Consider the following 72,089-nt stretch of genomic DNA (forward strand, 5'->3'; position numbering starts at 1 on the left):
ATTCTGCAATGCTGACGTGAGTCATGCGATGACCCTTTACGCGTATAAATATCATTCACTTTTACACATTAATCATTGCTCTGAACAATCACAAAAGTGACCGATTATGGTTTCAAAATTGCGAATTTCTCAGAAAGGTGTGGAGTTTAGATCTCTATATACACTCACCTAAAGGATTATTAGGAACACCATACTAATACTGTGTTTGACCCCCTTTCGCCTTCAGAACTGCCTTAATTCTACGTGGCATTGATTCAACAAGGTGCTGAAAGCATTCTTTAGAAATGTTGGCCCATATTGATAGGATAGCATCTTGCAGTTGATGGAGATTTGTGGGATGCACATCAACTCAACTCAACTCAATTTTATTTATAAAGCACTTTCAAAAACCACACTGGGTAGCAAAGTGCTGTACATGGAGTAATAATAAAATCACATTAATACAGCTTAAGAATGCAAAAAAAACATTTAAAACCTATAAAACAAGAATAAGATAAAATCTACCTAGTACAAATTATAATGCAATTAATTAAAAGCTAGGGAAAATAAATACGTTTTTAAGGCACCCTGGAAAGAGAATAGAGACGGAGATGATTTTATGACCAATGGAAGCTCATTCCAAAGTCTAGGGGCTGCCACTGCAAAAGCTCTATCACCTTGAGTTTTTAGGCGAGATCGAGGAACTGACAGACACAGCTGATCACTAGAGCGGAGAGACCTTGAAGGTTGATTCAAACTTATTAAGGCAGAGATGTACTCAGGTGCAAGACCATGAAGAGCCTTAAACACATACATCAACACTTTGTACTTGATTCTGTATTGGATCGGTAACCAATGTAGTGAAATCAAAACTGGGGTGATATGGTCTCTTTTCCTGGTTCCAGTTAAAAGCCTAGCAGCTGAATTTTGGACCAGCTGCAGGCGAGAGAGAGAGGCCTGACTCACACCCAGATACAAAGCATTACAATAGTCCAATCGAGAGGACACAAAGGCATGCACAACCTTCTCCAAATCATCAAAAGAAAGGATGGGCTTCAACCTTGCCATAGTTCTAAGATGGAAAAAACTATTTTTAACCACAGCATTTATTTGTCGATCAAACCTGAGCTCAGAGTCGAATATAACACCCAGGTTTTTTACATAGGGAAGTTTTTTCCCTGGAAGCAGTGACAAATTTCTTTCTAAATTTAAGTCACATCCCCTTTGACCAAAAACAATAAACTCTTGACATATCCTCATTTAATTGAAGAAAGTTGTTTGCCAGCCAACACTTCAAATCGGCCATGCAATTATGCAGAGACTCAAAAGAGTGGTGATTCCCATGTTTAATAGGAAAGTAAATTTGAGAGTCATCAGCATACAGATGATAGTGTATGCCATGCCTCTCAAAGATCTTTCCTAACGGAAGCATGTAGAGGGAGAATAAAACGGGTCCCAAAATGGAGCCCTGAGGAACCCCACATGTTAAAGGAACAACTGATGAATAACAGTTCTCTAAACAGACTGAAATCGTTCTACCCTTGAGATATGAGGAGACCCAATCCAAGGCTAACCCCTGAATACCAACCTGGTCTCTTAGGCGATTGATAAGTATGTCATGATCAACCGTATCGAAGCGGCACTAAGATCCAGCAGCAGAAGACCAACAGGACTACCAGAATCCACACCTAATAAAATATCATTTAAAACTCTCAACAGAGCTGACTCTGTGCTATGACCAGCTCTGAAGCCTGACTGAAATTGATCGAGCAAATTATTGATGGCTAAAAAATAATTTAATTGTGCAAGCACCGTCTTCTCTAATATTTTTGACATAAAGGACAATTTTGATATAGGTCTAAAGCTGTTCATATCAGATGAATCAAGGTTTGCTTTCTTAAGAAGAGGCTGAATAACAGCATGCTTGAAGCAGCTGGGAACAATACCAGTGGTCAGGCTACTGTTTACAATCGATAACACACTTGGACCAATTGAGTCCACCACCTCTTTAAACAAAGTGGATGGAATAACATCACACATAGAACCAGTAGGCTTCATATGTGCAATTATATGTTTGAGTTGAGACAGGGACACAGGTACAAAACAGGTCAATAGATTTTGCGGAACAGGATAGGTAACAGGATCATTACTAGTAGGTAAGATCTGTGAGCGTATACCAGAAATTTTAACAGTAAAAAATGTTAAAAACTGCTCACATGTGTCCACCGAAGGGAGATGGGAGTAAGGGCAACTGGATGAAGAAATTATGTAATAGTAGAAAAGAGAACTTTAGCATTATGACAGTTCTTTGAAATGATATTAGAAAAATAGCTTGATCTGGCTAATTTAACTGCTCTTTGAAATTTAGTCAAACAGTCTCTCAAAATTTCATAGGACACTTGTAGTTTATCTTTAAGCCACTTTCAGCTCAGCCTTCCTGCACTCCTGCCTAAGAGCACGGGTATTACTATTCAACCAGGGCTGAGCCTTGACTTTTTCTTCCTAATTTTTAATGGAGCCACAGTGTTTAAGATGCCAGAACATGACAAGTTGAACTGGGAGACCAAATCCTCAGGCCCCATATCAGAAAAAGGAGACTCCAGCAGTGATTTCAGTGGAGAAACATTAAAAGCAGCTGAAAAACTACTAGCAGTAGAGGGAGTGATAAAACGAGATGTGACAGCAACAGGGCCATCATTAACTTGATCACTGCATGAAAAATGTGGGTTAAAAATAACAGTCTTGTGGTCTGAGAACACAGTGTCAGCAATTTGCACATTGCTGATAGAAAAACCCAGAGATAAAACCAGATCAAGGGTATGACCACATATATGTGTAGGCCCAGCAACACTCTGAAATAAACCAAAAGAATCTAATAAATTAACAAACTCTTTGACCAGTGGTCTCGAAGGACAACACACGTGAATATTAAAATCCCAAAATTAAAATGTTATCTGAGCAAGGAATAATAGCAGATAAAAAATCTGAGAACTCATTTATAAAATCTTTGTTATATGACGGTGGTCTGTAGATGAGGGCACATAACACAGATTTAAATGAATTCAGCATAATAAGCTGAGCTTCAAATGTAAAAACGCCTCGGTGGACAGAAGCCTGCATTTGAACTTGTTTTTAAAAGTAACTGCAAGGCCCCCACCCCTACTGACTGCCCTAGGTGAGCTAAAATAACTACAGTCGGGAGGTAAAAGTTCTGAAATAGGAGCCATGTCAGCGTTGCTGAGCCAAGTCTCCGTAACAAATAAAAAATCCAATTTCTGAGAGAGAAAAAGATCGTTCAGTATAAAAGACTTGTTAGAGAGAGATCTTGCATTGATCAAAGCCATTGTCACAGAGATAGAGTCAGACGAAAGATGAGAAGTCACATATGTATTTCCCGACCTACCGCTACCCAGGGTACGTGAGGTTGTTTAGGTTAGCACCGCGGCCTTCATGCCGCCACCTCGAAACCACGGTCCATGATGGTCGCCACCCTGATGCAGATGAAGTTGGATATACAGGCACCAAATATGAACCCCTCAGAGTCGGCAGCACTTCAACACCATCCCGCACTGAGGCCACAGATGAGAAGAAAGTAATCCTTTGCGACTTCTTCGACCTCACTAATCGTCCAGCCCGCTTTCGACGCCTCCTTCGCCGTTTCCTCCACAAGCACATACACCCAGGCAGGTGGCAGATTTGCGTCAGCGTGACCGGCGCAGCATGAGAAAGGAACCACCAGTTGACACTGGGATCGCGTATCAAACAGTCAGTTACCTCCGTTCGTAAATTTAAAAGAGCCAAGCGATCATAGACCAGAACACAGCAAACCGTGCGAGAAATAAAGCCAATGATAAAGATAAAAAATAGCGTTAACATAGATAAGTCACGTTGGCCATGACTGCAAGCCGGTAAACAACCTGGCGCCATCATGTCCAGCTATGGAATCGTCAACAAGAAAAAACACATCCAGGGCACGAAGCTCCCGTTCCACCACATCCCAAAGATGCTCTATTGGGTTGAGATCTGGTGACTGTGGGGGCCATTTTAGTACAGTGAACTCATTGTCATGTTCAAGAAACCAATTTGAAATGATTCGAGCTTTGTGACATGGTGCATTATCCTGCTGGAAGTAGCCATCAGAGGATGGATCCATGTTCTCATTCTGTTTACGCCAAATTCTGACTCTACCATCTGAATGTCTCAACAGAAATCGAGACTCATCAGACCAGGCAACATTTTTCCAGTCTTCAACTGTCCAATTTTGGCGAGCTCTTGCAAATTGTAGCCTCTTTTTCCTATTTGTAGTGGAGATGAGTGGTACCGGTGGGGTCTTCTGCTGTTGTAGCCCATCCGCCTCAAGGTTGTGCATGTTGTGGCTTCACAAATGCTTTGCTGCATACCTCGGTTGTAACGAGTGGTTATTTCAGGCAAAGTTGCTCTTCTATCAGCTTGAATCAGTCGGCCCATTCTCCTCTGACCTCTAGCATCAACAAGGCATTTTCAGCCCACAGGACTGCCACATACTGGATGTTTTCCCTTTTCACACCATTCTTTGTAAACCCTAGAAATGGTTGTGCGTGAAAATCCCAGTAACTGAGCAGATTGTGAAATACTCAGACCGGCCCGTCTGGCACCAACAACCATGCCACGCTCAAAATTGCTTAAATCACCTTTCTTTCCCATTCTGACATTCAGTTTGGAGTTCAGGAGATTGTCTTGACCAGGACCACACCCCTAAATGCATTGAAGCAACTGCCATGTGATTGGTTGATTAGATAATTGCATTAATGAGAAATTGAACAGGTGTTCCTAATAATCCTTTAGGTGAGTGTATATATTTATTGTTTTTTCATGCAGTTATTTATTTTGTGGAATTTGACAATCTTTCACAGCACACTGGTTGGGAAACACTGCACTAAGGTATATACTGTACATGCTGGACTGCCGCCGTGGCCAAAGCTGGAAATATTGTTGAAAGTGTGGGTGTGAGTGTGCTCAAGATTTTGGGTGAAATATCCACAAGAGTGGTGCCATTTTTTGTTTTGAATGATGTAATACAGGCAACAAGACAGCATATTTTATTAACCATTCAACCTAACCATCAAAAGAGTACAAATTTTAGAGTGAAAATTCATCTACGAATCAAACTCTCATTTCTCACGCTCTAAAGACAGTGGAGATGGTTGTGGACTTCAGGAAGAACTCAGCCTCACCTGCACCTGCCCCCATCACCCTCTCCGACTCCACAATTGACAATCTGGAGTCTTTCCGCTTCCTGGGAACTATCATCTCCCAGGACCTCAAGTGGGAGCTGAACATCAGCGCCCTCATCAAGAAAGCACAACAGAGGATGTACTTCCTGTGGCAGCTGAAGAAATTAAACTTGCCAAAGTCAATGATGGTGCACTTCTACACAGCCATCATCGAGTCCATCCTCACTTCCTCCATCACTATCTGGTACGCTGCTACTACTGCCAAGGACAAGGGCAGACTGCAGCGTGTCATCCGGTCTGCAGAGAAGGTGATTGGCTGCAATCTGCCGCTGCTCCAGGACCTGTACGACTCCAGGACCCTGAAGCGTGCTAGAAAGATTGTGGCTGATCTCTCCCACCCTGGCCACAATCTCTTTGAATCACTCCCCTCTGGCAGAAGGCTGAGGTCCATCAGGACAAAAACCTCATGCCACAAGAACAGTTTCTTCCCATCCACCACTTGCCTTATCAACAATGCCCGGTACCCACCCTGACACTCTCCACACTACACCTCTGGCTCTACATTCCACTACACTACTCTGCTCTTTTTATTTTATACTTACTTTTAATTGATACTGCGTGGACATATTTATATTGCTTATATTTTTATTCTTGTTCATATATTTAGAGACTGTGTGAACGCAACTACAACACCACAACAAATTCCTTGTATGCGTAAAAAACGTACTTGGCAATAAAGCTTTTTCTGATTCTGACTCTGATGTAAACGCAATTACTTCCTGGTTTACATGGGACAAAAACCCATGTCTTGGAGATTGTTCCAATTAGTGCCAGAGGGAAAGGTGATCACATTTTAATTGATGTAAACATTGATGAACATTTGAAAGCAACACATTACTTTCTTGTGTGATCATGTCAAATGCAACTTTTTGAAATTCATCATTTTCTAAATATCAGGTTATATACAGTACTGTGCAAACTTTTTGGCTCTTGTGAAAAATAATTCATAGTGAGGATGTATTAAAGAAATAATGACATAAAATATTAAATTTCTCAATTAATGTCATACGTGTATATATATATATATATATATACATACATACAATGGTGGCCAAAAGTTTAGAATAATGTAAAGATTTTGCTCTTATGGAAAGAAATTGGTATTTTATTCACCAAAGTGGGATTAAACTGAACACAATGTATAGTCAGGACATTAATAATGTGAAAAATTACTATTACAATTTGATAAAAATGTTCAGAACTTTGCAGATCCTTGACATTCCAGCTGTGAGGTTGTCCAGATACTCAGGTGACCTTTCACCCCACACTTCCTGTAGCACTTGCCATAGATGTGGCTGTCGTGTCGGGCACTTCTCACGCACCTTACAGTCTAACTGATCCCACAAAAGTTCAATGGGGTTAAGATCCATAACACTCTTTTCCAATTATCTGTTGTCCAATGTCTGTGTTTCTTTGCCCACTCGAACCTTTTCGTCTTGTTTTTCTGTTTCAAAAGTGTCTTTTTCTTTGCCATTCTTCCCATAAGTCCTGCACCCCTGAGTGTTCTCTTTACTGTTGTACATGAAACTGGCGTTGAGCGGGTAGAATTCAATGAAGCTGTCAGCTGAGGACATGTGAGGTGTCTATTTCTCAAACTAGAGACTCTGATGTACTTATCCTCTTGTTTAGTTGTACATCTGGTCTTCCACATCTAGAGACAGTTTTCTTTGTCTTTGAAGACTGTAGTTACACCTTTGTATGAAATCTGCAGTTTTATTTTGCAGTTTAAGCATTGTATATCCTTCATTCCACAAAACAATGATTGACTGATTAGTTTCTAGAGAAAGCTGTTTCTTTTTTGCCATTTTTTTACCTAATATTTACCTTAAGACAAATACAAAGTTAAGCTTTATTTAAAGAACCAAATATCTTTCAACTGTGTTTGATATAATGACAAGTGATTTTCTAGTACTAAATGATCAGTTTAGCATGATTACTCAAGGATAAAGTGTTGATAATGATGCTGCTGTCTAGATTTGATCTTTATATGACTTTTTTCAAATAGTGATGGTGTTGTTTTTTACATCAGTAATGTTCTGACTATAATTTGTGATCAGTTGAATGCCACTTTGGTGAATTAAAGTACCAATTTCCTTCCAAAACAGCAAAATCTGTACATTATTCCAAACTTTTGCCTGCCAGTGTGTGTGTGTATATATATATGTATATTTAGTTGTACCCTGCTCTGTATAGTTGCTAAAATGTGATTCTCTTATCTAGTAATCAAAGGAAAGCATTGTCATTGCAACACTGGAAAATTTGGAAATAGTAATTGGTCAAATCATGAATGTGCTGTCATATTTTGATCTCATTGTATGAGTTTTTTCTTGCACTGTCACTGTTTGTTTAGTTTCATTCTAAATAATAGTGTTTTCACTTAAGTGTGCTTGCTTACAAATCCGAAAATGTAAATCATGGTAGAACAAAATAAAAAGAATAAAAGATGATTTAGAGAAAGTTATACATTCACATTTCATAGATTTATTTGATTGCAATACTGCCATCATACTGTATATCCAAAATGTCCCTTTAGCACTGTGTGTGTAGTCCATCAGAGGGCACTCTAACACTGGCCTTTCTTTTGGTCTCTAATAAAATTGTACCATCACAAGCCATAACATAAACTAGTGCTAAAATAGTTTCAAGATATAAAGTTAAGTCTGTCACTTCCCAGTAAATGTGGTGAATTGTATTAATCTTTTCTGCTCAAACAGTCTGTATTAATATCATTTATATTTATGTGTGAATGACAGTAATTACATCCTGTATAAGAGTTTGGCCAACAATACAACCAGGATACCTGCAAAGTATCTGCACTGTAAGATCCTACTGTGCATATTAATAAATGCATTCATAATCACTCAGTGTAATGGATTTGACCAAACTGAAAAATAGATACTAATAACTTAGTTTGATTAGGATTATCTAAAATGAAATAACTTGTTTTATGTTAGAACACATTTTGTAAGATTTAACTTTAATTAGAAGTACTGAATAATTGAGCAAGAAATACAACCAGTAAGAAAAACTCATTTGAAATAATTTGGCTTTGCAAAAGATTACTTTTAACATACTACAACTGTGCTAGATCTCGTGTTTGTGGCCATGAATTATTAAACCTTTACATGTATTGTGGCAAATTTTACTTATTTATTGTGGCAAAAACGATTTCATCCAAGTACCCTCAAGAGCTTAGGTTTGAGTCTTTATACTGTGGCCACATACAGAATTTGATAAAACAAAAGGCACCCCTCCAGGAAATTTATCTTTTCTTCATGGTCACAAAATTATCAAAAAGATATATATATCTATATATAGAGAGAGAGAGAGATAATATTGATTGAGCAACATCATTTGTGTGAAAAGACATTAACAACAGAAGTTTGTTTTGATTAAAATTCAGTTTTAATAAACAATGTGGTGAGGGACCCCACACCAGGGTTAAAAGGCTCCCTCACTTGGGGTAAAAGACCCCTAGGGTGTTTAAAATGTTATCGTGTAGATATAGAGGCAATAGTTGTAGGGCACAATTTATTAACTAATGCAAATAATTTCGAGACAGCGAGATGCTTGAGTGACAAATTAAGATCAAAAATCTAAATAACAATGTCAACCATTTCCTGTTCATTTCAAACACATTTGGCATTTTATTACATCTCAAGTATTTTATAAACAAATCTCTATCATGAGTCAATGTGAGCCCACTTTGAACATTTTTCATAACAAATCTGTTCCCCTCCACTTAAGAAAAACATTGTGTTTATAGGGGCCTTTAGCCCCTGCTACAGGGGTCTTCCTTACACTTATTGAACAGTTTGTGGCGGCAGAGACATGGTCAAGTGTTCGTCTGAAGAGAGAGAAAGCAGTAAGGGTGCACACACCTGAGTGCTGTAATGACTAACACCTGTTTCTTATTGCAGTAAACACTGGGGAGAGCGATATAAGGAGGGACCACACCAGCAAGAGGCAGAGTGTGAGAGACACATGAAGACGGGTGTGTGAAAATTGACTGCTGAAAAGCAAACCGGTATAAGTCGGCTGAAAAGCTATATTTTTTTATTTTTTTATTTCTTCCTTTTCCACCCAACGAAGTCCTTCACAATGGTGCCAAAACCCAGGAAATTGGAGGAAAAACGCCTGCATGAAGTCCTCGCAGTTGGCGAAAATCATCAATTCCCTTGCCAATATGCTCCATGTCTATAGCACTGTTGTACCCTACCGTAGTTTTTGTTAAACGTTTTGCTTGAAAAGTGAGCTTGTGCTGTTTATCAAATGAAATGTCACTTTATTTTTTATCGTTATCTAATGCAGTGACATTAATAAGACATACAGTGGGGTTCAAATGCCGGAGACCACTATGAAAGTGTTTCTATTTTGCATTCCTCTAATTTATTCCATTTCTTTCTTTACAAATTATATTATTAGTGCAACAATTTGAGTGACAAGTTGCATTGCATAATTAACGTTCACTTTCTTAATAATGTCGTACTTCGTATTTGATAGAATTGTCTCTTACAATTGTCCTGTTCCTTTTTAGTAATTATTGTACTGTCCTGAACTTTTTGCACATGTTTGCACATGCACTTTATGTAGGAATGTGTGGGTCTTATTTAGTCTGTGTAGTCTCATGTGGTCCTGTGTTTGTCCTAGGTTGTTTATTGTTGCACCATGGTCTTGGAGGACATTTACATTTATGCATTTGGCAGATGCTTTTATCCAAAGCGACTTACAGTGCACTTATTACAGGAACAATTCACCCGGAGCAACCTGACTGTGGATCGAACCAGCAACCTTCTGATTACCAGTTATGTGCTTTAGCCCACTACGCCAGCACCACTCCACGTTGTCTCGTTTCGCTGTGTACACTTGACTTGGTATGTCCTCCTTTTGCTTTAATGGCAACATGCACTTGAAGTGGCATGAACAAGACCTGGTGATCTTGTTATCCAGAGTGATTTGGGAATGTTCCAAAGAGCATCTTGTGTGAATTAATTGAATAAATCAGACTTTTTTTCTCTCTATTTAAAAAAAAAAATTTTTTTAGTTAACAAGATCAGTGGCACAAATCTTGAGTATTTCTATTCTGTTCTATGTCAGATGGATTCTTTGCTTTGACTTTTAAAATTCGATGTTTCTGTATTTCAAAGTTTAAATCAGATTTTGAATCCCATGTTTTCAATGTGGACTCCCCCCCATAAAAACATCTGTTGGTCCTGGAACAACATCCCTGGGAGACAAACAGTCTCATGAAACTCTTAATACATTTGTATGAAATGGCGAGATCCCAAGATATTGTATGTCTTGGCTCGTGTTGGTTACACCAACCAATCACCAAACAGAATTTCAAATCAGTACCATACAGTCATCAATTTATATCTAGCCTCCTATCCAACACTATGGATAGGTTATTCATTCCAGACTTATTTCTGCATATAAATGACTGATGTATGTCAATAACATAATTCACTTCCATCGTCTCTTTCAAAACCCTGATGTTTTGATCTGTGATAAAAGTCATTTTTCTGGTTTGGTAAGGAGTTGCACTTTATGGCAAGGTTTACTCGTGGGTTAGGGGTTAAACTTGTAATAACATTGTTTGTTGTTTCGATTACCTTTCTCTATGGGAAGGAAAGTTGTACAATTCACCATCTTGTTCTATTATTATGACTTATCATGAGGGCAGAGGTCTCAACCCTGCCACTAACCATTAACCTATCCCTAAAATCAAAGAAATGTTAGGTTGCTAGGAATGGTGCTCCATCCCTAACCCTAAACCTTTCTCCTATCCCTAAACTCAGATTGGTTGATGCTTCTAGGGGTCCACCACCATTTCGGTGCTTTCGATCCAAGGGGCCCAGAGAAATATACAGTCATGGGGCACAGAATTCATGGCTATGGCCCTGATGTTGAAGGATTCTGTTATTTACTTATTTATGTATTGTTGTACAAAGAATGTAAGTATATAAAGGTGCATATTCCAATACACCAGAATATGTGTGGCTCTAAAGGTTCTCTAGTCCTTGAGTAAGATGTAATAATGACTCTGGGCTTCTGGACAGACATGACTGCGTTTGATGAAATGGCAGATTTTCTGTTCAGGAATTACCCATCATCCCATTCTCCCACTCAGTGATGGGAAACTGGATGTTCCTTTCAGAAGAGAAATGTGGTTTGTATGAAGCTATTCTCTGGAGGGATAATCACACAGAGGAACATGCTGACTATGAAGAGATGTTCAATTCAAGTTGAAACAGGAGAAAAGGCATCTTCTGCTTAAACTAAATGAAACGGCCATTGAATTCATAGACCATGACTTCATGTTCACAGAGAAAATGAAAGTAAAGACTAATTACATTTTACATATTACATTTTTCTTCTTCTTGCTGGTCTGTTCCTTTGTCCAGGAGGTTTATAAGATCTAAATAAGTTATTACGTGGCTCGTGCGTATCGCGGTGGTTTCCTAGTGAAACAAACTCAAGAATCGCTACAACAATGATTTTATTCACTTTCACACAAAACACGAGTAAAATGGCAGATATTCAACACTTTCTATTTGCCTATGTTCCTGACACAATGCTATCTTATGAAATCAAAACACTTTACTATAATGTATGATTTGTAAGATACATTTTAATGTTTGCATTATATAGCCAAATATATTTTCAAGCTTGTTCTATTGTGATAAAATTGTGCGGTAGCTCAACTGATGGAGCAATGCACTTGTGATGCCAAGGACCAGGGTACGAGTCCTAAAGAGCACGCAAGTCTAAACGTGAGCTGAAAGTGTCAAAGAAGCGCCACAAAATGATGTAGTAGCTTCAGCGGTTAGGTTTAGGTTAGGATGATTGGTTTTGTTGATTTAAAACTCGACAGAGCATTAACCTTAAAATCCTCATCTGTTTTCATCTCACATTTGTTTATCGATAACGATAGTGTTTTAAATAAACAAAACCAAGCTTTACCAATCGTAAACCTTAAACCATTAACCTTAAAAACCTCATTTGTTTGAGAGAACATTTAACTCGCTTTTAGCGCCACATAGTGGACATCTCACCTTGGAACTGCCGTGAAACATATAACGAACAATGTAATGTAATTTTGCAAAAAATCTTGCCTCGGTAAAGTAATTTTCATGAGATCAGGCTGAATTAAAATGATAATAATAATAATAGTCAAAAAAGGTTGATAGATTTGCGCTGCTAAATTACGGCAGAAATGCGTCATCGCAGCCTTCTAAAAAGGGTCTGTTCAATTTGCTAACACTAGTGCAGAAATTACATTTGTTTTGAACCTGGAACATTCCTTTGACTGTGTCAGGTACATCCAAGAGGTGAATCAATAAATATAAATATTTTAAATCAGATAATATGAAAAAGTATGTGAAATCGCATACTTGCACATCCTTGCCCACCAGAATTTTCCACTAACTAGTTTTTCTTATCAGCGGAAAACTATTTTGCACTTTTCGAAAAAAAAATTCAGATGTTTTAGTTTAAAATTCTTTCCAATATAGGGTCCAATCAAACTAAAGGAATATTACAGTAAGCAAATCCACTTTGGAAAAATCACAATGCAAATGTGCAGCTATTGCGTTATTTGTGCATGCAACATCTCCAAGCTTGTTGTTGGGCAATAATGGATGATGCAACACGATTGGAGTTTTTCCACTGCGCCATCCAACGCTTTCAGAGGCATTTGAATACACAGATTTTGAAAAGTCTGTCAATTCCATTACACGTGCACCCTAGAAAAGATTTAGGTTAATTTGGCAAACACAGAAGTCTCTGCTCCTACAACAGCGCTATAGAAATACACAGAAATGAGGAGGACTGGGAGGGGGGAGGACTGCTGACTCCAGTTGCCGGGACCCTGCATCGGCTAAATCCAGTCGAAGAGATATGAAGACTTTCTAATTTGCTTCCCTCCTATTTTAATAATAGCTGTGCATAAGTAATTTATGAAAGACCAGCCAGCACACGGCATGGGAAAATTAAACTCATTTTATCGTAAAGCAGGTGGATTTCTATTTATCATTAGCATGCATACAATTTTCACAATGTTATTTCTCATACTGATGGAATATAACCAAATAATGTATGAAGGCTTTTTTTGGATTGTGCACAAGTGAATTTCAAAGATAAAAGTACCAGCCGCTTGCAATTTTCTGCCACTCAACCTAATTCTGGAAGCTTCTTATTATAGCAGAGATTCATTTGCGCTTCCTTGAAGTGACATTAGAATTGCGATCTGATGAAATGCAGGCCACCCTTTATATCATTAGTCGCACACACCCCTTTTACAATCTCAAAGTTGGCTCGAATTTGAACACTGCCATAGAATATCAGCCAGAAACATTCTCATTATGTTAAAACTGTACTATCTAGAAACTTGTTTTTATATCCAATGCGCATGTTGCAGTCTGTTATGATTGTGCAGAACATGTGTGGAATGGGGAAAATCATTAATTCGGAATATGAACTCTAGACATAAGCAGATTATAAGCATTTAGAATGGTTTGTTATCATAATATTCTGCGAAGCATATTGCAAACTTGTGTTGGCAAGTTTTAAACATGCCGTTGAAGATCATAGTTAATTCTGCTGGTTTATGGTAATTCTGTGCCTCTATCACACACAGCATCAGAAACACTAACAAGCTTAACGTAAGCTTCTGCTGAAACCTTATGAGGTTTGAATTCCTGGAACGACGGCGGACTCTGGCGCAAAATCTCACTTCAGCAGAAACGGGACGATTTTGGCTCGAAAAAATTAGTGCTGCTGCATATATTTTTGCAAGAGAAGGTAGTCTGCACCCAGTCTGAAAAATGCTGTGTTTGTACATTTATGGAAAGTCAACTATTTTCCACAGTAATCATTACTGAGCTGAGTTTTTGCATGAGTTGGAACTATATGTGTTTATCCCAGCAAAAACTAGCAAATCGGTTTATTAAATCAATGTTGAAATAAAAAAATTATATAAAAAAAAAAGCTAATTAATGATGTTCATCAACTATATGAAAAAAAAAAACTAAACAATGTCAGACTAGCATTACTATTAAAAAAAAAAAAAAAAAAACCTAACCCTAGGCCTATATTTTGGCATGTAGGCCTACAGTAGGCACATTTTTCCTATCGTTGTATGCAAATTAATTACACCTTAAATCATGAAGCTTGTTGAGGAGAGGTGTGCTGTTACTTTGATTTTAAATGATCAGACGTACACCTGCTGATAATAACAATTCCACAGAAGTACATTGAATGAGAGACTCAAGTTATATCTAGAGACAACCACCTAAAACTCCTTTGCAACTGCAAAGTAAGCCCTGGCAACCACTCAGAACACCTTAGACATCACATAGCAACACCCTGGCAACCGCTCAGAATGCCTTATGCATTGCATAGTAACCCCTTAACAGCCACCCAGGACACCATAGACATTGCATAGCAACACCCTAGCAACCCTCAGGACACTATAGCATTGCTTAGTAACTCCCTAGAAACCACCCAAAACACCATAGATATCACATAGCAATGTATTATCAACTCTCGGAACACCTAAGCATTGCATAGCAACTCCCTAGCAACCACCAGAACACCTTAGGCATCGCCTAGTAACATCCTAGCAACCACTCAAAACACCTTAGATACCACATAGCAATGCCCTAGCAGCCATTGAAAACACACTGGACACTGCATAGCAACACCATAGAAACCATTTAGGGCATTTTATATGGCTCATAGCAACACACTAGCAACCCAACAGAACACCATAGACATTGCATAGTAACCCCCTAGCAACCACCCAGAGCACCTTAGGCATCACATAGCAACACCCTATCAATCACTCAAAACACCTTAGACATCACATAGCAACACCCTAGTAACCATTCAAAACATTAAAGGCATCGCATAGAAACGCCTTAGCAACCCAACAGAACACCATATAGACATTGCATATTGACCCCCTAAAAAACACCCAGAACACATTCGCAACGGCATGCACAATGGTCTGTTTGTTTGAGTGGCAAATTGCACGAGTTGGGGTGAGACTAGCTTTTTTTGACCAATGGTATATTGTGGTAAAACGGCGGTACTGACTGAGGAAATTCTAAACTTCAAAATCATCTAAAAAACAGATATTTATGCAAACATAATTTCACAAACATTTTGTCCTCATTTCCCATGTGTAATAATTAAATACCAGACAGAATAGTCTCTTGAAACAGGTTACTTGGAAATGTCATTATTATTAACTCTCAGCATTTTCAAAATTATGCATTTGGAGCTGTTACAGTGTATCCGCTCAGAATGGGGGAAATATGAGGACAGTCACATCTCATTAAAAGAGACGAAATAGTGGAATTAATATCAATCTAATTACAAGCCACACTATCTAAAGTAAAAACATGCTTGTTTTTTTCCCTCTCATTCATTTGGACTAGTAATTAGTTTTGGCCTCTAAAATGCCACCCTTTAATCATCCAAAGGCAGATGTGATTTGCAGTGCAATTTAATCTTGCTTTAATGAAGAACTAATGGATGCATTGCAAATTACTTTTTTTGCCTGTACAGGAGGGAAAAAAATGGATTACCTGCTTTTGAAAAGATCAAGAGTATCTTTGATAATAGCCGGAGAGGGCCCAGCCGCTCCACTACATCGAGCCAACAAGCTCTTTTACTCCACGCACAATCCAATAGAAAGGAGGCCACAATTAGCAACTAAGCAGCGAAAATGCATCCTACACCAGAATTGCTCGCCCTGGCTCAAGCCCTCGGCTCCCGGAGCCTTGTTAGCGGTAGGGCTAAAGTGTCAGTGAGGAACAATGGCCGGTGATAAATTACCCTTCCAAAAAAAAGATGTACAGCTAATTTTCAATTATAGCTAAAAATGCATTGCAGATTGGAGAGATATTGAACATGTGCAGGGCACAAACTAATAGATATACTCACTCGTGTGTCATCCTCTCTGGATTTGTCTTATTATTAGAAAATAATTATAATTTTTCATTGAGAATGACTTTCTACAGGTGCATCTATTTGGAGTGCATTAAAAAATATGCAAACATTTTCACTCCAGTGAATATTTCTCACGGTAGGTTTATTTGTGAAAGTCAATCACTGTACAGGCACATACATTAAAGTTTTGGCTACAAAACAAAAGCTATTGAATATTTCCATTGTTATTGCCCAAGAAAAAAACGATACAGTCTATTGTACACATAACAGACTTTTCAGCAAATATTAACTGTAAATCAATCATGAAATCATAAAGAGCACAAATGTAAGAGGTAACATTCAAAAATATCCATCCTTTGTTTGGGCCAACGAAATTTGGGAAACATTTGACATTTATGTTCCCTTATTCAGTACAAACAACATGAATAAAAAGAGTGACTTTCATGCAATATTTGCCATTTTATCTCACATGTTATAAATGCTTCATAACACTTGTTCTGCATTAGTGTAAACTGGACACATATGAAGAATGTATTAAGGAGCTGCCAACATTAGACACTATGTATATGAAGTTCAGTCTGGTTTAATTGTCATCAGGCTTTATTATGTGATATATGCTGTAAACGAGCATGAAGTGTGAATAAGTATATTTATTAAGCATTTATAACATGGCAGTCAAAATGCTTACTATTTGGCAAGTATTACATGAACGTTGCCCTTTTTTATTCATGTTGTTATAACTGCATATCACTGATTTTTAATGCTATTATAAATGACTTCTTAGTCAAGAGGTTGCACTAACAAATATCAAACCATAGTTTGCAGAGCGTAAATTGTGTAACACTTCACATTACAGTTCCCTTTGTTAAGGGTTTATAAATAATTCAGTACCAGGCAGAACAGTCACTTGTAGCAGGTTACCTGAAACATTCACCATTATATCCAAAACAATTGAGACAAATAATAATAACAATAATAATAATAATAATATTGTTTTGCCCAATGCAAATTGGGTTTGTTTGTTATTTTGTATGTTATAAATTCTTAATAACACTTAGTAATCTATGATAATGTACCTTGGCGTAAAGTGGACACGTTTGAGGAATTTAGTAAGTGGTTGCCAACATTAGAAACTTGTACATAACAGTTCAGTGTAGTTTAAAGGTTGTCAGGCATATTTGACCTGCTGTGAATAAACAAGAAGCATGAATAAGTGCATTCAGTAAGAATTTATATCATGAATGTCACTGTTTAGCGAGGGTTGCATTAAAAAATGCCCTATTTATTCATGTTGTTATAACTGCATATCATATATCATTATGGTGCATTTGTATATCACTTACTAATCATTAATTAACCCAATTATAAAGCCATAACAAAGGGAACATGAATGTGAATTGTTCCACCCAAAAAAATAATAAAAAAATTGTTTACATTTGTAACATTTAAAACACGTGTAACAGCTTGCCCCAAACTCATACTTCATACTGAGATATAATCCTTGTGTCATCTTCCCTGTGTGACAACTAGCCCATGTCTCCCCTACCTCTGTTTTAGAGTGTTATGGAGAGGAAAAATAAGATAAATCTGAATTGAGTTTATAAATGAATAATATGACATGGATCATTTTTGCACAACAGAGGATGTTCACACTAAGAGAACATCTATAACAGTCTCCAGAAATCATTTAGGAGGAAATCATGTTGTATTTCAGCAGAAACGTAAATGCAATACAAAATTTAAACTATGGAAGGGACTTCACAAATGAGCCCCTGAGTATCTCGGTGTGTACGTGTGCTTCCCTAAAAATGAGCGAGGATGAAATCCTAATAGAAGTTGGGCTTAACTCCAGAAACAGCCAGTCTGTATATCTGATTACTCAGGGCGAGTAATTTCTTTTTTAAATAAGGGAAAAATTGGATAGGATGAATGAAATTTCCCTGTCATAGTGCAGTGATGGTACCACGGGAGATTATGTATTTTTATAATCATTTATCGGGGGTGGGGAGTGCTCGGGCTTAGCATAATGGAATTCGTAAACTGCTTTAAGTCTGAACACGGGCCTATACTATCAGTCAGACCATAAATGCTTATACGGCGGTGCGTTGGCGAACCCGGTCAAACATTCGCACCGGCACATGCTGGAGGTTATTTGCCGGGAGATTTTACACATGTGGGGTGAGACTGATTGCGGGAGACCTTGCACCAAATGTTTATTCCCAGAAACATGAGTTTTGCAGGTTTTAACTTTATACATTTTATGTTAAATTACATTTGCTGAAGAAATTTTTCATCACAGTGCAGGCTGCCAAAACCAAGACACCCAGACATGAAGAGCATGTTAATGCATGTGCTTAATGCAAGTCAAAACTGAACGTGAGTCCATATTAGATGAGTGAATTTTAATACATAGAACATGTAAAGGTTACCTGGATGTTACGTGATAGAGACTTTGCCTGTTTAAGTGGTGTTTATGTGAGCAGGCTTCAAGTTATTCATATCTATTCATGTTAACAAATTATGAATGAGCCATCATATATTTTCTTGGATTGCTGACACAAACATACACAAATAATTAATTTAAAAGTGTGTAACAACAATTGTATAACTTGGAACATGTATCTATGAACCCAAAAGGCTTCTGACACCATCATGTGCAATTTTTTATTTTTTTACAGTATGTTATTTTTGATGGCCAGTTGTTTACTTGAAATATTTTAATATTTACTATTAAAAGTATTGCTTTGAACCTTTTTGTTTTCATTTTGCTAATGAAAATAATTTTCTCTATTTAAAAGCGAAATATTAGTGTCTGATATCAGTGTGAGAACATCCAAATGAAAATATTTGCATTTCAACACTAGATGTCAGTAGCAGAATTCCCCCAATTTTCCAAACATCTCTTGATTTGTGATTTCAATATATAAGTGAAAAAAGCATGCCTATCATCAACTCATCAAATCATTTGCTTTACTTAAACTATACGTAACCTTTTAGTAAGGTTTGATGTCAAAAACATTCCCATTCTGTAAATTGAATCAGAGCCCATTACTTACATTTCAGAATAATAAATTATTTTGGATATGAGCTTTCATTGTCTTTCACAATGAGCTATAAAAATGACCTATATAAATCTGTGACGAGGAGGAGGGAGTGGCCGGGCTGTAAGGATGGACGCCTGGCACGGAGGTACCCCAATCAGCCGGGAGGGGGATAAAGAGGAGCCGGAGAGAGAGAGATGCACGCAGCCGCTAAACGTGTGCAGTCCGTGTGTTGGGCTGAAAAGCCAACGGAGTTAGAGAGCACACAGAGCTGTGTATGTGCGTCAATGTTTGGTTATGCTGAAAAGTAGATTTATGTTTTGTCTAATTTAAAGTCTTTGTGATTGTTCACCCAGTTCTCGCTTCCCCCTTGAGGGGTCTAGTGCCATCACCCAGCTTCACTGAGGACTCCTGTGCTGCTGGCTGAGGACCAACTGGCGGCGTGGTCGGGAACCGAAGTTTTTTTTCTCTATCTCTCTAGAGCAGCGTTTCTCAACGGGGGTGTTTGGACAGTGTTGGGGGGCGGTGTGAACGAGGCAGCAGAGAGGGGGGCGCTCAGGCACAAATGGGGGGCGTTACTCAGAGGTACTCAACAGGCAGCCTGCGCAAAAATCTTTTCAGCTCTTCTCCTTAGCCTATGTCTTCGTCTTGCTCGGATTACTGCTGCCACTTCACCAGGAGGATATGCCAGGAGAGCGGCTTCCTAAGTTACACATGCTTTTAAGAGGCGGAGAATTTTCAGCGCAAAATAGAGGCGCGCGCTTTCACCGGCTTTTTCTGTACATAACGCGGAATACATAATTAGGCGCATAATTAGTGCTCAGGGCTCACACTAATGACCATAATTAATTAAAAAAAAGTGGCTGTTTTTGACGTCGTTTTTTCTTCGGTTCAGTTCAGGTGGCCGAGCTGTTGTCGTCTTTGAAATCAAATGACCGTTTGTAGGCTATTCAAATTTGAAGCCTAGTATATATTGAGTGCGCGAACGACCACTGCTTTTTCATTGGCCATTTAGGTTAGTTACGTTATTGTTCACGTGATTGGTTCATCTTAAAAAAATTTGTGTGTGAGCCTGAATTTGTTTGAATTTCTAAATACATTTGCAATACCTTTCAAACAATCCATGTGTTTTTGCATTTTGCATTTTGGGGGGGGGGGGGGGCGTTAAGAGGATCATGAAGAGGTCAGGGGGGCGTTTGTTCAAAAAGGTTGAGAACCACTGCTCTAGAGAGAGAGAGAGAGAGAAGCTGGCATCTCTGGCTCCTCTTTATTCCTCTGCCAGCTGATTGAGGCAACTTACCTTACATACCAGCCATGTCCTCCTCCTCATCACACTCTTATGACCTCTTGTCTTGATTACTGTGATGCTCTTTTTAATAATTACCCATCAAAACAATTGCTAGGTTACATTATACCCACAATTCTGCTGAAAACATCACTTCAACCTGTTAAACCTAAACTGGTTACCCATCTCATCTCAAATACGTCTGTTGATTTTAAAGCACTTCATGGCCTTGCACTGCATATGTACTGTATGTGAACTACTCCCTTACATTCATACACTCCGGTCCTCTGAGTCTAGACTGCTTTCTTTCCCCAGATTTCAACTCATCTCTAAACTCTACACTCAAACTTTGGAACTCACTTCCTGTCTCATTATTATTGTGTGTTTTCACTTTGGACTCTTATTTTGAAATGTATTGTTGCCATCTTAATCATGTCTGGTTTCCTGGTTCCCTTCCTCATTTCTTTCAGCTGTGCTTTAATTTTCTGTTAAAGTATGATTTTCTGTAAAGCTGCATTGAAACGATGTACAGTACATTGTGAAAAGTGCTATACAAATAAAAATGACTTTACTCTCTTGTTTATTCTATCAGGCATTGTGTATATGTAGCCCTCATGTTCCTCTTGTTCCCTGTCAGTTCTTATCTGTGTAAAAGCTGGTATGGTTTATTTCTTACTCCTGTGTTTTCTTTGTACATCATGAGTTTTCATGAAATACCTTGCAGATAGATTCACATATTTTGCCTCATCTTCTACAAGCCGTGACACTTCCACTCTACCTCTTCAACATCACTTCTATCTGCACCTTTAAATGTTATTTTCCTATTTGCATTTAAAATATACCAACAAAGAGTAATTTCACATAGATAGAAAGAAAGAAAGAACGAATAGTGGATATACTGTAGATATTTTTTGTCCAACCTATATGCTTTATTTACTGTTTTGTAACATTGATGAAGTAAACAGAACTTGAAGTGTAGGTTGCATTTTATTTAATGATCGTGAACCTTTATCATTAAATTTGTACATCTATCTCGGTGCCAGCATGTTTGCGTGATGTCATGAACTTGCATCTCTGCAAAATCTGAGTTAAGAGTTTCCAATTTGGAAGTTTGACTTCAAGTGGCGTTCAAGTGCACTTTTCTTGGAAGAAAGTTGGAAATTCCAACATTCCAAATTTAATGGAATGCAGCATAAGTGTGTATTGTAAGTAATTGACAATTGATATTTCGAATTGATGATCAGAACGATGTTAGACAATGTAGCATAGATGACCAACATTAAGTATGTTCACGTATGTATAGAGTATCTTTTAAGAAAGTGCAGTATTATAATAAAATATTTTTAGAATGTTATGTTATAGAGTATTAGGTTGTGTCCGAATTGGCATTCTTCTCTTTTAGGTACTGTAGTATGTCAAAAACAATATGCCAATGGTGTAGGGGTGTCTGAATCCTCAGTATTAAGTGGCTCTTTTCAACTGTAACTGCTATATATACAGTATACCCAAAAGGTTTATCCTTGTGGTTAAATTGTGCTTGTTTACCAAAACAAAAGTCAATTCTTTTTGCGTTTTTACGTCATATATTCATGTCAAATGAAGTATGAAGTATGTCCTGTAATATTTTCATACTACTCACCTGCATACCTAAAGAATATACTTTTTAACCAGCCTAGAATTACGCTCCGACAGTATGTGATTTCAGATGTAGCCTTATGTAGTGTTATTAAAGTAATAGTTAATCCAAAATTTTTTTACTCACCCTCATTCCATCCCAGATGTGTATGACTTTTTTAATCTGCAGAACACAAATTAAGATTTTTAGATGAACATTTCACCTCTGTACATCCATTCAATGCAAGTGAATGGTGACCAGATATTTGAAACTCAAAAAGCACATTAAGCAGCATAAAAAAAACCCCATTTGACTCAAGTGGTTTAATCCATATCTTCAGAAGGTGATATTTTAAGAAAGGTGTGGATTAGGAACAGATCAGTAAATCCTTTTTTTGTGCTGTCAATCGTCACTTTCACATTCTTCTTTTGTTTTTCTGATTCACATTCTTTGAGCATATTGCCACCTACTGGTCAGGAAGCAGAATTTATAGTAAAAATAAAGGACTTAAATACTGATCTGTTTCTCATTCGCACCTATCATATCAGTTCAAAAGGCATGGATTTAATCACTGGAGTCTTATGGATTACTTTTAAACTGACTTTGTCTTTTTTGGACCTTCAAAGTTCTGGTAGCCATTCACTTATATTGTATGGACCAACAGAATGTTCTTCTAAATATCTCCATTCATGTTCTGCAGAAGAAAGAAAGTTACACACATATGGGATGCCATGAGGGTGAGTAAATCAGGAGAGAATTTTCATTTTTGGGTGAACTATTCCTTTAAGGATGAAGACAGGAGTACCAGAGTAATGTTCTGTAAATATGTGTTGGCTAGCCTAATGTGCAAATATGTAGCATGTAGGAGTTGTTTAGAGTTCATTGTTCAGTCCTGTAGAGTTCCAGAAGTTCACCCAGCATCCCCCGCGCGCTTAACATGGAGGACCTGACGGTGGAGGTTCGTGGCTCCAATGGAGCTTATTACAAGGTAAATACAGCAATTGTACCCCATTTGTTTTCATTTCACGAGTGTGTAATGTTTTTTTATACACATACAATGTTAGAACATTCGAAGAAACTTTATTAAATGAACTGCTTCGTGTACTTTTAGCGCGTGGAAATAGTGCACGGCTCAGTTGCTGTGTTAGCCGTTAGCCGGTTAGCAGCTGCGCAAGGATCATGTTTAAAGAAACATTTTTCTCCTTATACTGATGGTTATTGTTTTTTTCTTTGATCTCCGTAACACAATGAGTTATGTGTGAAGGAAAACCCGTCTTTTAAAATGAGAATAGAGAACCTAATGTTTCATCTGCGAGCTGTAATTGAACACTTTCCAGTCAGATTATGTCATTCGTATATTCGTGAACAATATATACACGGATCTAAAGCACTAATACTTATTTAAAGTCAATAACTGAGCGTTGATGTGCGTTATAAACCTGTCATCGCTAGTGTTCAGGTGGTTTTGCTTTGTGATTACTGAAGCTTACATTGAAGCACATATTAGCCTATTAACCATATTAATAGATTTATTATGAAAGCAGTAAGAAGTATAGTTAAATAAGTGAGATTAAGTTAATTATATATGGGCTTAGTTGAGCTAGAAAGCCTCCAGGAAGCTCGTGCTCTTCATTTAAGGTGTGGTCAAAAATTCATATCAGAAACAGCATGTGTTCTTAGATCAGATGTTGATTTAAAACGTGATTAGAATTTAATTGGTACCAGATTAACTTTTAGTTAAACTGACTCACAATAGACTATCTGTCTGTCTGTTTATCTATTCTAAAGTATGGTTTTGTGTACTATTATTTGTATAAGTGATACATCACTCTATGTTTCTACCTGGAGTATATTTTTAACATGGTTTAAGGCCCAGTTAGAAAGTCTAACTGAAGTATTATTCTGTCACTGTCTCATCCTGCAGTTATTCTGTTCATTCTTATCACAGTGCACGTCAGCTGTTCACTGTCTGTCTGCAGCTGTCATACTGCATGACAGATATTTTAACACCAGTCTATTTTCAGATGAGGTTTAAGAGATACCAGCGCCCATTTTGGAGTCACTTACAATTCAGAGATGGTGCTTCGCACCACTAGCTGTGTGCTGACTTGCTTGTTGAACTTTATTTTAAATATTCAAGTATCAATTTAACCTCGATAAGATTAAAAAAATAAAATGAATCTTCTACAGGCTATCTCTTGACTATCATCTGACTACTGCTTTTAAAAATCTTTGAATTTGGGGCAAATGAGTTGCATTTGTATTTATTCATGTTAGACTTGAAATATATAATGCATTTATTGGAAATGTATTGTATGTTTAAAAAGCCAACATGCCACTTCGAAAGGAAATGCTGCTAATCAGGTCAATGGAGCATTTTTATTTATTTTTTGCTCTGAATGTTAAGTTTTTTTAAAAAATACATAAAAATGCAGTGAAACAATTTAGTTAAATATTAAAATATTATTCATAAAGTAATTAAACCAAAAAACTTTTCCCATTAAATCAGTCAGGTGGTGTGACAAAAAAATGGAATAACCTTTTAGACCCTCACGATTGTGTTAAAGCAAAAAACAAACAAAACTTTTTTTTTTTTTTACTAAACTGGTACTAAAAATCTTTACAATTTTGATGCATATGTTTTAAACTAGATTTTTTTAAAATAGGTTTAATTACCTTGTCCTCACTTTTAATTTTAAACAATCTTATTGTTTCAGGGCTTTGTCAAAGATGTTCATGACGATTCTCTCTCCATTTCATTTGAAAATAAGTGAGTAGATGCAAATAGTTCGTAATCATATGACATATGACATAAAAACAAGCATAGATAAATGAGCATCATGGTTTTCTTTTAGCTGGCAACCTGAAAGACAAGTCCCCTTCAGTCATGTCCGGTTGCCACCTCCAGCTGATGGCAAAAAGGAAATCAGTGAAGGAGAAGAAGTGGAGGTGAGTAGATATGTATAGTATTAGTGCTTTACTGTCTCCCCTCACAATTTAGACCTGCATAAAGCCACATTCAGTGACACTAACAAGCAGCTTTCAATGTTCAGATATTCTCCAGAGCAAATGAACAAGAGCCCTGCGGTTGGTGGCTTGCTAAAGTACGCATGATGAAAGGAGCTGTAAGTGCCCTCACTCAGTACAGTTTCTGTTTCTTCTGAAGACCTTTAAGTTGAGCTCAGATTCACTTTCACTTTTGTTTCCTGTAGTTCTATGTGATCGAGTATGCTGCTTGTGACGCAACCTACAATGAAATAGTTACGTTTGAACGTCTCCGCCCCGTGAACCGCAATAAAGCTGTGACACAGTGCACATTTTTTAAGTGCACCGTTCCTGTCCCCGAAGATCTCAGAGCAGCGTGAGTATTAACGTCTTTATGCATTAACAACACTACTACTAGATGTTTTGACTCATCTAGTCATTCCTTAACATGATTACTTTTGACATTTTGAGAATGATAGAAAAGTCATCAAACTATGAAATAATCCAAAAGGAAGTATGGGAGTTATACAGTGACCAAACATATTAAACAAATCAAAACTAACTTACATTTGAGCTACATAATAGTCTGACCTACTTCACAAGGTGCATCCTTAGATCCTTTTTAAACAATATTTAAGGAGTTCCCATTTATACTGAGCACTTGTTGGCTGATTTTCCTTCACTATCCACACCAACTCATCCATTATAAGGTATAATGTATAGTTTATTTAGTGTACGGTAATATATTTTTAATATGATGTAATTATATATAATATATACAGTATACACCGGTCAGCCACAACATTAAAACTACCTGCCTAATATTGTGTAAGTCCCCCTCGTGCTGCCAAAACAGCACCAACCCGTATCTCAGTTTAGCATTCTGAGATGATATTCTTCTCACTACAATTGTACAGAGTGGTTATCTGAGTTACTGTAGACTTTGTCAGTTCAAACCATTCTGGCCATTCTCTGTTGACCTCTCATCAACAAGACATTTCTATTCACAGAACTGCCCCTCACTGGATGTTTTTTGATTTTGGCACAATTTGGAGTAAATATTAGAGATTGTTGTGCATTGAGTGTTTTTATGCATGCTGCCACAGGTTTGGCTGATTAGATAATCACATGGATGATTGTTGGTGCCAGATGGGCTAGTTTGAGTATTTCTGTAACTGTTGATCTCCTAGGATCTTCACACACAACAGTCTCTAGAATTTACTCTGAATGGTGCCAAAATCAAAAAACATCCAGCGAGGGGCAGTTCTGTGGACGGAAATGTCTTGTTGATGAGAGGTCAACAGAGAATGGCCAGACTGGTTCAGACAGATTAAGTCTACAGTAACATAGATAACCACTCTGTTCAATTGTGGTGAGAAGAATATAATCTCAGAATGCTATACTGCGATGCAGGTTGGCACTGTTTTGGCAGCACGAGGGGTGACCTACACAATATTTAGGCAGGTGATTTTTGTGTTGTGGCTGATCGGTGTATATACAGTGTGTGTATATAGATATATATATATATAGATATATATGTATGATCATCATTTTAAATGAAATAATTAATATATATGACAATAATATTATTATTTATATATAAATAAATAATAATTACAATTGTAATCCATATAAATATTAATTCGTATAGTAATTGTAATAAAATATATTTAAAATAATATGTCATAATTTTAATGTGTGTATAGGTGTCCACTCCAACTTCAAATTCATACATGGGTACAATTTCTATTTTTCTACAAAATGAATCAAATATTTAAGTGAACGCCTTTAAATCAAAATGTTTTTTAAGATTGTGCGAAACATAAATTCAGTCAAGTGTATCCAAACCTTCATGAATGTGTGTCATATTTCACCCCAAAATCAAAAGACAAATATATAGTCAAAAATACATACAAATGCAATTAATAGCAAAACAGTTAATTGAATATACCTCTACTATGATGAACATGCGTTCATTTTCAGAGTTTTTCCAAGTCATTTTTATTTGTATAGCACTTTTCACAACACAGATTGTTTCAAAGCAGCTTTACAGGAAATCCTGCATTAACAAAAAAAATATAAAATGAAGCTGCAATATCTATAAAGACTTACAGTAATCATTGAGTAGTTTGATTAAATATGATTGCAAATTGTGTATACAAATGAAATAATTATATAATATATAATAATTGTATTTAGAACCCCTGTGAAAGCTGAAGGCAGCTTTGGCAAGGAACACACAACTCCATAAGAAGTTGGTTAATGGAGAAAAATAACCTTGGGGGAAACCAGGCTCACTGTGTGGGCCAGTTCCCCTCGGGCTAAACAACATGAATATAATGCAAGTATTAGTTATTTGTGTGCAGTGCAAGTCATGATTTAAAATGTTTAAATTTAGTTTGCGTTAAGTTCCAGTGTTTAAAAAAAGAAAAACATTTTTATGAACTTTCAGATTAATGACTAATGTCTTTGAAGTCCATCCTGGATTAACTGCAGAAGTTCACATAGATGCATTGTCCTTTGTTAGTTGGCTGCTGAAGGCTTTTGTTGGCAATTCAATTATAGTCTGTGTAATCCATTTCAAGAGCGTAGTCCATCAAAAGACAAAGGTGATGCAGGCAGAGATCAATGAGGTGCATCGCAGTTCAACCGGCAGGTAATTTCAGTGAGGTTCGGTGGAGTCCATCCTAAATCCAAGGTTCAGGCAGTTGCATATGAAGTATCTGATGTCTTAAAGTTGGAGTTGACATCAGTTCCTCTTTAGTCAGAAAACTGAAATGATGTCTGGCTAGCACCTGCTGTAGTTTTTCGCCATCACTCAATGACGTGTAGCAGTGGAGTCTGACACTGAGCAGGAACAGAGGGGGGTCTGGCCGGCTCTGGTAACCTTGTGATATGAATCGTCGGCATAACAGTGGAAACTTATTCCGTGATTCCTGATCATATTTCCCAGGGGAAGCATGTATAAGGAGAAAAGATGAGGCCTTAAAACTGATCCCTGTGGCACTCCATACCTAACTTTTGTTTGATTTGACAATTCCTCATTTACACATACAAATTTGTAGCAGTCTGATAAATAGGACCACAACCTATTCAAGAGAATGTTGTAATCTATCATGTTGAAGGCAGCACTAAAATCTAAAAGCACTAGAAGAGAAATGCAGCCGCAATCAGATGATAAGAACAAGTTATTTGTAACTCTGATAAGTGCAGTCTGTGATGGGGCCTAAATCCTGACTGAAGTTTTCATATATTCTGTTTCTCTGTAGAAATGAACATAGTTGGGAGGACACCACGTTTTCTAGTATTTTCGACATAAACTGGAGATTTAAATCGGTCTATAATTAGCCAGTTCTCCAGGATCAAATTGTGGCTTCTTAATAAGCGGTTTGATAACTGCCATTTTAAAGTTTATTGGGACATGTCCTAAGGATAGCGCAGAGTTAATAATATTAAGAAAAGGTTCTGAAATTACAGGAGATACCTCTTTTAAGAGCTTAGTTGGTATTGGATCTAACAAACATGTTGTGGCTTTTGATGTTTCGATAAGTTTTGCTAGTATATTCTAGTATCACAGGACGTAATGACTACAGACCTGTCACTCTGACGTCTGTGGTCATGAAATCATTTGAGAGACTGTGTTTGCCAATCTGAAGGACATCACTGGATCCTTTCTAGATCCCCTTTAATTTGCTTGTTGAGCAAACAGGTTTGTGGATGATGCAGTCAACATGGGATTGCATCATATCCTGCAACAACTGGACAGACCAGGGACAAATGCAAGGATCCTTTTTGTGGAATTCAGTTCAGCTTTCAACACCATCATCCCAGCTATACTCCAGACTAAATTACACCAAAACTCTGTTCCCACATCTATCTGTCAGTGGATCACCAGCTTTCTGACAGAAAGGCAGCAGCTAGTGATAAAGGGGAAATTCACTTCCTGGATGTGTACAATCAGCACTGGTGCCACCCAGTGTGCTCTCCCCACTACACTTTTCCCTATATACCTATGACTGCATAACCAAGGATCCCTCTATCAAGCCCCTGAAGTTTGCAGACGACACTACTGTCATCGGCCTCATCCAAGATGATGATGATGAGTCTGTATACAGAAGGGAGGTTGAATGGCTGGCTCACTGGTGCAGTCAAAACAACCAAGAGCTGAACACGCTCAAAACAGTGGAGATGATTCTAGACTTGAAGAACACCCACACATTCTAAACAGCTCTGTGGCAGCAGTGGAGTCATTCAGGTTCCTGGGCACTACCATCTCACAGGACCTGAAGTGGAAAACTCACATCAGAATCAGCTTTATTGCCAAGTATGCTTACACATACAAGGAATTTGTCTAGGTGACAGGAGCTTCCAGTCAACAACAATACAAACAATACCAAAAACAGCAGCAAGACATAGGTAATTAAAAACAAAATAGAACACAAAATAAATAATTAATACATATACGTACATACACTCACCTTCATACATACCCACATACACACACATAGTGCAAATCTAATACAATCTGTATATAAAGAACAAAAAACAGTATATTATGTACAGAGCAATGTAAGTAATGGCAGAAGTGGATATGTTGGATAATATAAATTAAAATTAAACTGTGTATTGCACATAATTATTGCTCAATGGGGCAATTTAATTGTTCATTAGATGGATGGCCTGAGGGAAAAAACTGTTCCTGTGTCTGACGGTTCTGGTGTTCAGAGCTGTGAAGCGCCGCCAGAAGGCAACAGTTCAAAAGGTAGTGGGCAGGGTGAGTGGTGTCCAGAGTGATTTTACCAGCCTTTTCCTCACTCTGGACGTGTATAGTTCTTGAAGGGGGGCAGGGGGCATCCAATAATCCTCTCAGCAGACCGAACTGTCCTTTGTAGTCTTCTGATGTCTGATTTCAGTAGCTGCACCAAACCAGACAGTTATTGAAGTGCAGAGGACAGACTCAATGACTGCTGAATAGAACTGTTTCAGCAGCACTGGTGGCAGGTTGAACTTCCTCAGCTGGCGAAGGAAGTACAACCTCTGCTGGGCCTTTTTCACAATGGAGTCGATGTGTATCTCCCACTTCAGGTCCTGTGAGATGGTAGTGCCCAGGAACCTGAATGACTCCACTGCTGCCACAGTGCTGTTTAGAATGGTGAGGGGGACAATGTTGGGGTGTTCCTCCTAAAGTCCACAATCATCTCCACTGTTTTGAGCGTGTTCAGCTCCAGGTTGTTTTGACTGCACCAGAAAGCCAGCCGTTCAACCTCCTTTCTATATGTAGACTCATCATCATCTCGGATGAGACCGATGACAGTGGTGTCGTCTGAAAACTTCAGGAGCCTGACAGAGGGGTCCTTGGTGGTGCAGTCATTGGTGTACAGGGAGAAGAGAAGTGGGGAGAGCACACATCCCTTGGGGGCACCAGTGCTGATGGTACAGGTGGTGGAAGTGAATTTTCCCTGCCTCACAAGCTGCTGCCTGTCCGTCAGAAAGCTGGTAATCCACTGACAGGTAGAGGTGGGAACAGGGAGTTGGTTTAACTTAGTCCAGAGTATATCTGGTATGATTGTGTTGAAAGCCGAGCTGAAGTCCACAAAAAGGATCCTTACGTATGTCCCCGGTCTGTCCAGATGTTGCAGAATATGATGCAAACCCATGTTGACTGCATCATCCACAGACCTGTTTGCTCGATAAGCAAATTGAAGGGGGTCCAGAAAGGGTCCAGTGATGTCCTTCAGATGGGCCAACACCAGTCTCTCAAATGACTTCATGACCACAGATGTCAGGGCTGACAGGTCTGTAGTCATTAAGTCCTGTGATTTTAGGTTTCTTAGGGACGGGATAATAACTGAGCGTTTGAAGCAGCATGGGACTTCACACTGCTCCAGTGATCTATTGAAGATCTGAGTGAAGATGGGGGCCAGTTGGTTAGCACAGGAACGAAGGCAAGCTGGTGAGATGCCATCTGGTCCTGGAGCCTTCCTTGTCCTTTGCTTCCGAAAGACACGGCACACATCGTCCTCACAGATCTTGAGTGCAGGTAGTGTAGCAGGAGGGGGGTTGCAGGAGGTGTTAATGGTTGTGTGAAATGAAGGTCCGAGTGCATGTGGGGTGTGAAATCGGACCTTTCAAATCTGCAGTAAAACACATTCAGGTCGTCAGCCAGTCGTTGGTCCGCCACAGGGTTGGGGGTAGGAGTCCTGTAATTAGTAAGTTGTTTCAGGCCACTCCACACTGATGCAGGGTCGTTAGCTGAAAACTCGCTTTTCAGCTTCTCAGAGTAGCTTCTTTTAGCCACTCTGATTTCCTTATTCAGTGTGTTCCTGGCCTGATTATACAAGACTCTATCCCCACCCCTGTAAGCCTCCTCTTTGGCATGACGAAGCTGTCTGAGTTTCCCTGTGAACCATGGTTTATCATTGTTGAATGACAAAAATGTCCTAGTAGGGATGCACATATCCTCACAGAAACTGATGTATGATTTGTATACTATTATAATGATAGTGAAACTTTGTAATATGCCACTTTTTGTACCACTGTCTCCCTAAGATGATTCGCTGATGTTCTTCCTCTTTTGTAAGTCGCTTTGGATAAAAGCGTCTGCCAAATGAATAAATGTAAATGTAACAGTATCTGTGAGCTCGTCCAGGTCTGTAGCTGCAGCTTCATAAACACTCCAATCACTGCAGTGAAAGCAGGCTTGTAGTTCCAGCTCTGCTTCAGTAGTCCATCTCCTTATAGTCCTTACAACTGGCTTTGTTGATTTTAATTTCTGCCTGTAGGTCGGGAGAAGATGAACCAGACAGTGATCAGAGAGACCCAAAGCTGCACGTGGGACAGAGCGATATGCATCCTTTAATGTTGTTTAGCAGTGATCCAATATATTCCTGTCTCTGGTGGGGCATGTAATGTGCTGTCTGTATTTGGGCAGTTCACGTGTGAGATTTGTTTTGTTAAAGTCCCCAAGAATAATAATGACTGAGTCCGGTGTTGTTGTTCTGTGTCTGAGATTTGATCAGCCAGCTGTTGCAGCCTAAGTTCCCAGACGCGTTAGGAGGAATGTAAACACTCACCAGAATAAACGAAGAAAACTCCCGCGCGAGTAGAACGGCTTACAGTTAATAAAGAGCGCTTCCAGATTAGGACAGCACATCCTCTTTAGTGTTGTTACATCTGTACACCAACTTTCGTTGATGTAAAAGCATGTTCCACCGCCTCGTTTTCCTCGTTAACTCAGCGATGCGATCCGCTCTGAACAGCTGGAAGCCCGGCAGATGTAATGCGCTGTCCGGAATGGCTTCACTCAGCCAGGTTTCAGTGAAGCACAGTGCAGCAGAGTTTGAAAAGTCCTTATTAGTATGTGTGAGGAGATGTAGTTCGGTCCGCTTTGTTGGGAAGAGAGCGGAGATTTGCGAGATGAATGCTCGGCAGCGCAGAGCGAACGCCGCGCTGACGGAGTTTAACCAGCGCGCCAGCTCGTCTCCCTCGCCTGCGTCTCGTAGAGCATCTAAACAACACAGCAGCGCCTCCAACTAAAATGTCCAGCAAAATGTCCAAATATTGAAAAACCGGGAAAAGATGATCTGGTATGTGCTGCCGAATGTTCAGCAGTTCGTCCCTGGTAAAACTGATTGGTAAAAGATTGCTAAACACAGGACAAACTAACAAAAACAACAAAAGAATTGAAGAGCTCCACACCGAGGCGGCCATCTGCGGCGCCATGTTGTATCAACTTATGACTCCATTGACTCCATTGTGAAAAATCCAGCAGAGGTTGTACTTCCTTCACCAGCTGAGGAAGTTCAACCTGCCACATGCGCTGCTGATACAGTTCTAGTCAGCAGTCATTGAGTCTGTCCTCTGCATTTCAGTAACTGTCTGGTTTGGTGCAGCTATGAAATCGGATATCAGAAGACTACAAAGGACAGTTCAGACTGCTGAGAGGATTATTGGTCTGAAAAAATCACTCTGGATCCCACTCACCCAGCTCACTACATTTCTGAACTGTTGCCTTCTGGACTGCACTACAGAGCACTGAGCACACGGACCTTTAGGCACAGGAACAGTTTTTTTCTCTCAGGCCATCCAGTTAAAACTGCCCCATTAAGCAATAATTATGTGCAATACACAGCTTAGTCTATTTATATTTATCCAACTTACCATACCTCTTCTGCCATACATTCCCTTGCATCTGTATATAATAGATTTGTATACAGTGCATATATATATTATACACACACACATTATCTCACAAAAGTGAGTACACCCCTCACATTTTTGTAAATATTTGATTATATCTTTTCATTTGACAACACTGAAGAAATTACACTTTGCTACAATGTAAAGTAGTGAGTGTACAGCTTGTATAACAGTGTAAATTTGCTGTCCCCTCAAAATAACTCAACACACAGCCATTAATATCTAAACCGCTGGCAACAAAAGTGAGTACACTCCTAAGTGAAAATGTCATGTGACTCGTTAGTGTTACAAGGTCTCAGGTGTGAATGGGGAGCAGGTGTGTTAAATTTGATATCATCACTCTCACACTCCCTCATACTGGTCACTGGAAGTTCAACAAGGCACCTCATGACAAAGATGGCCTAGGCTATAAGAAGATTGCCAAGACCCTGACACTGAGCCGCAGCACGTTGGCCAAGACCATACAGTGGTTTAACAGGACAGGTTCCACTCAGAACAGGCCTTGCCATGGTCGACCAAAGAAGTTGAGTGCACGTTCTCAGCATCATATCCAGAGGTTGTCTTTGGGATATAGACGTATGAGTGCTGCAGAGGTTGAAGGGGTGGGGGGGTCAGCCTGTTAGTGCTCAGACCATACGCCGCACACTGCATCAAATTGTGTCGTCCCAGAAGGAAGCCTCTTCTAAAGATGATGCACAAGAAAGCCAGCAAACAGTTTGCTGAAGACAAGCAGACTAAGGACATGGATTACTGGAACCATGTCCTGTGGTCTGATGAGACCAAGATAAACTTATTTGGTTCAGATGGTGTCAAGCGTGTGTGGCGGCAACCAAGTGAGGAGTACAAAGACAAGTGTGTCTTGCCTACAGTCAAGCATGGTGGTGGGAGTGTCATGGTCTGGGGCTGCATGAGTGCTGCCAGCACTGGGGAGCTACAGTTCATTGAGGGAACCATGAATGCCAACATGTACTGTGACATACTGAAGCAGAGCATGATCCCCTCCCTTCTGAGACTGGGCCGCAGGGCAGTATTCCAGGATGATAATGACCCCAAACACACCTCCAAGACGATCACTGCCTTGCTAAAGATGCTGAGGGAGAAGGTGATGGACTGGCCAAGCATGTCTCCAGACCTAAACCCTATTGAGCATCTGTGGGGCATCCTCAAACGTAAGGTGGAGCACAAGGTCTCTAACATCCAACAGCTCCGTGATGTCGTCATGGAGGAGTGGAAGAGTACTCCAGTGTCAACCTGTGAAGCTCTGGTGAACTCCAAGCCCAAGAGGGTTAAAGCAGTGCTGGAAAATATTGGTGGCCACACAAAATATTGACACATTGGACATTTTCACTTAGGGGTGTACTCACTTTTGTTGCCAGCGGTTTAGACATCAATGGCTGTGTGTTGAGTTATTTTGAGGAGACAGCAAATTTACACTGTTATACAAGCTGTACACTCACCACTTTACATTGTAGCAAAGTGTCATTTCTTCAGTGTTACATGAAAAGATATAATCAAGTATTTACAAAAATGTGAGGGGTGTACTGACTTTTGTGAGATAATGTGTGTGTGTATATATATATATATATATATATATATATATATATATATATGCACTGTATACAAATCTATTATATACAGATGCAAGGGAATGTGAGGGGTGTACTGACTTTTGTGAGATACTGTGTGTATATATATGCATATATGTACATATATGTGTGTGTGCATGTATGTATGTATGTGTGTGTGTATGTGTGTGTATATATATATATATATATATATATATATATGTATACACACACACATATACATATATATGTATACACACACACATATATATATGTATACACACACACATATACATATATATGTATACACACACATATATATATATATGTATACACACACACATATATATATATATGTATACACACACATATACATATATATGTATACACACATATACATATATATGTATACACACATATACATATATATGTATACATACATATACATATATATGTATACACACATATACATATATATGTATACACACGTATACATATATATGTATACACATATATATATATATATATATATATATATATATATATATATACACACATATAAACATACATGTACAAGCACCATCACTATTTAAATAAAAAAGGCATTTTGATCAAATCTAGACAGGCACCATTTCCAGCAGCCAACACTCCAGCACCATGAGTAATCATGCTGACCTGACAGCTTTTAGTGCTTGTCTGTAGCTGCAGACACTATCCTTCCATGCAATGCGAAATAATTTTGTATTATTCTACTTGCGCTCCATTTTCCGAGCTGCTCTCTTGAGAGCATGATCATTGTAACATGGTGCAGGGCTTTTTTCTTTAATTTTCGTAAGGGGGCGACAATATCAAGAGTGCTAGAGAAGACTATTTATATTTTCTGTTATTTCATCAAGTTCCTCTTGAGTATGTGAGACAATTCTGGAAGATTATTAGTGAAGCTATATGTAGTGGTTGAAAGAATACCTGAATGATAGCATGGTGTAGACTGAGTAACATTAGCTGATCGCAGCATACAAGAGACGAGGATAATGTCATCGCTCTGCGGCAGAATTTCTATAGTATCAACATCAACTCCATATGACAGAATTAAATCTAGCATATGATTATGATGATGAGTTGGTCTTGTCACATTTTGTCTAACTCCAAGAGAGTTGAGAATATCAATAAATGGTAATCCTAATGTGTCCTTTTCATTGTCTATTTGAATGTTAACGTCACCAACAATTAAAGCTCTATCTACAGTAACTAAAGATCTGATAAAAAATTTGAAAAAATTAACCAAGGAAATCAGAATCATGCCCGGGTGATCCACATACAGTAGCAAGGGCAAAAGACGACAGATTTTTTATTTATACCTGCTGGTTTCACATTAATAATTTTCAGTTTAAAATACTTAAACTTATATCCTTTCCTCTGAGTAACACCAAAAACTTCACTGTAAATTGCAGCAACACCTCCTCTTCAACCCTTCAGACAATCTCATGTTTATAACAATAACCTGTGTAAGTAGATTCATTTAAACTCCTATATTCATCTGATTTAAACCAGGTTTCATATAATCTGTAATAATTTAATTGACAATTAGTGCATAGTTTGGAAGAGATCTAAGGTTTAGGAGCCCCACCTTTACAGTATATGATGTTTATCTTCAATAGTTTTTTTTTCAAGTTTGACCGTAATAAAAAAAAATTCTAAATGATTTAGTGAGGGGTTTGTGTTTGGTAGTTCAGGGAACAGACACAGTCACTAATTGATATCTAGGTGATACAGTCTCTATGTTTTGTTCTTTATGTGACCTGTGTGACGTCTCAAGCCAGTTTGTCTGCTTCCCGAACTGGGCCCAGTTAGTCAAATACTATCACTTTTAAGATTATGAGCCAAATTACGAGAGAGGAGAGCAGAGTCCATCTCTCTTTAGCAGCTCAGGTCTACTCCAAAAACTCTTCTATAAATCCTATGCTATTCTCCTGACAGTTTGTCATTTTGATATTTTTGGATATTTTGATATTTTTTCTGGGGTGTAAAGATGAAAAGAATTGAAGTAAAAGCTGAAAAAAATGTTGACTTAGGCTAAGTAGTTTTGAATAATCAGACAGTATATTTAGCATAAATAAGCCTTTTGTTAGGACCTTTAAGATATTTTTAATTGTAACAATTTTCACCCCAATTCTCATTACCGTAGTGCAAAAAAAAAAATATATATTTTTATTACATAAATGTGGAAGTATTTACTTTTACTGCATGGTAGTATGTGTTGGAATGCCTTTAATTTTTGCTCATTTTAAACTTTGCCCCATTTCATGTCTCAGGGTTTGATTTTCATCAAAACAGATTTGCACTTTTTTTTTCATTTTGTTATATGAAGATCACATTTAAAAACTTTTCACCAGGCTTTCAAGTAAACATAAACCATATTAAAGTTTATTGTTTGAAAATTATTTTTTTAAATAATTTAAAAATGTGTACTTTCACACAGTTAATTTCCACCACACCAAACTATTTTGCCTCAATAACGTCTTTTTTTCCAGCAAAACCATTTGTATACTTGTTAACCAAAATGTACATACTCTTACATACACTGTTGGATATTGTTAGTAGACAAATTAAATAAACTAGCGAGTGTGAAAGAGGTTTTAACGAAACTTTATTTTCTAAAAATCCATTGTGATGAAAGAGTTTGAATTTGAACAAACACACACAAAAAAAAACTTTATTGCAGAGTAGGAAAACACAATTTCATTAAAGAGATCTCCTTTTGAGAATTGTTTAAAAGAACTCCAAAGTAAAATGTTCTGACACATTACAGTAATGAGAATTTTAGGTGAAAATGTTAATTTAGGCTTTTTTTGATTTGTTTTTATTTTGTGGTGAAATATGATGAACATGTTTTTGTAAGATTCACTGATATGAGCATAAGTGATGCTTGGGAAAACAGTGAATTCATTTCTTCACACTGTTGCCCTTGTCAGATGTGAGAATGAACATGCTCACAAGGATTTCAAGAAGTCTGTTGGGGCCATTCGGATTGTTTACAGCCTGGAGCAAAGCCAACTGATTGTACTAGTAAGTGTTTGCCCTTCTTTACCTTAATTTTTTAAGTAGGTTTGTTGAACATGAAAGCTTATTCTATGTTATGTTTCCTGAACACCGCTAGTCCATGAATGAAGCCACCATCAAGCGTGTCTCCCTGCTGAGCGACATGCATCTACGAAGCATCCGCACAAAACTCTTGCTCATGTCCAGGAATGAAGAGGCCACGAAACATCTCGAGGTTAAAAGGCTCTCATCTCTTTCTCTGATAATTAAAGCATTCCAGTAGGAATTGAGGGGTTTAGTTCTACTTTTAGCCCTGGGTTATGAAGTCCTGCTTTTTTGGTGTGCACTATTCTTTCAAGAATGCTAACTTAAAGGTTTACAAATGTATAGTTGGACATCTTGTAACCTGACAGCCCAGAATTTGGTTAACCTTGCATTAAAAATCACCCTGGGCTGTATTAAATGTGAAAAGCCCAACTCAATATTGAAACCTGTATATTTAGAGTACAAAGCAGCTGGCCTCAGCGTTTCAAGAGGAGATCATTGTGAGAGGAGATCTCTTGGGTCTTGCCATCGGAAGCCACGGCAGTAACATCCAGCAGGCCAGGAAGGTGCCGGGAGTGACCGCCATCGAACTGGGCGAGGAGACGGGAACCTTCAGGATTTACGGAGAGGTCCGTCAGTTTTCTATTCACAGTTTTGTTCAACCCTTCTATTATCTTAAGAAACTCCACCCTCTTTTTGTTTTTCAAGTCATTTGAAACTTATCAACTAATTGAAAACCATAAAAGAATGATAAATTCTTAATTAGTGTTCAACAGCACTAAAGACCCCACTTAAAGAAAATCTGTTTTATTGTGGTCCCAAAGTGTAAAATGATATGTAAAAAATTAAATATAATGGGTCAGTTCCAAAAATTAGTGAGCTGTCTTCTATGGCAAAGTCCTACCTGAAATGGAGCCTCGGAAGAGAGAGATTTGGCAACTTCTCACATTATTCAAAAAGGCGCTTCTCGCACAGCGCACAAGACTGGACTCGCAACTGATTTTAGTACCGGTGATAGGAGAGGAACAATGCAATTCTCTGAGCATAAATATACCTAACATAGCACTCACACATTTCGTGTAAAATCAGCAATTACAGATATACTCAAACAAGCCCATCTGGCACCATCAATCATGCCACGGTCCAAATCACTTAGATCACAATTTTCCCCATTCTGATGGTTGATGTGAACATTAACTGAAGCTCCTGAAAATGCTTTTTTGCATTGCTCTGCTGCCACATGATTGGCTGATTAGATAATCACATGAATAACTAGGTGTAGAGGTGTTCCTAATAAAGTGCCCTGCCAGTGGAAGTATAATAAAGATGTCTTGCTTACTCCACCATTTTGGATGTAATTTTCCTCTGAGCTCATCACGGTGCATACTGGGATTGCCTACTCTGGATCCATTCAATGCTACCTTAGAATTGAGCCAAAACGGGTGCCGGAACGAGTTTTGAAATGGGGGCATCTAACTGGGCATCAGAACAGCATTCCGCAGTCAGTATGGCCAATTTATTAAGTAAGGCCTTCATTGCTAATTCTAAAACGTTACATTAGAACTAGCAACGGAGGATGCGTGTTACTTTTCGTCATTGGAGTAAAAAGGTGCTTCAGCGTGTGCAGGGGAAACGAGGGAGCTTGCGGGCTTTTAACAAATTGAAATAAATGTAGGATATTTTAGACATTGTTTGACGTTCTTAACTGATTTATTTTAACCAATGACTTTGAAATAACTTAAATAATTTGGCAAAGTGATATGGAACCGTTATGCAGTCAAGACCTGGAACTACTTCATAGCCGTGTGTTTACTGGAAAAATAATGTCCACCAAACCAATCAGAATCAAGCATTCAACAGACCTGTGGTATAAAATAATAATAATATGGCCAATTTATACCAGACCAGCTTCCAACATTGTCAAATCATGGTGACTGATTAGTTATTTATCAACATACACAGTTCAAATGCTGACGTAATCTAACTGAAGGGATTCAAATCAGTTTCCATGCCACCAGCACAGAGAGAGACTGTCATTGCACAGTTCACATTTGTTTGATACAAACCAGGATACAAAGCAATACTGTTAAATATCCTACTTTGTCTAATTCTGACTTTAAGACTGATCTTCGATATCAGTTTTGTCTTAATGTGAATTAGGTCAAATTTTCCTCTTTAAAGAAGAATGACACGTTATTTTACTTGATAAGCTTGATAACATTGTGCAAACATTATATGGGCATTACTACTTGCATAGACATCTGGACTTGTACAAACAACATAGAATGGCAGTGACCGCTAGCCAGCACTCCCTCATCATACTTTCATTCATATCTATCTTTTTATTCAGGTTCTCTGGCTTTTTTAGATCAGTGGTTAGATCAGCCATCTGCATTTTTTTCAAATTTTTCACGATTTTGTCAAGCTAAACTATTTGCACAATGTTATAATTTTTTTCACCTTAGTGTCTAACCGACTGTAAGATCCATAACACTCTTTTCCAATTATCTGCTGTCCAATGTCTGCATTTCTTTGCCCACTCTGACCTTTTCGTCTTGTTTCAAAAGTGACTTTTTCTTTTCCATTCTTCCCATAATTCCAGTACCCCTGAGTCTTCTCTTTACTGTTGTACATGAAACTGGTGTTGAGCGGGTAGAATTCAATGAAGCTGTCAGCTTGAGGACATGTGAGGCGTCTATTTCTCAAACTAGAGACTCTGATGTACTTATCCTCTTGTTTAGTTGTACATCTGGTCTTCCACATCTCTTTCTGTTCTTGTTAGAGCCAGTTGTCCTTTGTCTTTGAAGACTGTAGTATGAAATCTTCAGTTTTTTGGCAATTTCAATCTGAACATTATTCCAAACTTTTGGCCGCCAGTGTATATACAACATTTTTATTTTTAGTTTGTTTGTTTTGATGATCTTGTTGATGTGACAATGTTTGGTTCCAGTACCAAAAACTATGCTGTATTTGTAGCATATTCTTTACCTGTTCTGTGTCAAAATTGGAGGGTTAATCAAACAGCATATTTATGAAAATAAATTTGATAAGATGCATTCTTAAACATTACATTACAGACTGTTGAGGCGGTACAGAAAGCCAGGAATTATCTGGAGTTTCTTGAAGATTCTGTTCAGATTCCTCGCAATCTTGTCGGTATGTCATTTATTTTAATCCTCTTAGAAACAGTTAGTATGACCCTTAAGAATTTTAAAATGCAATGTTGTTTGAATAAAGCTTGAAGTCAACATGAAATGACATGCACAACTAATTTTACTTTCAGTGAAAACATTTAGGGTGGGACTTGATTTTTTTATCCATCTAGAATGAATTAAATGGTGACTGGTGGTTGAAAAATAAGAGGCCTTGCAAGGAAAAAAAAAAACTTTTTCTTTGTAATGATGCACACCAATCTATTGTTCACAATAACACCAAGAATGTGCATTAATATTTCAAATAATTTTGATTTTATGTTGACATTAACAGACAAAATTGTGTGATTATCAAATAATTTTTCTACAAATCTTCTCATTTATAGGGAAGGTTATTGGCAAAAATGGTAAGTTTATCCAGGAAATTATCGACAAATCTGGCGTGGTACGAGTGCGTATCGAAGGTGACAATGACAACAAACTCCCCCGACAAGAGGTAAGACACCTGAAAGTACCACAAAAAAGACAGCCAGAACAAATTACATACCAACAGTCACACCAACTAATTTCTTGATAGGGAATGGTGCCGTTTACATTTGTTGGAACGAAGGAGAGTATTGGCAATGTACAGGTTCTACTGGAATACCATATTGCTTACCTAAACGTAAGTATTGGAAACTGTTTACAGAAACTGTTGTTGTGAAAGGCCAGTGTTGTGTTTGAGAAACTTAAGAACGTGTTTGTGTTGCGCAGGAGGTGGAACAGCTGCGAATGGAACGGTTACAGATTGACGAGCAGCTACGGCAGATCGGGATGGGTTACAGGCCAGCCCCAAACCGACCCACCGACAAGGGCTACACCACTGACGAGACTGCAACAAACACCCTCCATATCAATCGGTCGTACAGCGGCAGGGGTCGTGGCCGCCGGGGTCCTGGATACACCTCTGGCTATGGTAGGACTTTGATTCCGTAATCTGTGCAAATGAAAGGGGTAGTTTTACACCATTTATAAGGGGAATCTCATACAAGCTGTCAACAACATCATACGTCACCTCAAAAACATAAGAAACAAGAAATTGTATTTAGCTTAAGAGACAATTTAGCATGTTTCAGGACAAAGTTTTACATTGTGACATAAGGACAGCACTGTATCATCCCACTTTTGGAGGGTTTGACATAAAATCTTTCTCATACACAACACTGCTAATTTTGCACATGAAAAATAGTCACAAAATGCAACCATTTAGTTGCAATCTGAAGCCCGAATTTCTTGTTGTTAAAATACTTTCTGCCATCTCATCTTAATTTATGCTGATTTTAATGGAAAAAGATTTTATAAATTTTTCTTATTGTAATACAGTAAAACTGCTGTATTACAGTAATGAAAATCAGCATTGAGAAAAGTTAGAATTACAAAAAGACAAAAGTTGTGAATTACATATTTTTTTCCTGCATTGTGCTAGTGAATATTGGATGAAAGGTGCTTAATTGTCCTGGGAGTTTTACAATATAAATAATTTTAAATGGTCCTCAAAATAGAGCACAACAGTCTGGTTCTGGAAGTAAGAATCCCATTCATCTTCTCTATAGGCAAATAGATTTTTTGTGATAACTTCTGAACCTTTAAAGACAGACCTATCATGAGCTCAGAGCTTGTTAATCGATTGTTGGTGTCAGTGTTATTTCATCATCATTTTTTTTTTTTTTTTTTTTTTTAACTCATGAAAATGATCTACCTGTCAGATAATTGTGGCAAACAAAGTGCGCCAAAAGAGCTCTGCAGTGACCGCCCACTTCTATGACACACTGTGAATGATGCAATCGAGTCGTCTCCCTACACTCAAACTACTTGTTTATTTCTATATATCTGAATATTTAGCAATAAAATAAAAATGTATTGTCTCTACTTATCAACCACTTAAAATCAATAGTTTTAGATTTTTCTACTGTTTTTATTTTTTTGACAAAATATTTCATGTTGTGATTCACATTGGAGCTGGTAAGTTTGGTTCATGGCTTACAACTACACAAAATCACTATGAAAGAAATTAATTGGAAAAATACTTTGGAAACTGTATGGTGAAGGTAATTATGACAGTTTCAGAAGGCTGGCTGGTGTTTGGGTTAGTAAAGTAACTCTCTCGTGTGGTCCACAGGCACAAACTCTGAGTACTCTTACGCCTCTGAGACTGACTCTGAGCACAAGGACGAGCTGAGCGACTGGTCTCTCGCAGGAGAGGAGCCAGAACGTGCCCCCAGACAGCAGAGAGACAGCAGAAGGAGACCGGGAGAGGGGAGGGGGAGAGGACGTGGAGGTCCTGGGGGCCGAGGACGTGGCTTAGGACGAAAAGCATCTAACTCTATTAGCTCAGGTACACTGGGACGTGCCTCAAAAAAGTCAAGACCTCATGCAGTAGTTGCGTGTTAAAAACCACCTAGAAAACCAACCAGATAGCAATTGCCTGGCATCATGATAGCGAGTTAAACCACTCAAATTTACTGAAACTGAGGTATATAGTTATTGTATAATTTACACAAATGTGTGTCGTTTCAGTTCTGAAATATTCCGATGGAAACCCATACAGTCTGTTGGACAACACTGAGTCAGATCAGACTGCAGACACAGATGCCAGCGATTCTCAGATGAACACCAACCGCCGCAGACGCTCTCGCCGCCGCCGCACCGATGAAGACTCTACAGTTATGGACGAGTCCGACAACACCTCCCTCAGTGAGAACAGGCTTGGTAAGCATAAGAAAATGTACTTCTTACACCCTGTCTACACTGGACATGACCGATGATGCAATGTGATACGCCACAATGTCTCGAGGCTGTCCAGACTAGAAACGTTGCAGTGACGTTCTAGCCTTGAATGAAGGCTAGATTTGAGAAACCGTTAAATGGTTGAATAAGCTATATTCTACATTATTTTCAACGGAAGTCCATTTGTCTTAAAATAAATGTCTTATTTATTCATATAAATGTATTATTGCTATAACTGTCATTGTAATGTGGGGTTAAGAATTTAGTTAAAAATACCAGAACCGTTTGATTTTCATGACTTTTGGATTTGTGAAAGTTTCCCAACCATCTAAAAAAATGCTAAACACACATCAAGCACAGCGTAGCCTGATTCCTGAAAGAATGACTCTTATGAACCAGTTCTTTTGAATCAACTGCACACAACATACAGCACTAGCAGTTTAGTTTGATTCCAGAACAAATGACTCTTATGAACCAGTTCTTTTGAATCAACTGCACACAACATACAGCACTAGCAGTTTAGTTTGATTCCAGAACAAATTACTCTTATGAACCAGTTCTATTGAATCAACTGCAGGCAACATGCAGCGTAGTTCGATTCCAGAATGAATGACTCTTCTGAGCCGGTTGTTTTGTATCAACTGCATGCAACATGCAGCGCTAGCAGTGTAGTTTGATACCAGAACGAATAACTCTTCTGAGCCGGTTGTTTTGAATCAACTGCATGCAACATGCAGCGCTAGCAGTGTAGTTGATACCAGAACGAATAACTCTTCTGAGCCGGTTGTTTTGAATCAACTGCACGCAACATGCAGCACTAGCAGTGTAGTTTGATACCAGAACGAATGACTCTTCTGAGCTGGTTGTTTTGAATCAACTGCACACAACATGCAGCGCTAGCAGTGTAGTTGATACAGAGCGAATACTCTTCTGAGCCGGTTGTTTGAATCAACTGCACGCAACATGCAGCACTAGCAGTGTAGTTTGATACCAGAACGAATGACTCTTCTGAGCTGGTTGTTTTGAATCAACTGCACACAACATGCAGCGCTAGCAGTGTAGTTTGATTTCAGAACGAATAACTCTTCTGAGCCGGTTGTTTTGAATCAACTGCACGCGACATACTGCACTAGCGGTGTAGTTTGATACCAGAATGAATTACTCTTCTGAGGCGGTTCTTTTGAATCAACTGCACGCAACATACAGCACTAGCAGTTTAGTTTGATTCCAGAATGAATTAACTCTTCTGAGCTGCTGCTTTTGAATCCACAGGGTGAAAAATTCAGTTCGACCAGTGTAGTCCGATTCTCAAATAAATGACTCTTATGAGACAGTTCTTTTGAATCTACAGTGTGAAACATTGCAATCAGTATAATTGGATTCCTGAACAAATGACTCATGAGCCAGTTCTTTTGAATCACTGCACGAAACATACAGCGCCGACATGTGTAGTCCGATTTTCGAACAAATTACTCTTACGAGTCAGTTCTTTTGAATCTACAGAGTGAAACATAGTGTGACCCTTGTAGTCCGATTCCTGAACATTTGACTCCCATGAGTCGGTTCTTTTGAATCTACAGCGCAAAATCTACAGTGCAGCCAGTGTGGCCTGATTTGCAAAGAAATTACATTTATTCTTCCTCAAAAGTAGTAAAAGAATGAATTAAACTGTAAAGAATCTGGAATTATTCAAAGGAATCGGATCCATTAATATTCCTTATGATTCCCATCTCTAATGTTATGGTTAGAAAGAAAAGATGATTTAAATTAAACATCATGGCAAGCTTTTATTTAACTCCAAAATGTATTTAAATATATAACTAATAAAATTTATGGCAAAAAAATATTTTGCAAGTAATATAATTGTATTTCAGACATGCCTAGTGTAGCCCGTCAATAGAAGTATGACGCAACACAATGGGTGCTTCCAGTGTAGACTGCTTCTTCGATTGCAACAGGGGCGATTTCATGACGCTTTTTTCCAGTTTAGACAGGGTGTAACATTGATCAGTCAAATCTCATAAACTGCCACCATTTCTGAATATTTGTGTATCAACAATCTCACAAACCTACCTCTCAAGGCATTTCCTAAAATGGCTATCAATGTTTAAGGTCAGGTTTACACCGATCTTTTGTAGATGATGCTGAAGCTAAACAACAGCGCCGTAATCTTAGTCGCCGCCGCCGTTTCCACCTTCCTGAGGAGAGGCAGCCAGGTAACCAGTATGAATTAACACGGGTTTGTGTTTAAGAGAGTGTTAATCCAAGCTGCATGGCATCGTACGCCTTTAATGACCAGTGTAACCTTAAATTAAACATTACATGAGCCAAATCATCGAATATGTCAGCCACTAGCAAACTAAAATAGTTTTTGTTGTATTACCTATGGTGTTTGTACTAGAGTGTGACATTTTATTTCTTTATTTTTCTAGAATGTTGTTCTTAAAATTAATACACTAATTCTAATTAATTATGCAATTAATCTAAAATAAAGGTTTTGTATTTGATTTGCATGGTTTATGTACAGTTGAAGTCAGAAGTTTACATACACTTAGGTTGAAGTCAATAAAACGTATTTTTTTAACCACTCCACTTATTAAATATTAGCCAAAACTATAGTTTTAGCAAGTCGATTACGACATCTACTTTGTGCATGACACGAGTAATTGTTTACAGACAGATTGTTTCACTTTTAATTGACTATCACAATTCCAGTGAATCTATTAAGCAGCTTGGAAAATTCCAGAAATTGATGTCAAGACAATTAGCATCTGATTGGCAAACTCAATTGGAGGTGTACCTGTGGATTTATTTTAAGGCTCAGTGCCTCTTTGCTTGTTATCATTGGAAAATCTAAAGAAATCAGCCAAGACCTCTCTTTTGGGACTTCCACAAGTCTGGTTCATCCTTGCAAGCAATTTCCTAAAGCCTGAAGGTACCACGTTCATCTGTACAAACAATAGTACGCAAGTATAAACACCATGGGACCATGCAGCCGTCATACCGCTCTGGAAGGAGATGCATTCCGTCTCCTTGAAATGAACGTAGTTTGGAGCAAAAAGTGCAGATCAATCCCAGAACAACAGTGAAGGACCTTGTGAAAATGCTGGAGGAAACGGGTAGACAAGTATCTATATCCACAGTAAAAACGAGTCCTATATTGACATAACCTGAAAGGCTGCTAGGCATAGAAGAAGCCACTGCTCCAAAACCACCATAAAAAAGCCAGACTACAGTTTGCAAGTGCACATGGGGACAAAGATCTTACTTTTTGTTTTCTGGTCTAATGAAACAAATATGTAACTGTTTGGCCATAATGACCATCGTTATGTTTGGAGGAAATTGGGGAGGCCTACAAACCTGTCTCAGTTACACCAGTTCTGTCTGGAGGAATGGGCCAAAATTCCAGCAACTTATTGTTAGAAGCTTGTAGAAGGATACCCTAAATGTTTGACCCATGTTAAACAATTTAAAGGCAATGCCACCAAATACTATCAAAGTGTATGTAAACTTCTGACCCACTGGGAATGCAATAAAAGAAATAAACAATTCTCTCTAATTTTATTCTGACTTCACATTTTTAAAATAAAGTAGTGAATCCTAACTGACCTAGACAAGGAATGTTTTCTATGATTAATTGTCAGGAATTGTGAAAAACTGAGTTTAAATTTATTTAGATAAGGTGTTCTGACTTCAAATGTAAACACGTGAATTTCTCTTACCTAAAAGGAATGGTTCAAAATCAAAAATGAAAATACTTCCATCATTTCATTCTAAACAAGTTTGACATGTTTTGTCCTTGGAACACAAAAGATGTTATGAAGCCATACAGGTTTGTAATGACATGAGTTTGAGTAAATTATGACAGAACATTAATTTTTGATTTTGAGCTAGTCCTTTAAGATTCATAAAGATCTATTGCAAATGAAACCATTGATGTCTCTTACAGCTACCGTGGCTGACTACATATCACGTGCTGAATCTCAGAGCAGACGGAGAAACCACAGAGATCTGAGGAAGATGGAGATGGTAACTCCAAAATTTCTTCATATATTTTTACATTTCCTTTTGCTTTCTGTTTATTTTAAAAATAACTTCTGAATTGGTTTAAGTTGACCCATTTAATGCACCTACCTAGTCTTACTGTGCACAATTTATTAGTGCATGTCGGGGTTGTGCAAAATTCTGAATTTCAGAATTAACTTCCCCCATGCAGCGGAAGCGTTCCTGACGGGCACAGTTGTTTGAAGCGGATAACGGAGCCTGTGGTTCCCTCCGGTGCTCCGATGAAGGCTCGATTGGAGACACAGAACACTGTTCCCCACTTCCCCACTGCTGTTAGTCAGAGGAATATTGTTGTTCACAATGTTTTAAAAGATGTTGTTTCTGTGTCAGAATACAGCACTCGTTGCAAATGCACGAGATGCTCATACATTCTCAAAAAAGAGCCCTTTTCCTCTTCAAAGTACACACATTATGCACAACCGCTTCCCTGTGGTAAGCGACGCATTATATCATACGGTGAGCAAACCAAATTGCCCTCTGTCCCATTACGCGGACGCATGGCGAGCCAGAATCGGTGCAAAAAATGATCGAAAATGGTTATAAGTTCCAATTTGCTCGCCGGCCACCCTGTTTCAATGGCGTTCTGTCTTCAGTGGTTTCGTCCAGAGATGCGCCAGTGTTACGAGCCGAAATGCACTAATCTAATTGTGAAAAGCGCAATAGAGATTTTGCCAATTTGTCAAGCACAAAAAGGGTTTTACATCCATTATTTTCTTGTCGCGCACTTATAAAGCGCCCATTAAAAATGATTACTCAGAAATGGATTCTATCGCATGTATGCCCACACAATTGGTTTGCATCGATAGATCTGAAGGATATATACTTACATATCCAAATTGTACAACACCACAGGATGTTTTTGAGATTTGCGTTCGAGGGAATAGCGGCTTGCCCTTCGGACTGTCTCTGGCGCATGCATCTTGAACTACCTCTGATTGGCTGTTACTAGCACAATCAGAGGCTCTGTTATGCCAACATAATTTAAAAATATTAACTGACTAGTAATTCCAGTGTCGAGTAGCAGCATCAGAACAGTTTAGTCGACTAGTCTTGCACATCCCTAGCATGCACTGACCTCAACACTTGATACATGAATCACAACAAGGGAAACAGTCAACAAATGTATTATTTATTTTTTATTATTTTTTATTTTAACAATTTATTTAAAACTATTAATTTGAGAAAGATTGAGTAATACTGAGGAGGTGAGGCCATAACAAAAAAATTAATGAAGTAAAGGGTGTGGAATGAGGTCTCAGGTCTCAAGAATTGAGGTATGCGTTTAAGGTTTAAATGTATACTGTAGGGTTATTCCTTGTCAAGTCAACCAGAGGCCCCTGACTCTCTATCTTTTTTTGCTGGTGAAAGATGAACATAAATGATGAAAGCCAAATTATTAAATGCCATGGATCATATTTACGGAGTAATCCATTATGTTGTAGAATGAGGTCAAAATGACACTTTTCGTTTATAATTTTGGAGCTAAACTAGAGATAATATATAAATAACCTTAGAAAGGTTGCAGCATTATGATATTTATTTTCCACAGAGATGGGTAGGTCTAGTAGTAAAATTTGTTTCACACATTTCGTTACATTTATGTACATTTCAAGACTCAAAATTATTTTTACTTCAGACCTTTGCTTTGTTGGATGAGAAAACAAATATAACTAGCTCTTACCATTTTTTTCAACCATTTACAGATGTAGCCACATTGAGAGCCCAATTCCCTGGGTTTTTAAACATAAAGGGCCTTAAAAATTTATATATAAAAATGGTTTTTGGACACACTCCATAGGAATATAATGCAACCAAGGGTGCTGAAGTGAGGTGATTTTAGTTATAGATGTACCTATCTCTCTGTAAAAAATGAAATTACACTGCCACCCCACTAACCCCAGTTAGTGAATACAATAAAGTGAAATACTTTTATAGTGAACCTTCATCCAGTAATCATGAATAACTTGAATAGACATTGAGATTCATTGGTCAGAAGGATCGGGAACCTTGTATTTAGATTAAATCCTAGCTGTGTGAAGTTACAGTGTAAAGATCTTTGGTTTTAAGCCTTATTTGCTTAGCTGTTTTCACTCCGAACTGTTTTCTTCGATCCTCAGGGTCAAGTGGAGTTCATATCAGAGCAGAGCCCCACTGAAGCGGTGAGCAACGGCCCAAGCACCAAAGCAGATGATCTGAACGATACTTCAAGAGCTTCCGCCGAGAAGGCGCCCAAAGCCAAGCAAGCCGTCTTCAATGGAGTCTCCTAATCAGTGCGGTGTATTTCTTGAAAACTCATAACCTTTACAATTTTACAATAGTGCTTGTACAAGCTTGCCAAAGATAGACGGACGGACTTCCACATTCTCAATTGCACTTTTCAGTTCCTTCACAATGGAACAGATGGGAGAATTACGATGAAAAAAAAGAAAGACAAGAAATTATGGGACAAAAAAAAGTCACACCTAAATATGTTCTTTATCTGATGTTGTGCCTTCAGAGCATAGTTTCAACATTTATGTTGGCTGGCTGTAGACGAAACAAGACAACTTGTCTGAAATGGCGATAACTGAAAAACTCCCAGACATCCTTCGCTGCTTTTTGTAACATTTTAATATGCAACCACTTCTTCACATTGGGAAGGGGTTATGGGGGAAAAGGATGTTTTGCACTGAGTAGTCAGTTCTTGACCTTTAGAAATAATATTAGTCTGGAAACTGGTCTGCTAACTCTGTCCGTTTTAAATGCTGTACTGTATGTCAAACTTCCTGTTAGAACCCGAGTGATTGATTTGGGTTTTCATCCTTTGCCTGTTGGGTTGTATCGGTGGTAAAAGACTGTTTCGCAAACCTTTCTTTTTTGGGGGGTTTATTTATTTTTTAAATTTACAGTATTTAAAAGTTAGCTACGCAGTTGTTTTTAACTCTAAACTGCCTGAACTTATTTGCACGCAGGTGACAAATTTGGACTACTGAAAGATCAATTTCCAGATTTTCTGTTCTGTAAATTACATTTTGTTTGTCCTTTTTTTAAAAGATCATTCGGGTTGTTTGATGTGCAATATGTTTTGTATGCAGGTAGTTCATAAATAAACATTTGATCTTCCAGCCAAACTTTTAAAGTTGGTCTTCCGACTGTTTTTAAAATCACTCTTCCATGGTTCCCAAGGTCAGGACATTTTAAAATGGGAATTTTATAGTCTGTAAAAGTCTTGGATGTTTCTAATGAATATACATTTTCAAGTTATGTGTAACCCTGGTTAAATAAAGGAAGTTAAGTTAAATTTATTCACAATTTATTAACATCTAATTTCCCTAATAAAGGTAAAATAGTGATGTGTAAAAGCGATTTAAGAAAAATAGTGGGCGATTTAAGAAAAGCAGTTATTATTAGTTGAATTTTGATTGACCAATGAGAACGCTTCAACATTATGCGCTGTGCGTGTGGACGCGCCTGCGTAACGAGGGAAAAAAGAGAGTTGAGCATAGAGGAGAGGAGACGTGAGTCGATGTTCGTGATAAAAGTTAAAAGTATATATTTGAAAGAAAAGTAGAAAAAACGTAAATCTAGTTCATTTCATAACGTGCAGTGTATGGAGAAGCTGAGTGAGTGTTGAGTTGCATTTTAATCCTATGAGTCAGCATAACTTTCTAAATGGGAAAAGTTAATGTATAAATTCCTAACACGATAAAAGATGGTTAATTTGTTTGACTAAAACAGTGTTATTTCCAATTTCATGTCGTATTTCAACATTAGAGATTATAGTGAATCGTGTGGATATTCCTCGTTCACCGACGCATTGCTGGCCATGCGGGCCTGTGAGACGCACCTGGGTGAAAGCAAAAGACGATTACTACAGAGGTAAATGAGTAATATATAAGTCCTTGTAGGAAACAATGCTATGTTCTAGTGTTCAATTTTATTATCTCATTCTAAATGATTATACGTGTGGTCATAGTGAACCGCGTGGTTATTCCTCCATTTCAGTTAACCGGCGCCATTATTGGTCACATGCGCCTGTGTGAGAGACAAATAGGATTGTTCTAGATGTACATAGTGTAATATCTTTTCTTGAAAAATGATATTTCTATGTTTAATTGTTATTTTGATTGTTTTGATCTGTGATGTGAAATTATTTCTGAAATCACTAAATCAATGTTCTGGTCTGTGATCAGGCCAGGTTTTTTGTTTTCTCTTTTTCTTCTTTGTATTTCTATTTTGTCTTTGGTGCTGCGGATTGTGATGTTCTGTGATATCCTGTGAGAAATTTCAAGTTTGATGGCGAGCCACCCGAATCTACTACAGTGAAAGAATGTACTACGGTGAAAGGGCAACAACTCGTGACGAAGAGGACAATATCCTTTCCTTCTCCAGTCTTGCTGTAGCGAGACAATTCACATTTAGAGACTATTGAGTTTTTTATTTTCATCAAGATTGACAGACGAATACAGAGACTGATAAGAAACTGATATGTGCTTTGAAAAGCATTGAACACTCGTGATGGTGTATGGTTATCCATAGCTAAAATGTATTGGTCAATTTGATTCATATTGAGGTTCTTGTTCAATCAAACGATTGACATTTGTGATATTTTGAGAGAAGAGTGTTTAAGAAAACACACAACTCCATTATTTATTATTTTATTCATTTTATTTTCTTTTCTTTTGTCATTGCAATTATCTGTGTATGTTTTGAGGTAAAAGAAGAGTGCACTCTAGGGGAAATTTTCATGGTTGAACTGTGTATAATTGACTGACATAACCTTTTTTGATTCTATTTATTTTCATTGGAAACCAAATTACATACCAGTTCATATCTAACTTGTGTTGTCTGTTTCTCCCCACAACCCGCTACCACCTCTACAAACTTAAAAATCTTCTGCTAAATCTATCTGCACCAACAGCAATTCATTTAATTAATTGTTAAATTCTTAGACACCCGTTCCAGCCAGGAGGTGGCGCTGTTGCTGAGAACTAACAGCTACACATTTGCACAGGAACATTTTAGGGTTCTTTTCTTTTGCTCTCAAACAAGCGTCGATAATGGAGATTATTGAGGCTGAAGGGATTATTATCCCAAACGCAGTGATAGTCAGTGGTTTAACCAAACCGAGAGCGATGACGAATTGTTTGATGCTCTAAAAAGACACTGGTCGTTTGCCAAAACCGTGCGGATTGACGACAAAGAATCTGAGTTCTACCAAAACGTGATCGTTGAGTACAACAGTAATCAAGCGTTGCAATCACTTGGACTAAAATTGCAGTATACTCACCAGCTGTCAACCGGTGCTATGTGCCATGTGAGAACGTTAGCCAGTGTATTTACTCAGCAACTGGGTAGTAGCATAACAAAGTCCTACCTAGACCGTTTAAAAGAAATCGCGGAAATGAGCGGAAGCAACTTTGAGTCTATACTTAGTGAAATGCTGTCGCAAATGAGTGCTGACCTCCCACCAGAGCCCGCCGTTTCTGGTAGAAATGGTGGGAAAGCCTGTGAGAAACCCTATTGGGCATCTCCAAATGGGAATTTCGACCAAATTCGTAATCCACCGAGTCAGATAGATGATGTACCGTCCCAACCTACTCCTATCAATTTGATTGAGCCGACCCTTCGCACGTCGTCCACATTTCTCAACCCGCCTGAGGTCCAAAGACTAGTAGTTGAGCATGTTGTATGGCGTAGTGAAGTGGTTGCTCAAGGACAGGCACAGCCCAGGCTCAGGGTGTTTTCAGGAAAATGCCCCAGGCCTGGCAACGAGGTAGATTACGACATTTGGCGTGCTAGTGTCGAATTCATTCTGAAAGATCCTTCTTTGTCTAATTTGCATGCATCTAGGCGAATACTAGATAGCCTTTTACCGCCCGTGGCAGATGTTACAAAGCATCTGGATCCCGAATCTCCTTCCGCTTATCTCCAGCTGTTGGATTCCGCTTTCGAGCTGTGGAGGATGGGGATGAATTGTTAGCGAAATTCATGAACACGTTGCAAGATGCGGGTGAAAGGCCGTCTACTTACCTGTATAGGCTACAGTCAGCTTTAAGTGCAACTATCAAAAGAGACGGTATTATTCCAGCAGAGGCAGATAGGCATCTCTTAAAGCAGTTTTGCAGGGGCTGCTGGGATAATGACTTAATCGCCGAATTACAACTAGAGCAAAAGTGAAAAAATCCTCCTTCCTTTGCACAGCTTCTGCTTATGCTTCGTACGGAAGAGGATAAACATACTGCGAAAGCAACTCGAATGAAGCAACACCTTGGGTCTTCCAAGCAGAGAGCATTTATGCATTCTCAGAAAGCGTGGGTTTCTGCTGAATTAGAGCAAGACGAAGGTCCTAGAGTGAGCCCTCTTGAAACTGAAATGCGTGAGTTAAAGAAGCAGATTGTCAAGCTTAAGAGTCAGTTAGCTAACCCTGCAGTCCGACCAAAACATCCCAAGAAAACTATGTCAGAAGAGGTTGTCAAAAAGCCTGCACCGCCTGGCCAAAGGAAGTCAGAGGCTGCTGTGAGTGTTGCTCTGGTCAACATGAAGCCAACTGATAGACCTAGGCCGTGGCCACCTCGCATCGTCCTGTAGTTCTGAGCCAAATCCCGAGCTTGTCGCTTGTAAACGTTGGCTATTAAGGGAGAAACAGTTACAGTGGGAGTCACAGAATCTTTCCACTAGCTCTGATTTAAACTAGAGACAGTTCCTGTCGTGGGACATACAGGAACTGAGTCTAAGTCGAATGGTCCCATTGTAAATCATGTTTTCAAGAAATGCCAAACTCTTAGGAGGCGGAGTGCAAACCTACCTAAGCTTAGTTGGTGCTAGATGTGTTGCCGAAGTCAGCATAGCTGGTAAGAAATGTCACTGTCTGCTCGACACTTGGTCTCAGGTCACGACTGTGCCTAATGCTGCGTTCACACCGGACGCGAATAGCGCATCAAATTCGCGCCTACCGCGTCTAGTTATACGCTTGACCACTTTGAATCCATTCGCGCGTCAAGAGCGAAATTGACGCGCATAAAAAACAAAAGTTTGAAGTGAAATTTACGCGTGTCGGAGGCGAAATCCGATGAAACTCCGGAGGCGAAACCCGTTGACGGCCATCTTTTTACAAGTTGGCTGATGTTGATCGAGCATTCGTGGAGAGAGTCACCGCTCTGTATTTGCTCTGGAGAGCAGAACAGCGGCGTATAGGTCGTCGTCACCGTACTTGGGTCCACCAGACCCTCTGGAGGCGTTCCCAGTTCGGCGAATTTCATCATTTGCTCCAGGAGCTGCGCCTGGATGACGGCCGCTTTCAGCGGTACTTCCGCTTGTCCCGCGCCCAGTTTGATGACCTGTTGTCCCGCATCGGAGCGAGGATCACCCTTCAGGACACCAACTACAGGCGCTCTATCCCAGCTGCGGAGCGCCTGTCCATCTGTCTTCGGTTAGTAAATGTATATAAAATGTTAAATACAGTATATTAAATATGTTAATTTACGCTCTGCTAGCAATGTTTTTCAAACTGTGTGGTACGGATACCACTGTTGGTGCTCTTTCTAGTGATACTCAGTTAACTGCTGTAACGTTAACCTAAAAAATAAAATATTATTTTGGCAGACGTGATAATGTCTCTATCTGTAAGCAATATGTAGTGCTCTTTCTAGTGATAACGTTACTCGGTTAACTGCTATAACCTAAAAATGATACTGTCATGTCTCTATCTGTAAGCAATATGTAGTAACGTTACTCTTTCTTTTGATAATCAGTTATCGGTTATTGGCACACTAGTGATTTAAACTATATACACATATACCCTTTTGTTTTGAAGATTCAAAACTTTGTTAAATTGCTTGCAAAATTGCTAGCAAACAAACAAATATGGTGCATTAAAGTAAAACAGACTGGTCATTGTATATAGTTGAATATGTAACTACAAGTGTACTTATAAAAATATTTTCTAGGTTTCTTGCCACAGGGGACTCATTCAGGACCATAGCGTCCAGCTTCAGGGTTGGTGTCTCAACAGTGAGCCAGATCGTCCACCAGGTTGTGACTGCAATCTGGGACTGTCTTGTGGAGGAGTACATGGCTGTGCCCACCACTGATGACTGGAGGTCCATCGCAGAAGGATTCCAGGAGCGGTGGAACTACCCTCTATGCTGTGGAGCGGTAGATGGGAAGCACGTGGTAATGAAGGCACCCCCCAACTCAGGATCCCAGTTCCACAACTACAAGGGAACATTCTCCATCGTTCTCCTTGCAGTTGTGGATGCGAGGTATCGCTTCCGGGTGATCGATGTTGGGGGGTACGGCAGGACCAGCGATGGTGGGATTCTGGCAAACTCCGCCTTTGGACAGGCTCTCCGTGCTGGTACAGTTCATCTGCCTCCTGACCAGCCTCTTCCCGGTGCTGATGAAAGAGGACCCCAGCCCCATGTCTTTGTGGCTGATGAGGCGTTCCCGCTGTAGAGGAACCTCATGCGGCCCTTCCCTGGACGCACCCTTCCTCCAGAGAGGCGTGTCTTCAATTACCGCCTCTCCAGAGCCAGGCTGGTGGTGGAGAACGCCTTTGGCATCCTCTCCTCACAATGGAGGATGTACCGCCGCCTCATCGAGGTCCACCCAGAAGTTGCGGAGAAGTGTGTGAAGGCGACGTGTCTTCTCCACAACTTTCTGAGGTGTTCGGAGGGGAGAGAGGCACCTGCTGCGAGGGCGCGGACATGCTGGAGAGGAGCCACTGCCAGGTCTGGGTCGGGTTGCGCCAACAACTCCTCCAGAGAGGCACTCCGGGTGAGGGATGTCTTCATGGCACACTTCTCGGCGGAGGGAGCAGTACCATGGCAGCCGACGGAGTAGCGTTTGAAGTCCTCCTCATGACTTCCCCACAATGGCTCTTTTAAGAGCCACCCACAAACCTATAAAGAGCTAAACTATCTAAAAATTGTCCTTTATTATTATATTTTGTATTTTTTTCCCCAGGTTGTCAGCCCCAGCCATAAGTTGAGACTTTTTAAAAATGTCAGGTTTTCCATGGTAGTATATCAGGTTAAATTATTTATTTATTTTTGTTTTGATGATAAATGGAGCCAGCCTCCAAAAGTAATTAACCTGTCCTGTGTTTTTTTCCTTATTCAACACTGTCCAGACACTAATATTGGTTGTCTTTACATTACAATAATAATGTTTCATATAATCTAGATTTAGATATGGAATAAATAGCAATCAATACAAAATCAAAATGTCTCATATATTGAAATCAAGTTATGTGATAAAAGATTTGCTTTGTTTGTGCATTAGAACCACACCAGGCATTTAGTCCTATTACAAAATTATATGTTTGGCCTCAATAAATTAAGTAATTTGAGGTATAACATTAAAAAACATATTGAGGCAAAACTTAAAAAAATTATTTAGGCAAAACATATAAAATAACAATATGAACTGAAAAAAATGAACAATATGTGCAAACTATTTACATTAAGAGACAGGAACAAAAAGGACCTCGCTTAGAAGGTGGAACAGCCACTGGGAATGGCATAGGAGAAGAGGAAGGAGGGCATTCTGTGTTTCCTGCAGAGCCTGCCGCCTCATTTTTTTTAAAAAAAACCCATTTTTTTAAGTTTACTGTGTGGGGGGGTCCAATTGTTCCAAATTTAGCACAATGGTGCTATTTTCCATTGCCAATTTGTAAATTTGAAATTTAACTGTTTCTTTTAAATGAGGCGGCATGCTCTGCAGAAAAGGCAGAAGGCTGAGGAGGAAGTACTCATCAGCGGAGCGTGGCGGTGGGGTTGGAGGTCGCGCTGGAGGTTGTGTCAGAAGCTCCAACAGTGTCTGCTCCACCTCTGACGGACCATCCCGGGACCGCTCACGGGGCCGCCATCGGGCTCTCCTCCTCTGTTGGCCTGTGAAAGCAATACACAGTGCAGTGAGAAGGCAGAAAGATGATACCTGATTTTCATGTTCACAGTAAAGGTTAACAATTTAATTGAAACAACAAAATTGTCTAGATATTGTGAGAATACTATCTGTGTCAGTGACATAGACAGTGCTTAAATGCAAGTGTGAAATTGTTTTGAACTATATATCAAGTAATTACAAGTTATACTTCAGACATGTACATAGATAAACATGCAAATGAACAGTAGCTAAAAAGTATGTATGTACTATTGCCTTCACACACCTGTGAGTTCAGCAGCAGGGGCTGAGGGACCAGGGACTGGGGAGACAGGAGAAGAGGCAAGGGATCTCAGAATATCCTCTTCCCCCCTCTGATCATTTTCCTCTGTCAAGACGATATTAAATGTTAATACAACACGTTGGTAACAATGATCATAGAGAGATTACATTTCTTCATCTGTAAACAATGACAGCATATATGCCTTGTAATGTGGATTCATTGGAAACACACCAGTCTCTGTCTCCCACGCCGTTTCTCCAGGCTGTCCCTGGTCCTCGAGGTGGTTGTCCTCTCTGATCCGGGCCTCGACCCCCTCCATGTTACCACTAGTCTCCCGTGGGGTGACGAAGGGGTCGAGGAATCCCAAGATCTGAGAGTACTTCCACCTCTTCCCAGACCCTGCTGCTGACCCACTCCTCTTGTCCATCTCCTTCCTCTTCTCCTTCAGATATGTGTCCCTGAGGCTCTTCCACTTTTTTCTGCAAAAGTCCTCTGAATAAACAATATCTTGTTAAGCAAAAAATGTAGCTGTATATAAGCGGGAAAATAGTTGTAAAATAGCGCAAGGCAGCTTGCTAGCTGGTTAGTAACAATAACGTGACTCAAAAGTAGCAGGAAAATAGTTAAAAATAGCTAGCTGCTTAGCAGGGCAATAACGTGACACAAAAGTGAAATGTGTAAATATATATATATATATATATATATATATATATATATATATATATATGCGCGTGTAAAAAATATACCCATAAATATTTTGCAACGTCTTTATACGCATTACAGGAGTAATACAACACAGGACAAAACATCAATATTTTTTTAAATATGCAAATTGTTGTTCATCACAATTTCAATAAAACTGTAAACCCTTGCTCTGAGTTTGCATGTTTTGATGTCCACATGTTCTTGTTCAAGAAATTACAGTGACTGTAGCAGTTGTATCGTAAAGAAGTGGACAAATATTAAAGATTAATTTGTATTTACAACTTACCAGGTTGCCCAATCTCCTCACTGACCCTCTTCCAAGCGAGGTCCTTTTTGTTCCTGTCTCTGTTAAAATATGAAGTGGAATCGTACAATTCTGGGTGACTGCTTACAGCAAGAATTAATTTTTCCTCCATAAGTTAGCTGTCAGTGATTTTGGAATGAAAGATTCCGAGCGGGAGTTTACGTCACTTTACCTCCTGAGTGACAGCAGGCAGCTAGGCTCCTGATTGGTTAACGCGGCGTGAATTGACGCCAAAGTTCAGATTTTTCAACTCGGGCGGCAGACGCGAATTGCGTCAAACGCGTGAATGCACAAAATGCACCATTCGCGCGTAACGCGCCAGACGCTCAATTCGCGCGAACGAGGCGTATTCGCGTCTACCGCGCCGCGCTCTACGCCTCATTGGCGCCGCAGGAATTTTTTACGCGCGTAACGCGTCTTTGCATTGTCTTAACATTGAAATCACTCGCGCCTGACGCGCTATTCGCGTCCGGTGTGAACGCAGCATAAGTCTTTTTACGAACAACACCTATCAGAGCACCCGATTAACCCTCTTGATGATATATTAGAAGTAGAAGGCGCAAATGGTTTGTCCATTCCGTACGAGGGTTACGTAAAGGTAGACCACGTTCCCTGAAGAGTTTTTGGGTGTGACTATTGAAGTGTTCATGGTAGCTTTAGTTGTTCCAGATGTAATGTCTCACGCTCAGCCTTTGATCTTAATAGGTACTAACACTCTTGACATCCTTTATGAGCAGCAGTTACAGGCAGAATTCCCGAAGCACCAGCCATCTCTATTTGGGTATAGAGTGGTTTTGAAAACCCTTGAAACAAGGCGAAAGCAGAACATGAGTGGCATTCTGGGTCATGTGAGATTAAGAGGCAACGTACCGGAGGTCATGTCCTCTGGTCAAACTGTCGTAGTGAAGGGCTCTGTTGCAGTACCAGGTGGGATAGATAAGCGTGTAGTGGTAGAACACCCGTCTGAATCCTCCTTGCCTGGTGGTGTGTTTGTGAAGCGCTGCTTACATACCCCCTTCTAGTAGTCACAGAGACGGATTATGACTTTGATGTGCCCTGGGCACAGATACCTCAAAGGCCCCCTACACCACATTTTTCGACAAAAGTGTTGATCCTGTATGCCCCATCATACAGGATTTACAATGACACAAATACGTGGGGGGAAATGCACACAATATTATGTACTTTTACACCACAAATTGGTTTATTTGTATCTCACCAGCTTCTGACCTCCTCGAATCATATCACATGAGAATATTCCATGAATAATTTACATTTCTGCATTTAGCAGACGAGCGTTTAGCAATCGATGCATTATAAAAACAAGGAGCAATATCAATCACCAAAGGCATTTAGCTAAGTAATAAAAGTGTTGGTTTTACCTTAGCTGAGGGGTATCTTTCTTGATTTCCTCAGAGAAAATGCTTCCACAATGTCATCAAAATCCAGTTCCCTCACAAGATCGCATTCAATGGCCATTAAAGACAGCGAATTGAGACATCCTTGACACATTTTGTTTCTTAGTTCGTTTTTTACTCTTGCCATGAGAGAAAATGAACGTTCTCCTTCACAGTTGCTGACTGGTAGGGTGAGGAAAAGCTTTAGGGCAACGTACATATTGGGGAAAATCGATGGGAGCCCATTATCTATAATTGTTTTCAGCATCTTTGATGGTGATCTAAACGGCTCCATTGAAATGAACGATCTGAACTGTAACAGCTCATCAGCAAGACAGCTGTTCAAGTCATCAGAGTAAGAAGCAGAAAGGTTATGGGCTCCTGTAATAATGTTGCTGTCGGATTCTGAGTCTGGCAGGAATAGAACACCAAAGAGACTATTCATGTGTTTATAGGCATCCAGTCTGTGATCAAGGCAGTTGACAATATTGTCAATGGTAACATTAAATGTATCCACTTGAAATTTTCGGCTTCCACTAAGGCCTGCATCACCATCTGTGGTCTCGTCAGCAAAAGTTTTTCTTTTCTTTATTCGTTGTACTTCATGTTTATAAGACTGCCATACGCCTGGCACACTTAAAGCGCTCCTCTCAAAGTGTTCGAATAGTTCTCGCTGAGCTGATACAAACTCGCGCAATGATTCAAGGAGTCGCACAGCTGTCCTAAGGTTCATATCACTTTTTTGTAGACATAAACTGGTCGCGTGGAATCGTTCGAGCTCCACCGAGTATTAGACAAATGCTTAAGTGTTAAGTTTGTTTTTTCGAATACTTTCCCCCATCGGCGTGTAGATGCAGAACAAAATGAATACAATGACTGTAGCAGACTAAAGTACCTTTCGACCTCTGGACTGCTGTGTGTACTGTTTACACCTACTAAATTCAATTAGTGAGTGGCACAAGGTATGTAGTGGATCAATGGATTTCTCCGTTTTAAGTGAGCCTGCAGTCCATTGTATCTGCCCGACATATTACTCGCATTATCGTACGATTGGCCTCTACAGTTTAATATGTCCAAGCCTATGTTGTTTACCATTTTAATGACGTAATCACACAAACTCTCACCTGTGTGACATGAAATGGGCTCGAAAGCTATGAATCGTTCTATAACATTCCCTTTCGCATTGACAAATCTGAAGATGAATGTTAATTGGTCAATATGGGACAAATCTGGTGTTGAATCAAGGATGATTGAAAAATATTTGGCATCCTTTTATTCATTCGCGATTACTTGTTTAGTTTTTTCTCCCAATACATCAATAAACTCCTCACATATACTTGATGACAAATAAGATACACTTCCCCTTCCTTTTTGGCCGCGTGTTTTAATATGCTCCGATAGAAACGGGTCAAATTGAGATATTAGCTCTAAAATTCCTAGATAGTTTCCGTTGTGAGGTGAACCTAAGAGCTCGTCCTCCCCCCTGAACGCCAGTCCTCTTTCGGCTAAAAACTTTATCACTGCCACCACACGCTTCAGTACCTCTTTCCAGTATTCCCTCTCTCCAGCTATTTGTTTGACCAGAGCTGAGTCCATCGCCTGGGTGTTTTTAGATCTATGCAATAAGGCTAACATACAAGACATATGACCAGGGCTCCTCTCATGTTCAGAAATCCTTTCTGGGTGCTTCCAGTCACTGAATCCATCTGTAAAGGCATGTCTTTTGGACGAGAAAAGTTTGCATGAATAACAGAACACCTGTCCCGTTGATGGGAGTATAAAAGCCACTCTCGTGAAACAATCTGGCCATTTGGCAAGTGAGTGTGTAATAAATCATTGGTAAGCGAGCGAGTCTTACCACCCAGACCACTATCCCTTAGGGAAGAAGTATATTTTGAGCTTCGGTTATGGAAAGCGGCAGCCCCTCTGTTAATAAGAATACTTCTCACCGAATCGTTTTTTTATATCTCCCCACAATGCAGGATCGCAGTTTGTCTCCCAAAACATGTGGTCATCATCTGTCTGACTCTTACTGTGATCGTCCTGAGTAAGATTACTTTGTATGGCGCTGGCGGGTTGTGGTATACACAGGCCAGGTCACTGCTATCACGGTTACTTGTGCTAGCGCCATCTTCACTTGAAGCAGCAGAAGGATCGTTGTTGTTAGCATCAGTCGTGTTTGCATTTTTAAAAAAGCTGGAGATTGTTGGTAGCTTTTGTAGCAAGTGAGCTTCTCTTGCTTCTTTGTCTTTTTTTAGCTTTCTTTTCATTGATCCACTTGGTTGTGGTTTTACACTCATGTTTGTTATTTTTAGTAACCGTCTTCTATGCGTAACTGCTTATTTCGCAATGATTTTCACTGGCCTCTAGATGTCCCTCTCAACAGCGCAGCAATATATTAAAATTATTTATTTTATTTTATTTAGCAGTTAATACTTCGCAACTGCAAAAAAATAAATAAAATTATTCTATAGTATTCAACACCATTTTACAAAAAAAAAAAAAATAATTCATAAATAAAAAATTATATGAAAAAAAAAAGGAAAAAAAAACACACAAACAGTAAATTTGCCAGGGCCCCCTGCTGGCATAGTGCCCTGGGCAAGTGCCCAGTGGGCCCGTGCGTTAATCCGTGCCTGAGTAGTCAGTCTGTCTGGTTGCCTGTGGTACTAAAAAACGAAACCGAGCATGATATAGCCATTCCCCCACGATGCATAATAGCAGAGCTGCATGCAGTTGAGTCCGTGCTTCCTCAGCGAGTGTTCCTCTGGTTAGTAAGCATTCACCTACTCAGGAATCCAATTTCGCCGTGAATTTTGGTGAGTCCCCATTGTCACAAGATGGCGGGATCGCATCTCAGAAAAACTCTGAGAAATGTCTGATGTTTTCAGTCAGCACAATCTAGATTTTGGGCATACACAAAAAGTGAAACATCGTATACAACTTAACGATGAAACTCCCTTTAAACAGAGGGTGCGACCGATCCATCCGCAAGACCTGGAAGCCGTCCACAAACATCTGCGCGATCTTCTTGCGAGTAACGTTATTCGAGAGTCGGAGTCGCCCTTTTCTTCGTCTATCGTAGTAGTGCGGAAGAAAAACAGAGATGTATGGTTGTGCATAGACTATAGGAAGTTAAACCTACAAACCGTTAAAGACGCATATGTATTGCCCAATCTCGAGGAGACGTTTTCCGCCTTAACCGGATCAAAATGGTTTTCGGTACTCGACTTGAAATCTGGGTATTACCAGATAGAGGTGGAAGAAGCAGACAAACCTAAAACCGCCTTTGTCTGTTCCCTGGGGTTTTGGGAGTTTAATCGCATGCCTCAGGGGGTCACTAATGCCCCAAGTACTTTTCAGAGATTGATGGAGAAGTGTATGGAGGATATCAATCTCAGGGAAGTACTTGTCTTCCTGGATGATCTGATCATATTTTCGGAAACTTTGGAAGAGCACGAGAAACGGCTGTTAAAAGTTATTTCTCGGCTCAGAGAATATAGACTAAAACTAGCCCCTGAGAAATGTAAATTCTTTCAGACGGCCGTTTGCTATTTAGGGCACATTGTGTCTGGGCGCGGCGTTGAGACTGATCCGGAGAAAATACAAGCCTTAAAAACCTGGCCGAGTCCCAAAAACCTTAAGGAGTTAAGGTCGTTTTTGGGCTTTTCGGGCTATTACCGCCGATTTATTAAGGATTACTCTAGGGTCGTGAAACCACTCACCAACTTGACTGTAGGGTATCCGCCGACTAGGAAAAGTGTTAAACGGAGTGAGAGTAAGGGTCCATACCATAACCCTAAAGAGTCGTTCGGAGACCGTTGGACGCCACTTTGTGAGGAAGCGTTTCGGTCTGTTATCGACAACCTAAATACTGCGCCTGTGTTGGGCTTTGCTAACCCTAAACTTACCTACTTCCTGCATACAGATGCCAGCACCAAGGGTTTAGGAGCAGCCCTGTATCAGGAACAGGAAGGTGCGCCTATGTGAGAGACAAATAGGATTGTTCTAGATGTACATAGTGTAATATCTTTTCTTGAAAAATGATATTTCTATGTTTAATTGTTATTTTGATTGTTTTGATCTGTGATGTGAAATTATTTCTGAAATCACTAAATCAATGTTCTGGTCTGTGATCAGGCCAGGTTTTTTGTTTTCTCTTTTTCTTCTTTGTATTTCTATTTTGTCTTTGGTGCTGCGGATTGTGATGTTCTGTGATATCCTGTGAGAAATTTCAAGTTTGATGGCGAGCCACCCGAATCTACTACAGTGAAAGAATGTACTACGGTGAAAGGGCAACAACTCGTGACGAAGAGGACAATATCCTTTCCTTCCTTCTCCAGTCTTGCTGTAGCGAGACAATTCACATTTAGAGACTATTGAGTTTTTTATTTTCATCAAGATTGACAGACGAATACAGAGACTGATAAGAAACTGATATGTGCTTTGAAAAGCATTGAACACTCGTGATGGTGTATGGTTATCCATAGCTAAAATGTATTGGTCAATTTGATTCATATTGAGGTTCTTGTTCAATCAAACTATTGACATTTGTGATATTTTGAGAGAAGAGTGTTTAAGAAAACACACCACTCCATTATTTATTATTTTATTCATTTTCTTTTCTTTTGTCATTGCAATTATCTGTGTATGTTTTGGGGTAAAAGAAGAGTGCACTCTAGGGGAAATTTTCATGGTTGAACTGTGTATAATTGACTGACATAACCTTTTTTGATTCTATTTATTTTCATTGGAAACCAAATTACATACCAGTTCATATCTAACTTGTGTTGTCTGTTTCTCCCCACAACCCGCTACCACCTCTACAAACTTAAAAATCTTCTGCTAAATCTATCTGCACCAACAGCAATTCATTTAATTAATTGTTAAATTCTTAGACACCCGTTACATATGCTATGCTCTAAAAATTTCATTGGCTAGAATTTGCTTTGTAAGTATGTGATCTCTTGAAATTATTTTTATGTTATATACACATTTCTAAAATAATATCTGTATGAAATGTTTAAATTATTCATAAACATATGCACCTACCCATATATCCACTGATATTTCATTTCTTTCAAAGTTTGTAAAAAAAAAAAAAAGAAAATTCTTTCATTGGTTGGCTTTTCTCAAATGCATGTGTCTTGTAGCGTTATTTTTTCACATTTCTTTTCTTGTTTAGACCGGCAAGGATTTTAATGTACAGTAGCTATACGGAATAAGGTGTTTACATGACATAATTATGTTTATAAAGACTTATTCAGGTTTATGGAAATCAGAATTTTGGCTTAAATGGTTAACTCAAAACTGAAAATGCTCACATATACTCTCATGACATCCCAGATGTGTATGACTTTCTAAAGCAAAAAATGTATTACGATTTTTCAATGAATATTTCAGCTCTGTAAGTCCATACAATGCAAATGAATGGTGACCAGATCTTTGTAGCTCCAAAAATCAAATAAAGGAAACATAAAAGTTATCTATAAGACTCCTGTGTTTAAATCCATATCTTCAGAAGCGATACGATAAGTGTGGGTGTGAAACCGATCAATATTTAAGTCCTTTTTTTACTGTCAATGTTGCCAAAAAAACAAAAATTAGAATGTGAAAGTGTAGATTTATTGAAAAGGACTTGGACATTGATCTGTTTCTCACCCACATCTATATAGATTCAGAAGATATAGATTTAACAACCAGAGTCTTGTGGATTACTTTTATGCTGCCTTTAAATGCTTTTTGGAGCTTCAAAGTTCTGGTCACCATTCACTTACATTGTGTGGACCTACAGAGTGGAGATATTCTTCTAAAAATCTTCATGTGTGTTCTGCAGAAGAAAGCAAGCCACACTCATCTGCAATGACATGAGGGTGAGTAAATGATGAGAGAATTTTCGGATTTGGGTAAAATATCCCCTTAATCTGGTCCAGATTTTATGTGATTTTTTTACATTCAAAGTGCGTAGATATTGTCATACAAAAAGATCAGATCAAGATTAGAAAGTTATATATTTTTTTTATTATCAAGCAAGAATTCAAGTTCATCAAACGGCTCGTTCAACCATTTCATGTAGAGATGATCTATTTCTTCAGTTGTGCATCAAGTAAATCTTTAGCCTCGTTTATTTTTGTTGCCAGATATGGTGATCCACCTGCCAAAACACAAAACAGCTCAGAGGGTTTTTAGATTGAATATTTGAGTTAAGTGACAATATGATCGTGAGAAAAAGTCTCACCTCGATCAGGATGGTTTAAAATCATCAGTTTTCTGTGTGCTTCTCTGATCTTGTTTTTGTTAGCAGTAGGACTAGTGGAAGAGAGTGAAAGCCTTTAAGAAATAGTTCATAACATACTGTACATACTTAACTGTAATATTGAGTACCTGACTCCAAGAATAAGGGAAGCTTCTCTTCTGGTCATCTTTGGATCAAAACCGCCTCTATAGTATCCACTACCAAAGGCCTGTCACACAGAAGACATAAAGCTATTTGCATAATTTAATTGAGACTATGGATAACAGTATGTGAAAATATATATACTTGCCGATTTGGAAGCTTCCAGAGCTTGTTTCACTTGCGGCTCCATATGCTTCATGGCTTGCATTGCATAGCGACCTGCAACAATGGGCCATTAGAGAGGAACACAAACACAATCAGGCTTTATAAATGATCAAATAGAAATGTGAATTTCTTAAAATGGAAGTTTATCATGATTTGCTGGAATCTGACCTGCAAACCCTGCTGCTGCCAGGGTAATACCCACGGCCACCATGGTACTAGCCTAAAATACACCATAAAACAATAACCCTTGATTGTGCAGTTTACATTAATTGAGAGGCACTTTGCATTATTCAATGCAGTCACCCATCTGAAATGTCAATCATAAAACATTCCTTATATACAGACTATTTTTCACACAGCATTGATTACATATTTCGTTCACAGAATTGCATTGACCATACTTGGCAGTTATCCGGGGATTATTTATCAGAATATATTCTCATGATATTGTATAGATCATAATATAAATTGTGTACATTGTAGTATCAGACAATCTTATCCCAGCTATGGCTTTCCAAACAGCAACATTTTCCCTTGTAGCTTGTTTTAATGTTTTACAGAGTGAAAATGACTACAAATACTGTCAGTAGAAATCAATAAGCATACAAAGGTTAAAACAGGCTTTTTAATAACTAGTGTGTATAAACATGAGAATTTGCACATGCAGTCAGTAACAGCATTGAATGTCAGTCTGTGTTAGCAACATGCTAATGCTACCTCTGTTTTTCTTCTAAATGGCTTATTTAACACATACATAATACACAGTATCGCCACAGATTGAGTTAAAGTGGAGGAAAAGTCACGTACCATGTTTCCTCTGCTATGATCCTGTGTTTTGATCGCCTGTTATCGTAACTTTAATCATATCTGTCTGCTGAATGTCAGGCTCATGTGTTGTTGCTATGGGGACTTCTGAACTGCAGACGGTCAGCGACATACTGCAAAGTGAGCCCGCTTGTCGCAACACCTGTACTGCCAACTGTCGTAAAACAAGTTTAGAAATGCGACTATTTGGTAGAGATCGCTTCTATTTGAATTTTTGGTTAATAATATTGTTTTTTGGGCAATTACTTTACACATAAACCTAGATTTTTTAAGAATCCTCCCACCCTCATGCATTTCCAGAAGGAATTGGCGATCTTCCTCAAATCCTTAAAATGTACGCATAATAAAAAAGCCCTTAAATTGTGTAAACTTTTGGAGACATACTTTGATAATTAACCCCCTTGTACAATATTCTTTTGGTCTTTTTTATTTATCTATTTAGATATTTTGTATTATTATTTATTTGTTATCCCTTGGTCATTTACCTCTGTTTATTATGTGTATGTTTTGTTTGTGCTGCTATTTAGCTTTGACGTTATGTATTAAGTTTTATGTTTACGGTGGCTTCTTTGTATATTCATTCAAGAAAAAAAAAAGGTTCACTTCTAAAAAATGAACGGGAAGTCCCGCCTTACAGGTTAAAGAGCCAATCTCCTTTTAGATACCAGACATTCAATCAACTGAAGATGTTATCGCATTAGCTACACAAGTTGGGAAAAATGCAATTCATTTTTTTAAGCGTAATATGAGGTAAAGAATCACAATTTATGGTTCCAGTTATTGTTAGATTTTATTGCTGATTTGAAATATGTTCTTTGATCGTAATCTTGGCCACCCGTTTTTGAGATTTTGGTCTTTCTATATTCAAGTAATAGGAACTGCACTGCCATGACTGGAAATAGTCTACCGAGAGTGCTCTAAAAAAATATTATTATTTTTATTTTTCTGCAGTTACCTACTTGCAGATGATGCACAAATTAAGGTAAACAAAACAAAACTGGTGCTGTTTTACGGTTGGCACCTTGACCATTTCAAAACAAAGCATTTTTATAAAAAGTTAATTATACTAGAGTTTCTTCAATGACCTTAATGAGTAAAAACAATTCTGACATAATTTATTAGGACCAGACACATGTTTTAGCTCTCAAATGAATGCCAAAATGTAATGTCAAACAGAGTGGCTAGTCTATGGTGAGACAAAAGCTAGTTGCTTACAACTTCCATTTTAAGTACCGCACAGTATCCTCGATTTGTGTGTGCGTGTCTCTCTGTGTGTGTGTGTGTGTGTGTGTGTGTGTGTGTGTGTGTGTGTGTGTGTTTGTGTTTGTGTTTAAAGAAAAGGAGGGACCGTCTTAATCACTTTTAGACTTCATTAGAATCCAGTAATTAGAATCCAAGGTAAGCAGGGCCGATTCATTTCACACACACACTGAATAAGAAGAAAAAAAAAACAACAACAACAACAATTTAAAGCTACACTATTAATTTTTTTTTTTTTTTATTTTTACAATTTTTTGGTTAATAAATAACTAAATGTTATTAATGAGTGCAACAAAAATCCATCTTCCAAACCATGTCTTTACCCAAATACTCTTTGATAAACCTTTAATAATGATTTATATTTTAGAGCTGTCGGGACAGATTTAGCTGGAAATTGCATTCATACATCATTTGCCGTGCGTGTTGACGTCATATCCGTACACAGAGAAAATAAGTTCCGACTACTGTAGCACGTGTGTGGAAGTAGCATTAATCTGAACATTTGCCGTCACAACGAACGAGAAAAATTTACCATGGATCATTCGAAATGGCAAACCTCTAAGTTTGTAAAAAAATCACTGGTTGTAAAAACAAAGAAACCCCGAACAGAGCAGAGTCTACAAGCAAAAAGGAAAGCAACAGATTCTGTAATAAAACCCGAATCAACATTACAACATTGCTTTTCAGAGGTGGCGACATCTCTGAGATCTGAAAGGATTTAAAAGCAACCCAAAGATGGCTTAATAAACAAACTTGCATATACTTCAGTTGCACAAGGTAAACTGACATAGTGTTAACAGGATCCAACTTGGTTCTTGTTTGGTTGGCCGATTCGACAGCGCTTTTCACTGTTAAAGGAGTGTTCTCTTCCTAAAAGAGTTTTGATTTCTCTAAAAGAGTTTGAGTTTTCCACTCACAAAAGAGCAATACACAGAACGTTGAACGTCCTTTTCAGGACGCGTCATTTTCAAGATGCCCCTGTGTTGTTCCTGGATGCGGTCGATTTCTCTCCAAGACTGACAGCCACAGACACTGCCTCGTGTGCCTGGGCAGCGATCACACTGAAGCGGCGTTCGTAGATGGCTCATGTACTCATTGCGAGAACATGACCATGGCAGCGTTGCGGTCGCCACCGACCTCGCTAGCAGGCACTAGGGTGGGCGATAGCCACCCTCATGGTCCAGGAGCGCCACCTCTGGCTGAAGATGGTCGAGATGCACGACGTTGACAAGTCACGATTTCTCAACGCCTCCTCCGTCTCCTTTGCCCAGCAATTCTCAGCGGTGAAGAAGCAGACGGAGGCGATTTCTCACATCATACCGCGGCGCCGCCACAGTTGCCTCTAGCACGCAGTAGCCTGCTTGCACCTGTCTCGGCAGTTCATGTAACACGGTCAGTGCATGCCGTTTTTATATGGGACCATTTGTGTCACTTCATTCGACACAGTGTCGAGTGAGTGACAGAAGAGGAACGTCATGGTTACTGTTGTAACCTCTGTTCCCCGAGGGAAGGTACGAGACGTTGTGTCCCTCCTGCCACAGCGCTTGACCTACCACTGTAAATGGCCGTACCTTATTTTCGGTTCCTCAGTGCAAAATCCTGACTGGCACTCGCTGCCCCGCTTCCCTTTATACCCGTATGTCCAGGGTGGGGCATGCAAATTCTGTCTGCCAACTTGACATTGGCCTTTTCTCAGGATCAGAGGTACGTTTGGTGTCCCAGGAAGACCCTTTGTGTCACTTCATTCACACAATGTCTCGTTCCTTCCCTCGGGGAATGGAGGTTACAACAGTAACCATGACGATTCCCATTGTGACGTGAACTTGATCCTTTTTTCCAGGCAACAATAGTGTACAAGGCTCATCTTGATCAGGTGTGGTGGAAGCCTAGGGCATAACAGCCACGGGTTGACGAAAAGGTGATTTTGTCCCCACATTTTTTCAAGCTAAACTCTTATCGAGTCCAAATGATGGATTTGTATACAGTATTCTTTGTGTTTTGTTACTTTGGGCTAATTGAGCAATCATCTAACCAATCACAGGTGAGTTTCATGAGCCGAAACAACGTACTAGGCCATCAGTCAGACAGTCTAATCAACACGGCTCCGTTAATTTCTACAAAGTTGCTTTCAACGATGCTCATTTATCCATGATTTTATCGGCATTGATGTTAGTCTAAATTAATAATCTATTTATCGGCATATCGTTCTTGTTTGGCAGCATTACGTGAAATGCACTGCAGAAAAAACAAAGGACAATCCTTCTTTTAAGCACACATTGTAAGTGGAGTTTATATCAGTGCATGAGTCTTCATTAAGTTGTTCTTTTACATTATGTTTGTGAGGTAAAAGTATGATCAGTTCTTTTTGCCAATTTAAGCAAATTACTGATATGTGTTAAATACGTAAAGATATTTTTAATAACTGCTTTTGTTTTTTACCTCTATGTTGGAGTGCAGTCGACAAACTGCAGGAAAAAGAAAGATCTGCTGTGTTCTTAGAACTCACACATTTTGCTGAAGTCAAAACATATGCAGACATGCTTTTTTAAATGAAAAAGTTTTATTTTTTTTTTTATTCTATTATTGTTGTCTTTTGATAAAAGTCATGCTCAGCAGCTCACAAACTGCCGGGAAATGATAGATTTGCTTTGTTCTATTAATGCTTAAATCTAATGCTCAACTAAAGTCTCTTTGTAGGACTGTAGACATAAAAATTGTAAAGGATTAAAATGTTCTTTTGATTCAGAGACTAACTCATTTCCCACAAGACACTAATTTGTCACCACCTTCTGGCATCACGAAATGATCACTTAATCATTAAATGGATCTGAATGAATTTTGGTGAACATAGTCAAAACACTCGAGCCACTTGGATAAATTGAAATCCCACAATGCTCAAGCACAGAGGAAAATTTTTTAATTGT

General features: G+C 38.9%; 3 protein-coding genes across 4 annotated transcripts; 1 reads left to right on the plus strand and 2 right to left on the minus strand.

Annotated features, from left to right (window-relative positions):
* The first annotated feature begins 23,069 nt into the window (after window positions 1-23,069).
* LOC127639649 (RNA-binding protein FXR1-like) lies at window positions 23,070-52,714 on the plus strand. Of its 2 annotated transcripts, XM_052121777.1 has the most exons (17): window positions 23,070-23,137; window positions 24,867-24,919; window positions 25,005-25,098; window positions 25,203-25,274; window positions 25,362-25,510; window positions 37,871-37,964; window positions 38,056-38,172; window positions 38,441-38,611; window positions 41,060-41,138; window positions 41,521-41,630; window positions 41,712-41,798; window positions 41,888-42,089; window positions 43,293-43,508; window positions 43,691-43,882; window positions 46,039-46,116; window positions 47,850-47,929; window positions 50,083-52,714. In XM_052121777.1, the coding sequence occupies exons 1-17, from the start codon at window positions 23,087-23,089 to the stop codon at window positions 50,230-50,232; spliced, it is 1,995 nt and encodes a 664-aa protein (XP_051977737.1). In that variant the 5' UTR covers window positions 23,070-23,086; the 3' UTR covers window positions 50,233-52,714. The 2 variants fall into 2 exon arrangements, with proteins under 2 accessions (XP_051977737.1, XP_051977738.1); XM_052121778.1 differs by lacking the exon at window positions 46,039-46,116 and having other exon boundaries at window positions 50,083-52,713.
* Window positions 52,715-56,515: 3,801 nt separating this feature from the next.
* On the minus strand, window positions 56,516-59,233 carry LOC127639764 (uncharacterized). Its single transcript, XM_052121975.1, has 5 exons — window positions 59,104-59,233; window positions 58,344-58,604; window positions 58,116-58,217; window positions 57,699-57,837; window positions 56,516-56,633 (listed from the first exon to the last, which is right to left on the minus strand). Exons 1-5 carry the CDS (start codon window positions 59,231-59,233, stop codon window positions 56,516-56,518), a joined length of 750 nt encoding a protein of 249 aa, XP_051977935.1.
* Window positions 59,234-66,522: 7,289 nt separating this feature from the next.
* Window positions 66,523-67,993, minus strand: LOC127639650 (mitochondrial import inner membrane translocase subunit TIM14). The gene is made up of 6 exons (XM_052121779.1): window positions 67,888-67,993; window positions 67,249-67,300; window positions 67,064-67,134; window positions 66,903-66,982; window positions 66,757-66,827; window positions 66,523-66,672 (listed from the first exon to the last, which is right to left on the minus strand). The coding sequence occupies exons 1-6, from the start codon at window positions 67,888-67,890 to the stop codon at window positions 66,602-66,604; spliced, it is 348 nt and encodes a 115-aa protein (XP_051977739.1). The 5' UTR covers window positions 67,891-67,993; the 3' UTR covers window positions 66,523-66,601.
* Between the last annotated feature and the right edge of the window lie 4,096 nt (window positions 67,994-72,089).

Source organism: Xyrauchen texanus, chromosome 48 (assembly GCF_025860055.1).
Source record: "Xyrauchen texanus isolate HMW12.3.18 chromosome 48, RBS_HiC_50CHRs, whole genome shotgun sequence".
NCBI classification, from domain to species: domain Eukaryota; kingdom Metazoa; phylum Chordata; class Actinopteri; order Cypriniformes; family Catostomidae; genus Xyrauchen; species Xyrauchen texanus.

Coding starts and splice junctions, on each gene's coding strand:
- LOC127639649 (XM_052121777.1), top strand. CDS start 23,087: ATGGAGGACCTGACGGTGGAGGTTCGTGGCTCCAATGGAGCTTATTAC. Junction 41,139..41,520: donor GATTCCTCGCAATCTTGTCG/GTATGTCATTTA, acceptor TCTCATTTATAG/GGAAGGTTATTGGCAAAAAT. Junction 43,509..43,690: donor ATCTAACTCTATTAGCTCAG/GTACACTGGGAC, acceptor GTGTCGTTTCAG/TTCTGAAATATTCCGATGGA.
- LOC127639764 (XM_052121975.1), bottom strand. CDS start 59,233: ATGGAGGAAAAATTAATTCTTGCTGTAAGCAGTCACCCAGAATTGTAC. Junction 58,605..59,103: donor TGAGGAGATTGGGCAACCTG/GTAAGTTGTAAA, acceptor TTGTTTATTCAG/AGGACTTTTGCAGAAAAAAG. Junction 57,838..58,115: donor CCCTGCTGCTGAACTCACAG/GTGTGTGAAGGC, acceptor TTGCTTTCACAG/GCCAACAGAGGAGGAGAGCC.
- LOC127639650 (XM_052121779.1), bottom strand. Junction 66,983..67,063: donor CTCTGGAAGCTTCCAAATCG/GCAAGTATATAT, acceptor TCTGTGTGACAG/GCCTTTGGTAGTGGATACTA. Junction 66,673..66,756: donor TTTAAACCATCCTGATCGAG/GTGAGACTTTTT, acceptor GTGTTTTGGCAG/GTGGATCACCATATCTGGCA.